This window comes from Peromyscus leucopus, chromosome 1, assembly GCF_004664715.2.
Source record: "Peromyscus leucopus breed LL Stock chromosome 1, UCI_PerLeu_2.1, whole genome shotgun sequence".
Classification (NCBI taxonomy): domain Eukaryota; kingdom Metazoa; phylum Chordata; class Mammalia; order Rodentia; family Cricetidae; genus Peromyscus; species Peromyscus leucopus.
The window spans coordinates 131,889,685-131,961,773 of NC_051063.1; the positions used below are offsets into that span (position 1 = coordinate 131,889,685).

General features: G+C 37.4%; 1 pseudogene; it reads right to left on the reverse strand.

Annotated features, from left to right (window-relative positions):
- Positions 1-20,596: 20,596 nt before the first annotated feature.
- Positions 20,597-21,732, reverse strand: LOC114682544 (annotated as a pseudogene).
- Between the last annotated feature and the right edge of the window lie 50,357 nt (positions 21,733-72,089).

Here is a 72,089-nt window from a genome sequence, read left to right on the forward strand (position 1 = left end):
AGTGCAGAAGGGTTTTTCAATTAAATGCACCAGTTAAATAAGCAGTTCTTTCAGGTCAACTATTTGATAAAGCAGACATGAAATCACACCTAATGAGAAACATCAAAGAAGTTCATTTTATATTGATTAAAGGAACATTAACAAAAACGAAAATTATGATTATATTTGTATCCAAAAGAAGAACATAAAGGGGTCAAGAGTAAAGGCCACCAGAAGGGCTATGTGCAAAAAGGAATTTTGGAGTGAGTGCATTAGTGGGGCAGAATAAATGTTCAATGTCTCTCTTCAGAAAGATTTCTGAGAACCATGGCTGGCTGGGAAGAAAAGGAGACTTTTTTGATGCAGGAAATCATCCTTTACCATCATTTGGGTGGCCTAAGTTAATGCCTAAATGGACTCTTTTGATGAGGACATTGATTGACCAAGTGGCTCAGGAAAAAGAGCTTTGTTGTGTTCTTGTTAATAGCAACAAAAAGGAACAGAGATTTCATGCTGTTATTCAGTACAAAAAGGCATCTTCGTATCTGTAGCCTCTCACATTACACAGCCAGCACATGGTGAACACTTCATAATGTTAAATAGCATCACTTTGGATCTTGGGAACAACATTGCATGAACTCTTTACTAAATAACTAAAGGGAGGAGATGAACAAGAAGCACCTCCAAATAAGCCAAGCCCAGATGTACACAGGAAGATCGAAATGTCCTCCAGTACATTCAAAAAACCTGGTTTAACTCATGAGGCAATGAAATTATAAAGGATTCTTGCTACAACCTGAGGGAAAAATGCAGTTTTTCTTGTATTTTAGCATTATATATAGTAGCATAAAAATGAAAATAAAAAGAGGACTGAAAACCAGTTAAATCCAAAGAAATGGAGCCTCACAACGCTAGCTGCTAGAAAGGAAGATCAACTTAAAAGCCAGAACTAACAAGGGATGAAAAAAAAGAAGCAGTGATGTTCAAAAGATTGGCACAGGTACCTGTCTTCCTCTTTTTTTGTCATCCTACTCCTACAAAAAGGAGATCACTCTGTGGAAAAGGGAAATCACCACATTTTGACACATCCAAATTAGTGATCAAAGAGATTGTTAGTCAAAAAACAAAACAGAACAAAAACAAGAACAAACAAACAAACAAACAAACAAAAAATAACACAGTAGTCTGCTGAGGCCAAGGAACCTTTCAGTTTCAAAGCAGATGCAGAGCATTGCTTTAGGAATCTACTCTGGAAACAACATCAACAGTCAGAAAATTTTTCAATTAAGAAATCTAGAAGATGAATTCAGTCCAGCATTAATGAATGAAAGCGAGAAGTCTTCATTGCATGATTGTGTGAACGCAACATGAAGGTCTACACGTGACTTACAGAGTGTATCTTAGAGAAGGTCCACCATCTTAGATCACTTGATGATCTTGGGCCATGCTCAGTTCCAGGAAGGACCTCAGGAATGTGCCACAACAACTTGAATAGATACCCTAGAAGCAGCAAATTAAAAAACAGGGCAGTAAAGTTTAACAAGATCCAGATGCTCCTGCAGACATCTTGTCCACCGTTTATGGCCCTTGCAGATATCCATATATCCTGTCAACAAGTTATGGATCTATGCCAAAAGTTTAACCCAATAGTTTAATAGCTACTGCTGCCACATTTCCCTTCATCTGCTGCATTGGACCATAGGGTGATGATCCAGGTTGGAATCTGAAAATAAAAAGACACTTGTGTGCTTGCATCAGAAACAGGCTCCTTGGTGGTCTCTTGGGGTTTTGTGACACAGATACAACAATTGCAGGGAAGGCCAAGGAAATAAAATGAGTGAGCCATGGCCATGTCTGAGGAACATTCTCCTGGCATCAGTTCCAGTTAATATTTGGGAAATCAAGTCCATTACAAGATCAGTAGGAAGAAAGAAGAAATTTAAGACAATGAGATAGAAACACAGCAGAGAGATGAGAATAACAATGTGCAGCCCAAAAGGAAGTAGGAGGTTACTTTTACAGAGCCCTTGGACAGTGACAAAGGGAAATGGAAGACCCTAGACTCTAGGTCATAGAGCATAGGCAAAGAAAGTAGCATACACCACACAGCTTAACCAGATGCACAGAATGCTAGGACCATAGAATATATCTTGTTGCTGTCCCATTTAACAGTGACAGAGGCCAGTGACTACAAGCCTGGAGTAATGCTGGTCTTGTCCTCATACAACAGCATCTCTAGTTCAGTCAATTCGGGCCAAATTTTGATCTTATTGATAGCCAAACTATAAAATAAACATATGCTCCTTTATAAATTATATGCAATTTGTAACAATAAATCCAGAATACACACACAATGAAACTATATTAATAAATTTAGCAGAATCTAATTTACTATCCTTTCCACTCCATGTTATTCTCTTAAAATCCAGTCTCATACCTATTACCCAGACCCCTCCTCACAGGAATAAGAAATTGAACAGCTTCATTATGACCATAGTATGAATCCTCATGAGTTAAAACTGTCTGCCTCATGTATATGACCTTATAGTGAATTGAGTCTTTTTTCTGGTCTAGAAACACAGATGTGTGTTCACAGAATATCCCAAAGACCATCAGCACATCTTCAAGGAAGATTATCACTATTTGCAAATCTAGAGCAGAATTTATTCCTTCAGGCAAAAGAGCAGACGTCAATACAAAACTGGGGAGAAAATTTATAATCAGTAATTCTTCTATTCCATAAATATAATATACTAAATCATAGATAGATATGTTTATACCTTCCACAATCTCATAATTTATTGAATGACAATAAATCCCCAAATCTTTGTCAAGTTTTCTTGAGAGGAATATTTCCAAGTAGACCCAATTTCCCTTAATAACAGGCCAATTTTAATGAAAAAACATTAGATTGTGTCTTATGTGTTTGTGTATTAGTGTTTACCTGAACATATGTCCATACGGCACTGTCTGACAGACCTAACAAGGCCAGAAGAATCCCTCAGGTCCTATGGGACTAGAATGAGAGATGGTTATGAGCAGCAATGTGCATGCATAGAATTATACCTGGGTTCCTTAGAAGAGAAGTCTGTGCTTTCAACTGCTGAGACCAGTTATCTCATGTTAAAAGACAGGTTTTTTTTTGTTTTTTAAATGCTAATATTAATCATCAATATTAGCAGGCTCACCAATATTCAGCCTCAAGAGGGATTTTTTTTGAGCATGAAAAAGGTTCAAATGCCTCTATCATAGTCTAAGGGTGTTGAAAAATAAACAGTTATATTCACAATTTGTTGATAAAGTACAAGAAAGCAGAGATATGTGATATTTCTCTTTGGATAAGAGAAGGACTTTAATGGTCTGTTGACAGTGACACAAGTCTATGTAAACATGTTTTCTGAACCAGGTTGTGTAAGTCTTGGCTCTAGGTGCAAATTCCTGACAGCATAAAGAACAACATAGTATACAGACAAACATGTCAAAATGAATTTACTTACAATTCTTTCACACAATTATTGAGCAATTTTAATTATTCTCATTGTCTATAAGTAGTGTTATAATTTATAGTAAATATGAAAAAGAATTATGGCTTATAAATAGGGAGGTTAGCTGTCAGTCCATGTTATGAAGACTGGGACATTGTTCTTTCCCCTGACCCCCCATTTCTGTGACACTTAAATCTGTCGACTTATTGAATTTCAGCATGAAACTTCCCCATTCTTCAAATCCTGATTTAGAAATTGAAGTGAAAGAGATTGTTGAAAGGCTTTTGAACTCCAATTTAATTTTAAGATGAAGTTTTATCATTCTGATCATTCTTAAGCCAGAGTCACACTGTGTGCTTAATAATTTCCCATCCACTGATCGTTCAAAGGTTGTTTATAAATTCCCAAGAACCCATTTGTGTACTCTATTTTAACCTTAGTCTCCGTACAATAAGACTATGTTGAATTTTCTTTTCCTACCATAATGGAATACTTTACTATGGATAGTTTAATAAGAATATCAAATAACAAAAAACATTCAAATGCTCAATAATTGAGACATACAGACACCCATCCACACACAAATTCATATTAATGTTTTAAATGTGATACTTGATGATTAATTTTGTGGCACTGAATAAAATATCTCCTATAGCAATTTGTATCTAAGTTATCTGTTTAGACATATTGTGATAAAGAGATATAGTACAGTGAAAAAAAAGCAAAAAAATACTTTAATACCTGCTGAAAGATACAGTAAAATTTTTGTTTTGAATGCAGAAGGCAGATTGACATATGAGATGACTTCAATAACCACAGAATTAGTGCTGTGCTATTCATTTCTTTATAAAAAGCCAAGCTCTTCAGGACACATTCCCAAAGTCATGGCTAAAGAATATAAACTTAAAAGAAAAGGTGGATGTTGTAAAATCCATATGATTGCAAAGTCCTGACTCAAACAATGAAATAACAAATCTGAAAATAGAAGGGAAAATGCACTCAAGGTCATGCTCCCGAAATCACAGAAACTTAAACCACAGTTGTTGAATATTTATTTGGCACTAGGGAAAATTGCAAAATGGGAGGAACTTCTGTGTCTGTGTTTTCTTCATCTTCCAGTAAAACCCAGGAAGTTCTGTAGCAAGAGATCATGATGTACATCCTGTCGACTCTGTATCAGACAGGAGCAGGACACTGCAAGTGGCTTTTAAGATAGTTGAAGGGTATTGAAAGGGAAGGAATGTACTCAGCTGTAGTGTTGTTTTTCAACAGTAGGTACTGGCTAGGAAACATTATTCTTGAATTGCTCTGCTTCTAAGTTCATGCCTAGTGATGAAAGAGTCTAGGATTAAGATTCTAAAGTTATTGTAACAATGAAAAATATCATCTACCATAGAGAACTCTTTCAAAATGTAGTTGTCACTGATAGAGGAAAAATATGGTATATAATATATAACACGATCATTTTCAATAAAGTTAATTTGTTTTGAAATTTTAATGTAAGTTTAAGACTTTTATAATTTCTTAACATATATTGCAAAATTAACACATGCTTTTCCATTTAAGAATTACTACTTCAGCTGGGCAGCAGTGCCTTTAAACCTAGCACTCAGGTGGCAGAGCCAGGCAGATCTCTATGAATTTGAGGCCAGCCTATTCTACAGAGTGAGATCTAGGACAGGCACCAAAACTACACAGAGAAACTCTGTCTTGAAACCCTGCTTTAAAATTTAATTTCATCACAATTAAACATTCTATTTAGTACATGCAGAAAATAAAAGGAATTCTATAAGGAAATACAACCACCATGAATCCCTTTGTCCCATCTTAGGGATAGTCATAACTTCACTCAAGAAAGGCAACTTATCTACTACTGAACTGTTTCCACACACGAGTAGATTTTGATGTGTATATGTGTATTCAAAGTCCCAAATTATATGTTGTTAAGTAGTAATTTCAGGAACTGAATAAGTTATGTAGTCTTTGTTTTTGAATTATTACTATTTTTAGAGAAACTAGCTTGTGATCATGTACCCTTTCCACACTCCACATAAGCTATACTGAGTGGGAGTTCATAGTGACAAGATGTAACTCTCAAGCTATATCCCACAGCAGAAAGCAGAAATAACTGCCCAAATAAAATTTTATATCACAAGTTATCTTCTCCTGTTCCACATGATAAGTGAAGAATCTCTCTGGCAAATAAGACTTGGCCATCAAAATTGCCTGACATTTACATTCTAAGATATCAAACCCAAATCCCAATTTTGAGTCCTGAATCCTTCAGTGCCAGATAAACACTGTATAAAATATCGTGTGTGTGTGTGTGTGTGTGTGTGTGTGTGCGCGTGTGCATGTGAAAATTAGATTTCAACATTAAGTATGACCCTCAATATCTTTCAACCTTATTTTTGAGACAGTTTTATCTGAACCTTGATATCACTGACTCATCTAGATTTGCTCTCTTATGTGCTCCATGAATCTCCTTGTCTCTTTCTCCAAATTTCTGGGATGATAGACATATAATCTTAGATATAAAAGCACACACCATTGTGCACAGCTCAGTGCTGAGGATCAAGCTCAGAAATTAATACATTCATGGCAAGCACTTTAGTCACTAAGCCATTCCTCTCCCTCCTAAAATACCTTTACATAAGAAAGTTAGTAAGTAATGCTGCCACTCACAGTACCATTATGATATGAAAATTTTACAATTTACAATTGAAAAATGTTTATTTCCTTAAGTACCTTCTCTGATATTGCAAAGAAAATATTTGAAAAATAAGCTGATATACGTATGAATTTGTTCTGTTACATTATGAATAGCACAAATCTGATTCTACATTGGAAGTTGGGATATTTCCTGAATAGGAGTTTCCAGAATAAACTGCGTCTTAATAAACTGAGGTGAAAGCTGTGTTTTCCTGTCAACTTATAAAAGATTGAGTAGTGAAAATAAATAGAGACTGATTTTGAAATGTAAGGAGAGTAAATGATTAAAACAGTAGTGACTTTTAAAAACTGAATGGACAAGATTAGAAAATCAATGAAAATAAAGAAGTGAAAACCACTAATGCTGAAGAGGAAGAACTCAAAATTCATTTTTTATCTTACACTTTATGTAAATATATATGAGAAGAAAAAATGCATAGAAAGAGAACTATCTTTATTCTAGGAAAAGCATAGAATATCTATGGTTAAGTGAAACTTAAAGAGCAAATTTTCAACATCCATAGACAAGGTAAACAGACCACTTTTAATGGTGGCTTAAAACACAATCACATTCTGAGGAATCTTCAGGGGTTGCGTTAAGGGGGAATCTATTTGTCCAAAGTACAGAATGAAAGAAATATAGGGAGGCAGGTCCAGTCTGCAGGTTGATTTCTCAGCCCTATCTATATTCAGAGGCAAGCAGATTCTACCTGGTGGACCAACTCTCCTCCTACCTATCACAGGATCTCCCTGTAGTAGAGAACTAAATTGGCCTCCCTGAAGAACATTAGCACATTTCCTGGGGGCAATCTGGAAGTGCTAATGGCCATCATCCTGGGAGACATCTGCATCTAAGACTGTCAGGAGCACTAGGAGATTTGGAGTCTGTGGCAAATAAACAATCTCACACTGAAGGAATGTTTTAAAGACTAACCAGCTTCAAAGCTTCAGCTAATTAAAAGTTGTTTATTATATGAATTCTTCTGTAGCTGAATTGAAGTGTAAGTGCAGAAAATGAATGCATACAGAATCAAGGATAGCTAGTACATACTCAATGGTCAGTTGAATTAGTTTTACCTTCAAATCTGCACTCTATATGTGCCATGGCAAAATGTTTTTCTAGATCCATTTTTTAGTCAGTCAGCCTTGAAGGACCTTAATTCATCTTTAATCAATGTCCTGGTTGTGTGACTTGACAAAAAACAGGATCCTGCATCCGTATACTGTGTGTTTCTGAAGGATAACATACATTAGATATCCCCTTTAGAAATTAGGCATTAGAGTTTGAACTTGACTTGACTATGTAAATCCTGTTGAAATGAGTACAGTAATTTCATATTCTATGTCTCCTGTTTCTTTCTTTCTTTCTTTCTTTCTTTCTTTCTTTTTTTTTTTTTTTTTTTTTTTTTTTTTTTTTTTTTTTTTTTTTTTTTCTTTCTTTCTTTCTTTCTTTCTTTCTTTCTTTCTTTCTTTCTTTCTTTCTATTTCTTTCTTTTAGAACTTTTTTAGTGGTCTCCATCCACCTTCATTTTTTGTTGAACACTAGATGGCACTGTGACCACAATGGTCATTACTCCATCAAGTATAGCTTGGAATGTGGTTTTAAAGGCAGTAATGCAATCTGGGCTTAAAATGACTTGTCGCCTTCTGGTAATTTTAGCATGAGATCTATAAAGACCAAAATGAGATTCTACAGTAATAATCATTTTTCTTACCATTTTCCTGTGCTATACTTCTGTAGTCTCTTTCCTTTATCTACCCTCATATTTGTTACCTTCCCTATCTAAAACCTGACCTTAAATTCAATGGTTTACCATCCCCCACCAATGAACTACTTAGGTTAATGAAATTCATTTAAAACATACTATTCCTAAGCTGGAATACATTATTTTTGGATGAAGGAAGCACAAAATTTTATAACATTTGTACACACTGACAACAAATAATTGTTTAGTATTCTTCTGTAATGTATGTCTAAAAAGAATTAGCTGCCTTTTTCTGCTATGGATTCTCTCTGAATAGTAATCCTTCTTTTGTTTTCCTTAGCTCTAGTTTTCATGGCTTTTACATGCTTATCTGTGAATATTCAATTATAAATTGCTTCCTCTAGTGACACATAGGGATCATTCAAATAATGGTTTCACTTAAAGGAATGATCAACAACCTTGGTCATCAGGGATACGCAAAGCAAAACCACTTTGAGATGCAATTTTACACTAATCAGGATGTGTAAGATCCATAAACAAATTACATGACATGCTGGTGAGGATGTAGAAACGGGAGGATCCATATCCACTGATGTTGGAAATAAGTGTTTGTGAAGGCACATTTGAAATCATTGCACAGGTTCCTTCAGAAACTGGGACTGGATCTACATTAAGATGTAATATAGTATATATTCCCTTGTATTTGAATGTTAAGCTTTAAGCTTTACAAAGACATTCAAGAATCCATAAATTCACAATGGTAACATATAGGTAAGAGAATATGAGGGAGTGAAGAATTTCTGAAGGAAGGAGAAATACCATACGTAATAATTAAAATACTTAGGGCTTATACTGATATTGGAATATTAAATGGACATGGAAAAGAAAGATGGGGTAATGTTTGAAATGCTGAGAGGAACAAAAAAATATGGAACATATAAAATGTGTAATAGAAACCTACTAGAGAAGTATTCTTTTTTTTTGTTGTTGTTGTTTTTTTCGAGACAGGGTTTCTCTGTGTAGCTTTGCGCCTTTCCTGGAACTCACTTGGTAGCCCAGGCTGGCCTGGAACTCACAGAGATCCACCTGGCTCTGCCTCCCAAGTGCTGGGATTAAAGGCGTGTGCCACCACTGCCCAGCTGAGAAGTATTTTTAATAAATACTACATATAAATGAAAGGAATACCAACCAAATCATGAAGTTACTGGGAGTGAAATTCTCGACCACATTTCTCTCACCACCAAATAAAATCTCCAATATTGGGCATGTGTTATAACTAATTGATTTCTTGAACAAAGAGTCCCTATAGAAACATGCCTAAAAGTGAGAGATTGGTTGCTCTACACAAACCTATTGCCTGACCTTATTGCTTAAAACAATGCTTGTGTATCTCATTGAACACAGAGAAATTGAGCATGTATCTAACTGAGCCATCATACCTACTGAATAGTAATGATGGTGCTGGATTATATTCTGCATACTTGCTGGTGAGAAATTTAAACATAAGCCTAGCTCTAAACTGCTTTAGAAAAAAATTGTTCCTACAGATTGTAATATTCTGTCTTCCTTTGTTTATTCAACAGTGAATATCTGCTTGTCCTTTCTGTTATGTGAATTTAGAATATTCTCTGTCATTGACAAATCCTATGCAGTATCTATTGACAAGAATGTGATTTCTATTATTTCTGTTATGTTTTTAAGAGTAGAGACACACCCTGTTCTTGTTTCACATATGTGGAATACTACATAACACAGAGTAATAGTTTTGATTGAGTATAGAAGTGATGACTGAAATATACATGTAAATGTAATAAAATAAAAATTTAACACTCATAGAAATACACATAATAGTAAAATGCAACATTAGCATGCATATAAGAAACAGTCAAAATCTGAAGTAGATAATGCACAAGCTTTCCAATGGAAAGAATGCACAAGGGATACTTTCTTTTACAATATCCTTTCCCCTTTCTTTCTTTTCTGTCACCATTAGCACATGCTTCTCTTAAAGATATGGGACAATTAACAAGGTTAAAAGTATAAGAATTCAGAGAAAACTGATAGATCAAATCATCAATGTAGCAGATCTTAAATAGTGATTTGTATGTTCATTTCTGTCCTTTATCTTACTTTCTCAAAAATCATAACATTTACATACTAAAGCATAAAATTTAGGTCAAATAAAAATGTATGGTGGAGCTCCGGGAGTCCAATTGGTGAGAAAAAGGAGGGTTTATATGAGCAAGAATTGTTGAGACCAAGGTTGGATAAAGCACAGGGACAAATAGCCAAACGAATGGAAATACACGAACTATGAACCAATAGCTGAGGGGCCCCAAACTGGATCAGGCCCTCTGAATGGGTGAGACAGTTGATTGGCTTGATCTGTTTGGGAGGCATCCAGGCAGTGGTACCGGGTCCTGTGCTCATTGCATGAGTTGGCTGTTTGAAACCTGGGGCTTATGCAGGGTCTCTTGGTTTGGCCTGGGAGGAGGGGACTGGACCTGCCTGGACTGAGTCTACCAGGTTGATCTCAGTCCTTGGGGGAGACTTTGCTCTGGAGGAGGTGGGAATAGGGGGTAGGCTGGGGGGAAGGGGAGGGGGAAGAACAAGGGAATCCGTGGCTGATATGTATAACTGAATTGTATTGTAAAATAAAATAAAATAAAAATTTTAAAAAATGTATAACTGCTGTGGAATAATGCTGTTGTACACTGGTTTAATGAATTGCTGATTGCCCAGAACTGAGAAAAGGTATCAACCCATGCGACTAAACATAAATTAGATTTATGAGCCGGGCGGTGGTGGCACGTGCCTTTAATCCCAGCACTGGGGAGGCAAAGCCAGGCAGATCTTTGTGAGTTCAAGGCCAGCCTGGTCTCCAAAGCGAGTTCCAGGAAAGACGCAAAGCTACACAGAGAAACCCTGTCTTGAAAACAAAAACAAAAACAAAACAACAACAAAAAAAAGATTTATCAGTTAATTTAAGTGTAAGAGCTAATAAGTAACAAACCTGAGATAATGGCCAAGCAGTTATAATTAATATAAGCCTCTGTGTGTTTACTTGTCGAATGTTAGTTGGAGAGAGTGGTCCTGACCTCCAGCTGGCCAGGACATAAGAAATCTTTCAACTAAATATAATAACTATATAGTAACAGTCATTACTCTGTGGTTACACTTTATACCATCAGTTTACCATCAGCAAGGATTTGTTAGATTAAGAATTATCTTGTTTTTCTCAAAGCCTTCATTGGCAAATAACTCTTTAATGGAATGCCTTTTATTCCTCTCAGACCATTTCATTCACATGAGATCTATTATTGATTTTCTTTTCTAGCTCATAAAGACTAAAACCCCACAATGCTTCTACTTCTTACTACGTGACTAATGCATTCTAACTAAAAATAAAAATAAAAAAAAAACTTTTTTTTAAATTTTATTTTACAATACCATTAAGTTCTACATATTAGCCACGGATTCCCTTGTTCTCCCCCTCCTGTTCCCCTCCCCTTTCCCCCAACACACTCCCCATTCCCACATCCTCAAGGGCAAAACATCTCCCAAGGACTGAGATCAATCTGGTTGACTCAGTCCAGGCAGGTCCATTCCCTCCTCCCAGACTGAGACAAGCGTCCCTGCATAAGCCCCAGGTTTCAAACAGCTAACTCATGCAATGAGCACAGGACCCGGTACCACTGCCTAGATGCCACCTGAACAGATCAAGCCAATCAACTGTCTTACCCATTCAGAGGGCCTGATCCAGTTGGGGGTCCCTCAGCCTTTGATTCATAGCTCATGTGTTTCCATTCGTTTGGCTATTTGTTCTTGTGCTTTATCCAGCCTTGGTTTCAACAATTCTCACTCATATAAACCCTCCTCTTTCTCACAAATTAGACTCCCAGAGCTCCACCTGGGGTCTAGCAGTAGATCTCTGCATCCAGATCCCTCAGTTGTTGGATGGGGTTTCTAGCACGACTATTAGGGTGTTTGGCCATCCCATCACCAGAGTAAGTCACTTCTGGATGTCTCTTGACCATTGCCAGCAGTCTATTGTGGGGGTATCTTTGTGGATTTTTGTGGGCCTCTCTAGCACTTTGTTTCTTCCTTTTCTCATGTGGTCTTCACTTACCATGGTCTCCTATTCCTTGTTTTTCCTCTTTGTTCCTTATCCAGCTGGGATCTCCCACTCCCACAGGCTATCTTTCCCTCGAACCTCGCCCTTCATTACTCCCACTCATGTCCAGGTTGTTCATGTAGATCTTGGCGATTTCTTCATGGTTGGGCGATCCCCGTGTCTTTCTTGAGGTCCTGTTTTCCAGGTAGCCTCCCTGGTGATGCGAGTAGCAGTCCAGTCATCCTTGTTCCACATCTAGTATCCTATGAGCAAGATACCACCTTACTCCTATCAGAATGGCTAAAATCAAAAACACTGAAGACACCTTATGCTGGATAGGATGTGGAACTAGGGGAACTCTCCTCCACTGCTGGCGAGAATGCAAGCTTGTACAGCCACTTTGGAAATCAATATGGTGCTTTCTTAGAAAATTGGGAATCAATCTCCCCCAAGACCCAGCTATACCACTCTTGGGCATATACCCAAGAAATGCTCAATCATACCACAAGAGCACTTGCTCAGCTATGTTCATATCAGCATTGTTTGAAATAGCCTGAACCTGGAAACAACCTAGATGCCCTTCAACTGAAGAATGGATAAATAAATTGTGGCACATATACACAATGGAATACTACTCAGCAGAAAAAAAATGACATCATGAGGTTTGGAGGCAAATGGATGGATCTAGAAAAAATCATCCTGAGTGAGGTAACACAGACTCAGGAAAAACCTTTTAAACTCTGAGTTTTAAAATTTGGTTGATAATTTCTGTAGAAAATTATTAAAAATCCAAAACTTTTAGTGCAACAGAAGTGGCAAAGTTAACAGACCAAATAGAGGATAAGGTTCGGAGAAATTAGAAAGGGATAGATGACATTAATCAGGATATGCCTATTTACTACTCAGTCCTTGTTTAAATGCAAAAAGGTGAAAGTTTTTGAAACTTGAATAACTTTTCAATGGCATTTTATAATGAGCTCTTTGAGTCTATGGAGAATATATGACATTGAACCAACAAGACTCTTATTAAAATAGTTCATTAGAATATTACAAAATAAAAGAGAATCAATAGAAAAACAAAAGAATAATAAAAACCACAATACATCTTCTAAAAATTGCACTAGTTTTTTTTCATAATTTTTTTTTTATGTTTTCAAATTTTCAGAATATAAATAAAAGAATGTCCTTAATATTGTAGTGGAAGGATAGGAAATTCTTTCAGGATATTAACAATCCTATGCAATTAAAATATATAAATATTCCTTTATAAATCAAATTCTACATAGTTCCCAGAGGGAAATAACTAAGCAATCTGATATTACAAAAAAATAAAGAGTAAGTATTGATATTGATAGGAAGACAAAATAGCAAACATTTTCACTCTGGGCTACATTTGAAAGAATTGCCAGTTTATGAGACCTGTGGTGAATTACCAGCATCTTATTTAAACAGTCTCAAGCTCAGAAAAACAGAGAGAGTCATTACTCCATTTTTCATCATGCCCTCACAGTGAAAAACCTGGCAGGACATGTTCTATGAGGCTTTAAGTCCTCCCAACCATGTCCAAGAACACTCACCTTTCAAGAAAATAGGAGGAACACTGAAAATTTTTGTTTCTCAGCTCTTCATGCAACTTTTGAAATCAACTTCACCAAGTTACGTGAGGCCTGAACATCACCTGAAGACTGCACTACATACATAGACACATCTGTCACATTTTGAAAGCACAAAAGGTTTAATCTAAGAGGTTCTCCTACTTTTGTGGACCATGGAACAACTGAAAAAATGGTATTTATAGAAATACCATCTGTCAATAATAAGTATAACAAAATAAGGTCAACTGAGTATATTTTGCACCTAAATATGAAGTGTGAATTGCTCATGCTAATATATTCTTATTCCTCCATATTTGTAAAGAAAATAAGAACAGCCTAATAGGATTCACTTTGACTCTTGGCACTCACAGTATGTGTAAAAAGTGGCATATGTGTTCTCACATAACAATAACAATTAATTGTGAGCTGAAGTTAAATATGTTTTGTTTGTGCTTAGTATAAGTAAAGATATCAAAGACAAGTTTTTAAATCAAGTTAATGCATGTATGGACAAGGACAACTGAACTGTGACTGCATTACATAAGTTTTACAATGTGAAATATATTACAAATCTTGTCTACTGGGTGTTAAATTATGTACACAAATATCAGTGGATTGCAAGACTTTATATTATATTTTAAAACATAAAAGCATGATGTATGCACAGGCTAGAATTTATTATGTCTTACACAGGTTCCACCATTTCCCTTTCTACAGGTCAGCATAGGCCTAATTCATTTTCAGTCATTATGACACAATCTTCAATATCTGCAGAAATAAAAAAGTAAGCCTTTTTTCCCTCAGTGAGTGAAGAGTGAGCATAGAAGGTTGAAAAGGGTTCTGGAATTACACAGACATTAATAAGCACTTTCTAATCTGAAAAATTATGTTATATGTTATGTCCATGCTTAGTATCATTGAAGACATCAAAGTGAAGATCATGGGGAAAGTCAGTTGTTCTACTTACTGTTGGTCTCAAGACCAAGGATGTCACATTTTTTTTTCATTTTTGCATCATTCATGAGGAAAAAAAATATTCTCATGACCCTAAAATAGAAGCCACACAAGAGTCTTCACATAATAGCTATTCTCAGAGTGAAAATGCTATCTCATGTCACATAGGTTTTGTAGATGTAATCACTGAATAAAAGTTTATTTTTATGATATGTGGCATAAAAATCCATATTGCTATTTTGTTATTAGTGTTAGGGATAATTGACTAACAGTATAATTTAAATGGAAATGTGAACTCTAGAAATTTCAAAACAATCTTAAAAAACTGCATTTCAAAATGTATTGAAAATAATAGCTTTAGAAGCTTATGGTACTTGTATGAAGCCTGCAAGTATTAGTCAAATATAAAATTTTTCTAAAATAAATATTTCAATACATGGTCAGTTGATTTTGCAATATTTCCTAAGCAAATGGTTTGTAAAAAAATTTCCCCTCCATAGTAATATCTTGTATAAGTAGATGTCCACACACAGATATTGCTCAGATATCACAGTAAAAACATAATTGAGTTCAAATAGTTCAAATACTAAATATAAGATAAATATAAGACAGCAATGAAAGAAAAATGTCTAGAAGCTCATTAAACAAAGTTGTGGCAGAAGCAACAAAAGAAATATCTTATTAAAGCCAAAATAGAACAGAACAATCTGTTGGTTTTAATGTGGCTGAGGTGTGTTATTCATTGAGTGGCACTGTAACTGTGTGAGAAAGGTATGAGGTACAACACAACCCACTATCAGAGTTTTATTAGAAGAAGGAAGAGACAGAAGAGTATGTAACTAGGCCTGTGGTCTTTATTCACTGAGGAGGAGGGGAGGAAAAAAAGGGAGACTAGCCTGTGATCTGCTTCTTATATTTCCCCTGCACGTGTGCATATGGGCTTATGGAGCTTCACCATGCATGTGCAAGATTGCATGATCATGCTGCTTGCAAATTACCCAGTCACACAGCACATGGATTATGTAGGACATAAGGCTCCTTGCTTGGCTGCTGAAATGTGCATGTGCAGTCATGTAGCTGGGGGAGTGGCCAGAATTTCCAACATTCTATACTTTTTGCTTATCATAAAAAGGTGGGTGAACAGGAATAGGGGCACCGTGTCTTTAGAAAGCTGCTTCCAACTGACTGGGTGGGCATCAGCTCACTCTTGGGAATGGTAGGAAAGGAGATTTTTGAGGTAGCCGGGTTTTTTGTGATGGTGGACTCTCATATGCTGCCTTGGAGCTGTTGTTCATCATCCCTCTTGGCCTTTGAATATGATCACCTATGTCTGAGAGGTTGCTGATGAGACAAGGAAAGGTTAGAAAAAAAATAATTATATATTTTTTCTTAAGGGGGTCCCAGGGAGAGGGAGGTGGTCTCAGGACCAGAAAAGTTTGGGTTATACATATTTGAAGTAGATCTGACCTGTCCAGATGTTTTCAAGCTGATTCTGGAGCTCAGAAGGATTTTTAAACATATTAAGAAGCATCCATGGGAGATTTAAAATCTTGAGCTAGTGACAATGATATTGTAATGTTTTAGTACTCTGCTGTATTCATTAGTGTAAGTGATGGATAGAGAGAAGGTAGGACAATATTTGGAACATGCTTTTAATTTTTACCTGAGATAAGCCTTATCTGAGACAGATTTTTTTGGCATCCCAGTGTTCTACAAAGCAGTTTATTAGTGAAAAACTGGAAACCTAAAAATTCAACAGTAGTTTAATAAAATGTGGCACATATGAAGAAATATCATGCAGCCATTAAAAAGGATGTAGAAATATATATATGGCACAGCAAGATCATCATTTTACTGTTGAGTGGAAAAAATTACAAAACAGCATGTACAATTTGATCCCATTTAAAAAATCTCTAAGTGTGCAGAGAGTCTGGAGGCCACACACCTGTCAAAGCACTTCTCCTCAAATGGTGGAATCGGAGGCCATTTTTCTATTTTTCTCTTTGTCAGCATATTATGACTTGTATTAATAAAAAAAGCATTAACAATTCTTAAAAAGTCTCCTTTGATGTAGGAATAAGAGTACTGCTTAGCAACCTGAGGTACAGAGATGTAGATATGTTAGTCTATACTACTTCACTGGTTTGTCTAGGTGTTTTGATGCTAAACACCAGTTCAAAGGCACTGTGTGGAAATATGGTGGTTAAAGCTCATCTTTCTTTAAACCAGTGGTTCTCAAACTTCCTAATGCTGCCAACCTTTAATACATTTTCTCATGTTGTGGTGACCCCAACCACAAAACCATTTCATTGCTACTTCATAACTGTAATTTTGCTACTGTTATGAATTGTAATGTAAATATCTGATATATAGATGGTCCTAAGCATCCACTGTGAAAGGGTCGTTTGACCCTTGAAGGGGCTGCAATGTGGTCCACAGATGGGTTCACATTCCTAGAGATCTTACACGGCATCCAGGTACTGGCATTCTAAGCAATACTTTCCTTACTGACACTAAATGCATCCTTCCACCTCATACCCAGTTGTAAAACTGATCTGACAGTATCTCAACCCATTAGAAGGCAAGAGAAAATTTTCCAGAGATCTCAAATTGCAGGTGTCTGAGGATGGAAGGCCAGCTGTTAGCTCTGCAGTGTTTCTCAACAGGACTGCAGCAGGATCACACAAAATGGCTTACTGTACAACTGGTGGGCCCTGCTTCCAGAATTTGGCTCAGTAAGTCTTAGGGGGTAAGACACAGGTATTAGGAATTTCTTTTTCCTTTTACACAACACTTATTTATTGAGCATATATGTGCTAAGAGTAGTTTTTGATTAACAGAATTAAAGTCTCTATCTTAGGGTACATTCTAGAGTGACATGTACACGCTAAATAAATAAATTATAAAAACAACATAATTACAATTAACAGAACATAATAAAAGAAAGTGAAATTCCTTTTTAGTCTTAAAATATTTAAAAAGCTGTCACATGGAAGATTAACATTACTAATTCCACAGGCCCATGTAGACAAAAGTATAAATAAGATAGAATATTTGAAAACAGCAATTAGCATTTTATCAAGTTTCCAGGCAATGCAGATACTGCTGGTTTGAGGTTTGGTACTCTAATAGGACACAGTAGGAGAGGACAAGCATGGCATTTTCCTTAACTTCATAGTCTCATGAGGAGACGAGTGCCAAGCAGGGAAGGAGAGGGCCTGGAGCAAAGTTGTCTGACAGGCATTTCACTCTGGCTTGTGCAACTAGGCAACTCATTTCAAATGTCAGGTATTGGGGAGATAATAAAGTGGACTTTCAGGGACTGTGGGTCAGCAGCGTGGCATTCTGTAAAGACTGCACAAACAAGTTCTGTCTACCCTCTCATCTTCTCCCTGCTACACTTGGCCTCGGAAGCATCCTTCCTACACTAGATTTCCTTGGTTCCTGCTATCTGACGGTGAAGAACAGACTGGGGGGATGGGCTGTATCATACTGGGGATGCTGGCCCTAGGTTTAATTTCTGTGTTCCCCACAGAGAGGTCCATTCTCATTTAAGGAACCTCATTTGCAACGAAGTTTTTTTTTTTTATTAGCACCATGAAGTGTTTTAACTATAATCTTGTGGGTTAGATTACTTTAAGGACAAAGGTGGATAAAATCCATTTCCTTTTCAGTTTGTGGAAAGCCTATAAACACCTCCTTATTTATATTTCATGAATATATGCACCCTTCACTCATTACTGTGCTACTGAATTATGCTCAGGGACCAAGGGCTTCTTTAAATAACTCTGAATTGCACCATGAAATAATAGGCTTCCCAAGAGTATTCTTCTATGCTAACAATCTCCTTGGGCCTTTACCTGAATAATAATTAAACTTGTAATTTTAAACCAAAACCAAAATTAAACAAAACACCCAAACAATAAAACCTCATTAAAACAACAACAATAAAAGTAAAGGAACATGCCTCAAGAATATGGTGGATTTGTGGTACAAGGAGACAAGGAGCCTTTGATACTTCCACACTACCATATGAATCCTCTGGTGGCTCAGTGCTGCCCCAGGAACCAACACTCCTGATGGAAAGCACAAGGCCCTGCTACCTACTCACACTGGGTGAGGTGGGCATAGCTGGATCTTGCTGGATTCAAAGCAGTAGAGAACGGACTTGACAGGGAATAAGCACAGCACAGGTGTGAAAGATGTCCCTCTAGTCCACTGTTGCAAAGCCCACACAGTATGGTGTCAAGAAGCTACAGGGACTGGAAAGGGGCATCTGTGTTTATAAAATGTTTACTATGTGCCAGGTCTTTGCTTAAGAGCAAAAGACACAAAGTAACACTTGTCTCCTATTAGGTGGCATACTTACTACCCTCATTTTACCTTAAAAACAAAACAAAAACAGTAGTTATAAATCTGAGTTGAAACCCAAGGAGCCCAATATGTGAGGAAGGCTAGATATGAACCCAGGATCAACTCACACCATATTTACATTTTCTCCTGTACTGTTCTATTTCCTGAAACCTTAATTTGCTGAACTAAAGCTACTGTTTAAACTCACCCAACATTTTGTAGTCCCTCAAAACCTAAATTTGGACAAATATAACAGATGGCACTGAAAAAGCTTTATCACTTGATTCCATAGAACACTTGTCATCTTGAGCAGTTTTGGAGTTCTTTAAGTATATAACTCAAGTGGGAGTCAGAACCTTACACAACTATAAAGCTGCAGAAGAATGTATCTTACCATAGAGAGATAAAGTGGCTCTTGAAGCTAGACACAGAACTTGATTTTCCATGTATACAAGATCTTAGGCACTCTTAACTCAAATGGATGCTTAAAATTTCCCTTTAAATATCCACCTTCTCGGAGTTGAAAAGTTTACAATTCAAGAACCTCTGCATAAATCAACTACACTTTTGAACTTTATTGTTAAGCAAATCTGAACAAACTTTTGCTCTCTTGGGTCCAGGCCCAGTACAGCTTTTTCTTTCTACCTGGGTTTACTTCTGACTTCTTAGATCTGAATTAGGTGATGCCTAACACAATACTTACTTTCTATTTCTTCCATCATAATATTAGTCCTGTTTTAAGTTTTTGTTTTTGTTTTTTGTTTTTTGTATTTAGGAGCATCTTGTTCATAGTACACTTGGTTGATCAACAAAATAACTGGTCCTCAACAAATATTTTTTGAATGGATGGATGGATGAATGAATGAATGAATGAGAATTGAAGACCTAACAACAAATTTCGCAACTGGCAATTTACAGCCACTGTTGCTGATGTACAGCAAATTCTCATAGCAAGTCTCTGGCTCCAAATGTGTCATTAGTAATTTCCAGAGGGTGTACTTCTTAACCAGAGACCCAGATGAAGATAAACTACATTCATTGCATATGATTTACCCTATAATGAATGCTATTGCACTAATCCTTATTTTTGCATAATTTGTTCAATAACAAATCTTTACTGTAGCATAGTATGTTCTTAATGGATGCAATTCTGGTTATGTTTCAAATCATACCAACTGAAAAATCTTATGATTTTCTTCATGAGTGAACCTGTCCCCAGTGTTCTGCAACCTTAACAACATTATGAAATAAAATAATACTTTTCAAGGACTTAGGTTTAAAAGAAATTATCCAGTAGTGTTTTAGAAATAAACAAACCCAAACCAAACCAAATAAAAACAAAACTCCAAAGCCAAGAGACCCCACTAAAGCACGGTATTTAAGTCATCTGATTCCTATTGGACAGCAAGGTAAAAATGAGTCTTTATTCTTTGGCTTTTATACCTAAAAAATGAGTCACTAGAATCATGCACATAAATTTATTTTGCATAAAAGCAAAAGCTTGCCATTAATGAAAAATTCAGTAGAAAACAATTCTTTTGTTTATAAATTGTTGCTCAAATGTAGAAGCTGCTTGTTAGCGAACCCTCAGTAGAAAGAGAATTGTGTAAGAAAACATTCTTGTTATGAAATCTCTAACAGCAATTCTGTAATGAATTATTAACCATGCAATTCTATTGACAGGATGGCCAGTTTCTGATGGCTTGCAACTTTTTTCAGTCCCTTATATGTCATTAACATGAAAGATACTTAAAATTGCTTTAGAGTTACTGTCTATAAATATGGTGTCATGATGGGTAGTCATTCATGGTCTCCCTATTTAATTGAGGAGTTCTAAGTAGGTAATTGGCACCTTGCCTTTCTGATTTCCTCTCTCCCCCATTAGCCAGTCTGAATCCATTCCAACGACACTGAACACAGTTATTACCTCATCTGCCAGAAGTGACAGTTCAGAACCGTTTGCAGCATCATAGTCATAGAGAACCCTGGCCTTCCTGCTGCCACTTGATTCTTTAAGGTCATTGAGGTTGGAAGGAGAGGTGATTACTAGGCTACCTGTTGAAGCCATAGCAGAAGGACCAATCACATTTGATAAAGCAGATGGCACAGGTGTCCCAGAAGCCTGATTGTTGTTAGAAAGATAATTGGATGGAAAAATGTGTACTGCTGATTCCCTTTAGCAGAAGGCAGGTAATCTCTGCTTGACGATCAAATTCACTTTGAGTTATTCGTAATTCCTGTTCAGATGAACTTTTAGTTTCTGCAGCCTTTGCCTTTTTAAGTCTTGTTTTTGCAGCATCCAAATCCAGTCTCTTATTCTGTAATAGTTTCCTTTCTTTTGCCATTGTTTTGTAATCCCCTTCTTTGAAGTTTCTTAAAGGAGTGAGGAAATTTAAGACTGATGTTTGGATCAGCTCTCTGTCAGCTGTTCCAATTCACTTCTGTATTTCTCCACATTTAATAAGGGCTTTGCCATAAGCTGTCCCTGGGCCCATCTCAGTCCCGGCATCAATCATATATTGTCCCAAAAGTTCTGGGTTGTTTATAAAACTTGGTGCTTTTCTGTCCAGTTTCTCATAAACAAATTCTTCTATCCTGGCATTTGGATTTGGCTGCCACAGCACTTCAGTCTGTTTCATTATATTTTTTTTTGTCCATATTTTGGTACATTCGGATTTGCTAAGGAGGTTTTCCAAGTGAGCATCCAATTCCATCTTCTCTGCTTGTCTGAGCTTTTCTTCTGTAAACTGCACTGCCCAGCTGAGGAAGGTGCCCGCGTCAGCCGCCAGCTTCTTCACATTGAAATCCATGATGTTCATGCCAGGTGGCAGTGGGCCAGAGCCACCGGCTGAGACAGATATTTTTAAAGCACTTGTTTCCTTTATTAATTTGGCATCCAGGAGACACAGTTGATCAATTACTGAGGGCTAACAGTAATAGATTTTATTATTAAACTCTGTTTTTTTTGAAGAACCCAGACCCTTTTAAGTCTGGGGGAATACATTTGGACTGTTATTGTCCCTTACCATCTGGGTATACTTAATGATTCTTGGGCTCCAGCTCTATGGTGGTCCTGTAACAATTAGCTGAGTAATTAATGAGAAGCAGAAACCAGGAAGAGAAAAGCTTGTGGGGTGAAATCTCATTCTTCTGGAATTAGTAACAAGGCAGTGGATCATCGTGTCCTCTAGAACTTGAGAGAGAGCAGGGCCCTGTCTGTGTCACTGTGAATGAAGAGGAGAAGCATTGCTGACCAGTCTGGAGTGAAGCACTTGGAGGGAGCAAATAAAACAAAAGCTCCTTCCTTAGCTGGAAAATCTCTTCCCATTATATACCCCTGAAAGTACATTTAAATGGTGGGATCTGGTGAGGTGGGTAAGGCTATCCCAGACCCTGACAATAAGGAAATGCAAATGAGAGGTAGGATCCCAAAACTCACTCAGGACTAAGTAAGTGGCTCAGTGTTCAAAAGGAAGATCTGAGACCAAGCCTAAGAGGTCTGCTGGAAGTCCTTGTTTGATGTTCCCATACCATAAGGTGCATGAGGTCAGTCAGCTGACCAGTAACCTTCTCAGTGGCACTTTGGAAGATTCAATTGATGACCTACAAGGGAAGGCACACACGAGCCCACCTGGCCTTTTCTACCACACATTTCAAACAGGGACCTGGAAGCCTTCAGGCAGCTGCTCATATAGTGTGTGTCTGCATTTGGCAATTCTGTTCACTTTCTCATCTCTCCCATGGTACCTTAAATGCCACAGCTGAGACTTCTTCCTGTTAGGTCAGAAGCCCTCTCTCTAGATGCTTAAGCTTAGCCCTGATGTGAAGCTCTAGGAGACATGAGACAGATCTTCATCCTTATCTTAAATTAAATTGTTTTAGCTTTTTTACTTTACTAGTTTGAGGACCACTTTAGTAAACCACCAGGACGCAGGTTGTAAACTGATCTCCAGCTAGAAAGCCATCCTGATTATTATAATCACAATGTGTGTCCTAATCAGAAACCCATTTGCATTCATCTTAACCTGCTTCTAGACCTGTTTGTATTACTCAGGGTAGCTAGAGAATGGGTGACAGTAAAAGTGGAGGTGGGAGCCAGAGTTGGGTGGGAGTGGCCCACCTGATCCTGGAGAGCAGAGCAGAGGTCAGATAAGTGGAGGTACTTTGGAGTAAGAGATTCCTCAGGTTCAGGTTGCATGTGGGCAAGAGAGAAAATCTCAGAAAGGGAGGGCTCAGAGCTTAGGACAAAAAGCTTGGGTATAAGGTGACTCTTTTGATTTGTCAGTTTTATGGCAGAAGTTAGATAATTCTCATGAAATATCAGCATCCAAGCAGCCATTATGTGGCCATATTTACAGGTATCTAGGGCTATTTAAGGCATTAAGATATCAAACGGGATCCAAGACACAAGTCTCAGGCATCTGAAGTTGGAGATTTGAATGGTCACATACCCATCAGAGGAGGTAGGGGAATAAGAGGACGAGTACCTCCCCGGGGTCTGACAGCATTCATTGTTTCAAAAAAAGAGATTGAGTCAGCATGCATAGCCTGAGGACTGCCCCAGTGGTCCAACAGCAAGAAATATATCTAAGGCTACAGTCTGGGAAATGGAGATTCTCATTACATATGGCTATGAGCCACCATGTGGTTACTGGGAATTGAACTCAGGACCTCTGAAAGAATAGTCAGTGTTCTTAACCTCTGAGCCATCTCTCCATTGAAATGGATAGGTATAAGATATTATGGTAGATTATTGTATATACTTGTAAACAAATTTAGTAAAATAGCAGCCTTAGATAATTTGCACTGTAATTTGCACTGTTATGGATTCTTATATGTTGATACAAATGTAAACTATTTTTATATTCCTGTTTAAGATAATTTGTATATTGATACAAATACAGAACTATATTTGTTATAATGTACATATATTTCTACTCTTATTTGAAATATTTGTATATTGATACAAATGTAAATTTATATCTGTCATACTTTATGTATGTTCTACTTCTGTTTAGGATATTTGGTATATTGATATATATTTAAGATTATTGTCATACTGCATATCGCACTATATATTCCTACCTCTGTTATAAATATCTTGTGTATTGTCACAATTTTGAAGTCATCATTCCTTACCATACATTTGCTTATAGGCTATTTACCTTGTTTGCATGAAACCTTAGTCCTTAGGTTATTTCGGTAGATAAGACTTATAGATTTATAGTCACCTATGCTTGTCATCTCTATAGTTACGTTAGTTAGGTTATCCAGATTTACAGATACATTGGTCAGATGGACAGGTAATCTTCAAACAGTTCATAGACCTAGAGAATATGGCATTTAAATAACTTAGAATTCTGTTGATGTGAGACACAATTGCTCCTGGCAGCACCAATTTGATCCAGAGAGAATGTTGGGCTTCTAGACATTTCCATTTGGAAGTTTGTCTTCTTGGCACAAAATGGCCTACTGGGCAAAGAACTGCCCTTGCCTCGACTGTTGACAGTACGAATGTAATGCTGTCCTTCCTGGACAAGCGGGAAACAGAGAAAGCGACCACTGTATTCTGCCACGACAGGGTAAGATGGTCTTTCAAAATTCCTGCTTCTGAAAATGGTCTCTCAAATACTCTAGGCCTGTAGCCAATTTAAATGCACCACCAATGCTGAGAAACATTAGGTGACTGTCCAGGCTGCCAGCTGTCTCGGTCTACTCTTGCAAGATTCCTGAAAATTGCTTGTATCCATTTACCATTTCTCAGGTACCATTATACTCATTCTCAGGTCTTTGATGGGATTGAAGATTAGCAGTTATAGTTACAACTTAGTTGTTTATATATATATATATATATATATATATATATATATATATATATATATATAATCTTAGATAGAAAATATTAAGTATTAGATTCAGGTTCTTTAGGATAGGACACCCTTTGGAATGATCTTTGTAACACACCATTTACCTATGCTCTAGACTTCTCTGGATTTTAGTATGTGTTTTTTTGCTTGATATTGTTCACATTGAAGATTGTAGTTCCATCTTATCTAGGTCATTATCCCTCATTACTTCTGAACAATATTTAATAACCCTTCCTTTGTATATAGTCTTTTATTAAGTTAGAACCTTCTTATTTAGACAAAGAGTGGGAGATGTAGTGGGTAGCCATTCCAGCTTTGGTCTGGAAGTTCCAACCCCCATTGAGGTTTTGGTAACTATCATGCCCACAAGGCAGGGCCAAGGGAGGGCCTGAAGAACCCGAGATTGGGATGTGCCATGCTCTCTTGCTGCTGGGAACCCAGACACTAGAGGTAGACGGAGGAGAGTTCTCCAGAGAACATTGCCGGACTACTGCTGTGTCTTTCCCAGAACCCTCAACCTACCTATTCCTTCATTTGTAAGTTATGCCATTAAATAAATCTTCTTTTAACTACGTGGAGTGATTGGAAAGTGAAAACTCACCAATCTGATCAGTCAGTGTTGTGTGGAAAGGCGCATAGTCAGGCAAATGAAAAAAGCAGGCAATCTTAGATCAAGAAAAATCAGTACAGGATCCAGGACACAGAGCGCTGGGAGAGCCTGCTTTCATCTTGGCACTAATGATGGCTTTAATGTGGCAGCACTGTGTTATTCATTGGTGCTGTTATTGTGTGAGAAAGGTCATGAGGCATGACAAAAACCTACTATCAGAGTTTTATTAGGAGATGTGAGGGTCAGAGAGATAATGACCAGGCCTATGGGAGACATGTGCTTAGAGAAGGAGAGGGGAGGAGAAGAAGATGGGGAAGGAGTCTGAGATTCACTCTTATGGATTCCTCTGCACATGTACATATGTGCATATGGAAATGCACCACACATTCACATAGATTGTGTGATCGCATGGCATGTAAATTACGTGATCACAGAGCACAAGGATTATATAGGATGAAAGGCCCCTTGCTTGTCCACTAAAATATGCATGTGTGATCATGTAGGTGGGGGAGTGGCCAGGAATTCCAACACCATCTCCACTACAATTGATCTCTGATATGCAATCATATGCTGTGCCATGTATACATCTATGTATATAAATGAACAAATAATTCTTTTACAGAAAAGGAATGGGAAAATACCAAAACACTTCAAGGTTAATAAAATGATAGGAATTAATACTCACCATATGAATATTAGGGTTTAAATGTTTGAATTAAAAAATACAGAGAATAGTGGATGGATCCACAGTTAGGCATCATTATTTTGAGTAGAAGAAATGAATTTCACCATAAAAGACAGACACTGTGTGAAAGTGACTAAATGCAACAGGGTATTTCAAGAAAATGGACCAATGAAACAAGCAGTCCTCTGTGTTCAACTATCTGAAAAAAAAAAGATGTCAAACCTAAACGGCTGAGAAAAGAAAATGAAGTTAATTTCATCCTGATTCAAGGAATAATACCTCAAGAATATATTATGATTCTGTATATATCCCCCAAATGAGGGCCATGGAGAAATCAAGAAAAAAGGCTACCAGAAGAGTCATGTGAAGAAAAGAATTTCAGAGTAATTGTAAACAAGGTGTACAGGAGGAAATTTCATTGCCTATCTCTAGGAAGATTTCAGCAAGGTGAGAAGCAAAGAGAATTTTATTTTATTTAGGAAGTCTTTCTTTTCCACAACTTGGGAGGCTTGGTTTTTCACACGACTGGATTTTTATTGGACACTTTGCATGTCCCAGTAGCTGTGGAAACTTTTATGATCTAGACTATGGCAATCTAAAGGAACAGGAATCTCATTGCTTTTCACCACAATACTCACATGGAGCTTATTCTCTGTGCCCTCTCACAAATGTTTGAATTGAACATAGTGCATATTTTTATTAATGGTAAAAACACCATTTTGCATTATTTGCAATAACATTGCAGAAATACTTTACTAAACACCTAAAGAGAGGAGATAGACAAGAAGCACTTACAGATAAGCCAATCTTAGTGCTACACAGAATTTAAATTTTTCTAAAACAATTACAAAACATGGTGCATTAGTTAGGGTTTCTATTACTGTGAAGAGACACCATGACCATGGTAACTCCTTTTTTGTTTGCTTGTTTTTTTGTTTTCCGAGACAGGGTTTCTCTGTGTAGCTTTGCATCTTTCCTGAAACTCACTTGATAACCCAGGCTGGCCTCGAACTCACAGAGATCTGCCTGGCTCTGCCTCTTGAGTGCTGGGATTAAAGGCGTGTGCCATCACAGCCCAGCTGTCCATGGTAACTCATAAAAGAAAACATCTAATTGGTGTGGCTTATAGTTCAGAGGTTTAGGACATTGTTGTCATGGAGGGAATCATGGTGGCATGCAGACAGACATGGTGCTAGAGAAGTAAGTGAGAGTTCTACATCTAGATGTGCAGGTAGCAGGAAGAGACTGGGAGCCTTTTGAGACTCAAAGCCCAAACCAAAGCAATGCAGTTCCTACAGCAAGACACACTTCCTCAAAGAAGACCATAACCCCTAAAAGTGCCTCTCTTTATGGACCTATGGGGGACATTTTCATTCAAATCATCACATTCTACTCCCTGGCCCCTATAAGCTTGTAGTCATATCATAATGGAAAATGCATTTAGTTCAACTTCAAAAGTCCCCATAGTCTTTCAAAGTATCAGCACTGTTTAAGCATCTGAAATTCAAAGTCCCTTCTGAGACTCATGCTATCGCTTAACTGTAATCTTCTGTAAAAATAAAATGGAAAATCACATCACATACTACCAACATACAATGGCACATTATATGAATAATATTCCAAAAGGGAGGAAAAGGAGCATAGTGTGCTCTTGTGTCCAACAAAAGACTGATAAACAGCTGGGCAAGATCCAAACTCTGCATCTTCATGTCTGATGTCAACATGTTCTTCAGATCTTCAACTTCTTTCAAATTTGAAGATTGCAACATACTTCTTTCTCTTCAGGGGTTTCTCTGTTTGTTAACAGTTTATCTTGGCAAGTATGTAGCTAGAGTTTTTTCTCTCCAGGTCCTGCCAAGTCCCAGCAGTAGTTCTATCAAAGCAATGTGTAGCCCAGAAACCTCTTTTTTTTAAACTAGCAAAGACTAAATCCAGCACGCAGCAGCAGCAGCAGCGTAATGTGTCGCTGGCAGATGTCTCCTTCCGGCCATACTGCAGATCAAAGGTGCATGCCAGGAACCCGCCAACTTGAGAAAGACTACTAGAAAGCTGTTTTTAGCTTCATTTTAGAATCTTTTTGGTCAGGTTTTAAGTGAAACTCTTGCCAACCCGTTGGGTGCCATTTGTAGCTAGAGTTTTTCCCTCCAGGCCCTGCCAAGTCCCAGGAGTCCCGTAGCTCACATATAAAATAAACATACAGATGCTTATATTATTTAAACTGCTCTGCCATTAGCTCAGGCCTACCATTGTCTAGCTCTTACTCTTATACTAAGCCCATTTCCGTTAATCTATATGTTGCCTTGTGTTCTGTGACTTTACCTGCTGCCTCTACATGATATTCCCTGGACAGCAGGCTCCTCTTCTCTGCCTTCCTTTATCTCAATTCTCCTCTCTGTTAGTCCCGCCTATACTTCCTGCCTGGCTACTGGCCAGTCAGTGTTTCATTGATCAATCAATCATCCACAGCAGAAGTATCCTAGGCATCTATCATTTCCAACATCTTGAGATCTCCAAGATAATCCTGGATTCATCTTCACAGCTTCTAGGAGCTCAGAGTCCCCTGCTCCCAAACATTGTTGTAGTTCCTTCAAAAAAATTCACTTCTTTACAGTGCTACTTTCTTAGGGCCTATGGGGGTTATTTATATTTAAAAAAATCACAAATGATTTTGTAAATAAGGAAAGAAAATTACAGTGATCCTGAAAACTACTCTGGTAACAATAATAATAGCAACAATTATTTACAATCAAGAAACTGGAAGTTAAAGTCATAAAACATAAATATCTCTACATTATTCCCAATAAGTCATCATTTGTCACATTAATTTGCCAACCAATAAAATAATCATTTAGCTCCCTATTATAGAATGTGCAATTATGTCCAGAATCATCTTAAAAAACAAAAGAAGAGCATAATACAACCCATGAGTCAAACCTATCTCTTTCATGTATATGAACTTACAGGAAATTGAGTCTTTTTCCTGGTCTAGAAACAAAGATGGTTGTTCAAGGATTATCCTTGGGAACATCAACACTAAATAACTCTGCCTCATTTTCAGGTAATGTCATTGCTTCATCTAGTGACAGAAAAGGATAAATTTCCTCACGCAAAATTGGAAAAAAAATTATATAGCAAGTGTATACACACACACACAAACACATACATATATGCGTATAGTGGTTCCTTTGTGCCTTAAACATACTATTGTATAAAAATGATAGACAGATACTATGATAGTGTGACTTTCCACATTGTTTTTTAGCAGAATGAAAGGTTTTAATGCCTCTATCACAAGAAGAGGATATTGGAGACTGAAAAGTGGTCTCCAAATGTGGAGGGAAAAATACAAGAGGACAGAGATATATAATATGTCTACTTAAATAGGGGAAGTATTTTCATCATCTGGTGACAGTGACACAAAACAATGGAAAAATATTATCTGACCAGGTCATACAAGTCTTGGCTCTAGGTCAAAATTCTTAATGGCATTAAAAAAGAACCATAGATATGTCAAAATCAATTTACTGAAACATTTCACAGACATGGTGATAAATTCTAAATCTTGTGTATAAACATGCTATAATTTATAGAACACATATAGACAAGTTATGGAATATAAATAGAGTGACTTAGCTGTCAGCCCAAGTTATGAGGACTTGGATATGATTGTTTCCGTTGGCTCCTGAATTCCTAACTCTTAAGTATGACCATTAATTTAACCTGGGCATGAAACTTTCTCATCCCTATAACTTCTGTTTCAGAAATTACAATGAAAGAGGTTGCTAAAGAAATGTCTAAGTTCCATTTTGCCATTGAGAGGTTGAGAATCTGAGAAATATAGCAAATTCAATTGTCATGTTTGATTGTTATCTCTTAAAGGCCTGGTGCTTTCTGATGAGAGACAGGAGCGTTAAGATCTGGAGTGGAGGAGGGATGGGGGGAAATTGGGAGGAGTAGAGGGAGGGGAATCTGTAATCAGATTATATTGTATGAGAAAAGAATCTATTTTCAATAAAAGGAAAAATGTTAAAAATTAACATTCAGTCTTTCCTTAATCAAGTTTCATTTTGGTTTTAGAACCATTTTCAGGATATCTGTACTCTCCCATATAAAATTTTATTTTAACAAGAACCACTTTTAAGTGAGGCAAAATCTACTACCCTGTACATCAGAGTATATTTCTCATCCCTTACTATTTTCTCGATGATGTCTTAATCACTCTGACCTTCTTGAGTCAGAATCTCCCTCAGTGCTTAATAATTTTGCATCCACTGGTCCAAGGTTCTTTGGCTATAAATAAATTCCTAAGAACATGATTTATTGTGATGTAACCTCATCTCCCTATTAAGAAAGTATGTATGAAGATTATGTCATAATGGTCAACTTTATTTCCACCTTTAACAAGAGTACTGTATAATTGAATCACACACACACACACACACACACACACACACACACACACATTGTTTTGCTGGTATATTATTTAAGATGTATTATGTGCCATGATACTTGACAGTGAATGATATGGCACTGCAACAAATATCTCCTATAAAACTTTATCTCTGATTTTCCTGTTTTGAAATATATTGGTCCGAAGAAAATAATGGTAGAGTTAAAAGCATATGAAGTGCTAGTCATCCACATTGTATTTAATAATTCAAATCTTTTGTATTTTTAAGCCTCATACTTGCTGAAAATTCAATGTGAAAATTTCATTTTCAAAATAAAAGGCAGACTGATTCATGAGATGGCCCTCCACCCACCCACCTAACCTCCCCAAATACCCCCAGATTAACACTGGAGTAAAAAAGCAAAACTCTCTTTAGGACTCATTTAAAAAACTATGTCTACAGAAAAAAGGCTCAACAGAAAACGTCGCGTCTTGTAAAATCTGTATTATTGCAAATTTACGATTTAGACGATTTAGAACTTAATTAAAGCAATGGAATCCCCAAACTGAAAACGCAAGAAGAAATGCCCTTGATGCCACTCTATTGCGACCTGGAAGTTTGTTGCTCAGGAAAAAATCGCTAATATAGAGAAACTCTCATTTAAACAAAGAAATCCCGGGTTCAAGCCACTCTCCTGCAACCTGGAAGTGCGACTGTGTTCCTGCTCAGGGGGAAATCAGAAATATAGAGACACTTTCATTAGACCAATGAGATTCTGTGGCCAAAGTTACTCTCCTGCATTCTGGAAGTGCATCTGTGTTTCCTGCTCAGGGAAAATCGCCAATAGAAACTGTCATTTAAACAATGAAATCCCGTGCTCAATCCACTCTCCTGCAACCTGGAAGTACGACTGTGTTTGCTGCTCAGGGAATGCGGGAATGGGAATTGAAAATACAGAGAGATATAGAAAAAGGTTAAACAATGAAACGGCGAGCCTTGGAATATTGGGCTGCAACCCAGAAGTACGATTGTATTTACTGCTCTGAGAGGAAATCGAAAGGAAAAAGAAACTTTGGTTCCTATGGTTTCCTCATCTTTCCTCTGCAGCCCGGTCCAGTCTACTGCTCCAGATTTTTAAGCACTTACTGTGGCGATTCTTTAGGAGAGGTGGCGGGACAGCAATAAGCTTTTAGTATATTTGGAGGAAATTGAAAATTAAAGGAAATAGGCAGCTTTAATGTGAGTTTTCAACAATCGATACTGAATAGGAAGCATTTTTTTGCGAATTCTGTGTTTATAAATCCACGCCTCAGAATAATAAATGAATATGTTTTAAAAGTAATTGTAATAGCGAAGTAGCATATCACTATAGAGAACGTCACAATTCTGTGCAGTGGACAGTATGAGACTGAAGAGGAAAGATGATGATAGACACAGGGAGCAAAGATATTCTCTCTCAGGAACCAAAGATATTCTTGCTGTCTCAGGGTCTGTGTCTTGCTGTCTCTGTCTCTGTCTCTCTCTCTGATTTTGCAAAGCAACTCACCGTTATGAGATATACTTTATTCATGAGCAATTAAGTTACCAATGGTTGAAAATTACTATACACAAAATACAATTTCCAATGAGGTTTGCTTCTATTTTAATGTAAATTTAAGACCTTATATTTCCTTAACAAATACAACAAAGTTAGCACATACCTCATCCTTTAATGAATATGTCTATGTGATTTTATCCTCTAACAGTTGTAGATTCTACATAGTAATGCAGAAAACAAATTGAAGCTTAGAAAAAGAAACATGGTTCTCTCTCTCCTGTTACAGATAGAATCATGGCTTCACTGAAACTAAGGAACTGGTCTACTATGGAACTATATTTCCATATACATGTAGGTTTTAAATTTTAGATTTGGATGCAGATACCAGATTTTGTATTCTGCTGAGTAGTAACTGCATGGATTGTGAATCATTGGGTAGTCTTTATTATTAATTAATTAATTACTATTTTTTAGGGAAATACTATCCTGCATAGTCCAAGATTACCAATACATTTTAAATGTTTGTGTATTAGTGTGTGTGAAACAGATAGAAGGGTATTAGACTATCCCTAAATTTTTCAGGTTTTTTTTGTTTGTTTGTTTTTTGGTCAGTTTACAGGTCAGCAACTGATAGATTAATGACATGATTATAATGGGAGTAAACAACAGATTTTGAATAGGATTTAAAGCCTATTGCAGAAGATGAAATTCATACATGGTACTGTTATTGAGACCAGCAACCAATGGCTACAAATGCACTACATCTTAAGAGAGAATTCACTAATAGCCTTGTGGTCATAGTATTTAACTAACTGCTAATAATTTATATTCATACCCATAGATAGTCCATCACTCAATCTTCCTTAGACAGTAGAAATTAGATAAAAATATTCATCAAGTTCCTAGGTCTAGTTACTTTTGTGGAATGGGAGTAGAACATTATTGGTCATATTATATTAATTCCTAAATGTTAATTTTTGGACATAGTTATATTTGACTCTTTCTGTGTAAAATATCATCCTGAGTAAGGTAACCCAGACTCAGAAGGACACACATGGTATGTACTCACTCATAAGTGGATACTAGATGTAAGGCAAATGATAGCCAGACTGCAACTCACAGCTACAAAGAAGCTTGCTAACAAGGAAGACCCTAAAAGGAACACATAGCTATCCCAAAAAAAAGGAGAAATAGATGAGCAAACTAGGAGTGGGGATTAATGGAGGACAATGAATGGGGCATGAGAATATATGAAAATGGGAGGGTTGAGCTTAAACAGGGACAGAGTGGGCAATCAAGGAAAGAGATACCATGATAAATGAAGGCATCATGGGAATAGGAAGAAGCAGGGTACTGGGGAAACCCTCAGGAATCCACAAGGATGACCAGACCTTGCACTACTGGCAATGCTCTACTCTGGTGCCTGGACTAGTGAATACCCTAACTGTCGTCACAGAGCCTTCATCCAGTGACTGATGGAAGCAGATGCAGAGAGCCATGGCCAGGTGCCAGGCAGAACTCGGGGAATCTATTCAATGAGAGAAAGAAAGGATATTGTGGGCAGGAGACATCATGGTCATGATGGGAAAATGTGCAGAGATGACCAGAAACACTAATGGAAACCCATGAACTGTGGACTAGTAGCTGTGGAGCCTCCATAGGACTAGAACAGTCCCTCTAGATATGGGAGACAGTTGTCTAGCTGGAACTGTTTTGGGGGGGGGGCAGGCAGGAGGATCGAGATCCATCCCTGGTGCATTGGAGGGCTTTTAGAGCACCTTGCACAGCCTTGGTGCAGGGAGGGACTTGGACCTGCCTCTTCTGAGTGTTCCAGGCTCTGCTAAATACCCATTGGAGACCTTGACTTTGAAAATGTGGGGATGGGGGGGGGTAGGTTGGAGGAGAAGGCTGAGGGGTAGAAAGAGGGAAGAGAACAAAATTGTGGTTGGTATTTAAAGTGAACAGAAAATTTCTGAATAATAATAAAAAAATTTAGAGGTATAGCCTCTTCCACCAGCATGGAAAGACAACTAGACCTGATATGGGATTTTGAAAACTCAGAAGCAGCCCCTAGCAACACGGTTTCTTTAAAAAGGCCACATCTTCACCAACAAGGCCATATTTCTTAATCTCAACTCTTTCAAATAGTGCCATTCCCTGATGACTAAGCATTCAGATATATGAACCTATGGGAGACATTCTTATTCAAACCACCATATTCTACTCCTTGTCCCAGTCATAGGCTTATAGCCATATAATAATGTAAAATGAACTTACTTCACTTACATACCAAGGTGTTGATTGTCCTCCCAAAATGAAATCCTTTATGTCTTTGGAGATTCCTTTTCTCATATTGTCCTCTGAAGATTATTCCTTATAAAGTTATCTTAGTCTCAAACAGCCAAGCCACTATTGAATCCATGGACTTATTTTTTTTTGGGTTGGTCAGTATTATTTCATGAAGGACTCTAGCATATCTAGGTAAGATGGTTGAAGTTTCTATTATAGCAGCATGCTTACCAACTGCTGGCACTACAAATGATATCCACAACAGTGGAAGCTTTCAGATTGACTCTAGCTTGATTTTCATGTTCCTTGCATGTAGTGTGTGTTTTATTCCAAATTAAGTTCTAACATTCAATTCTAGTCAGCAATCATGAATAACGGTAATGTCCTTAATCATTTTAGCAGTGTCTTGTGTTTCACAAGAAACCACTCATAGGGAAAAATCATATGCTTGAAAATGGTTATGTTTTTTATATTTAATATGTTTTATATTTTTATTTATGATGTATAAATTATATATATTTTATTCATTTTATATAAATATAAAATGGTTTTATATTTGAAAATATACTTGTTTCAGGGAGTAATAAAATCTAGGCAACTTTGAGGTTGCTTTCTGTGGTAGTTTGAATATAATTGGCCCTCATAAGCTCAACAGGTGTATTGCTTTTAGGAGTAGTGGCTTTGCATAGGGTAGGTGTGGCATTGGTGGAGGAAATGTGTCACTGGGGGGGGCAATCTTTGAGGTCTCCTTTGCTCAAGTTTTACTGAGTGTCACACTTAGCACAGTTGCTTTTCCCTTTGGATTAAGAGGTATCTTCTCCTTCTCTCAGCTCCTGCAGCATATCTGTCTGCATGTAGCCATGTAACACCATGATGATAATGGACAGAACCTCTCAAACAGTAACTCACCAAATTAAATGCTTTCCTTTATATAAGTTGTTATGGTCACCGTATCTCTTTATAGCAAGAGAAACCCCAACTAAGACAGAAGTTCATTACAGGGATTGAAGTATTGCTGTTATAGGTCTAATCATGTTTTGATTTGAAGGAATTTATAATTTATTATGTTGGGTTAGGAACGCAGTGGAATTCATTAAGCCTTGCTTAGTGGGGCAAACTAGTAGGAGCATGGAAGACAATGGTGTTGAAAATGGTTTGAACTTTGGGGGACTTAATCTAGAGGCTTCAGAGGAGAAGAATTTTAGTATGTTGCCTAGAGAAGAATTAGTGATATTTTGGTTAGGATGATGTCTGCAGTTTTCTCTTGTCAGATGAGCCTGCCTAAAGCTAAAATGAAGGTATTTGGATTAATTCTATTGACAGATAAAATATCAGAAGAGCCTAGTATAGACTCTGTTGTCAAGTTACTATTGTTAACTATCATAAAGATTTATAATGTAAAGAGCAAGTTGAGCAAGGATAAATATAAAATGAACAATTTGAGGGGGAAAAGAGCACCAGGAAGAGGAATGGAACTAAGACCACTGTTCAAGGAGATAAACAGATTTAAATGTGGAATAAGGGAATGCTTACCTCAAGGGAAGATCCAACCCTGCTAAGTTTCCAACTTGTGAAAAGGAATGAAAGAAAGATTAGACCCAAGTGTGCTCATGAACAACTTTATTCCAAGTATTTGAAAGACAGAAGCTGAAAACTGTGGTCCTGCATAATACTCAGCCTCCATATCCCAGAAATGAGCTCACCTTAAATATTTAATAAATATTTTTGTGGGCCCCAGGTGTATAAAATGTGATTCTTGACCAATAGGGCTTCCTGTGAATGAGAATTTTTGAAAAGAAGCTGTGTGTGCAGAACTGCGGAATACTTGAAGTGTTGCAGGTCCAGAAGTTAATTATCATATCTTGACCTAGTTTTAGCCCTCCTTGCCCACCTCTTTGTCTGAACTAGCATAATATAACTAACAGATAGAAATATTTCAGAATATATTAATTTAGCAGACCGTTAGCTTCCACTAACTCCAAAGCTAAGAATGTCATCAGATAGCATCTTTGACCTATGGAAAAGTTTCTTGCATGTTGCTGTAACTACTTCTCTGATGTATCCACCAATGCATTTTAAACTTGTCTTGATTGATGACTTTCTTTGTTTTGTGAAACTATGAAACTGTTTCCATATTGGAATATGGAAGTTGGGGTAACCAAAATCTGTGTTCCTGGGCCATGGTCACTCAGAATGACACCAGAATAAACTTTCTTATTCCATTTAAGATGATAGCTGTGGTTTTGTGCAAATACCCTTAGTTGGAAGGGAGTAAGGTGAGAGCCATGTAGACCTAGACAAAGGGTCTGGAGAGCTGGGCTTGGCTTTCACTTTATGAGTACAGGCAGAGAAGACAACCCTCATCTCTCTACTATTCTTTTACTTTTCATTTTTCTTTATTAAGAAATTCTATACTCACTCTACATACCACCCACAGATCCCACCTCATTCCCCCCTACCTTTAGCCCTCCCTCTCAAAGCACCCCACATCCATACATCCCTCAAATCAAGGTCTCCCACTGGGAGTCAGCAGAGCCCAGCACACTGAGCCTAGGCAGTTCCAAGCCCCTCCCCGCTGCACCAAGGCTGCCCAAGGCATCACACTGCAGGCACCGGATTCTCAAAACCCTGCCCATGCACCAGGAACAGATCTCAATCCCCCTGGCTAGGTTCCCCTGAAACAGTTTGAGCCAGACAACCATCTTCCATATCCAGACTAGTCCCATGGGGGCTCCACAGCCACTAGTCTACAGTTAATGGGCTTCCACTAGTGTAGTCAGTCATCTCTACATGTCCTCTCATCATGATCTTGAAGTCCCCCACCTACAGAATCCCTCCTCTCTCATCAATTGGATTCCCAGAGCTCAGCCTGGCACCTGGACATTAATCTTTGAATCTGCCTCCATCAGTCACTGGACAAAGGCTCTATGATGACAGTTAGTGTATTCACTAGACTGGTCATCAGAGTAGATCAGTCTAGGCACCCTCTGGAAAACTACTAGCAGTCCAAGGTGGATTCATCCTTGTCGATTCCTGAGAGCATGCCCAGCACCCTGCCTCTTTCTATTCCCATGATGTCCTCATCTATCATGGTATCTCCCTCCCTGCCCTCCCACTCTGTCCCTGTTCCAGCTTGACCCTGCCATTTCCCTATGTTCTCATCCCCCACTCCTCTTCCTCCACCACCACCCCCCACTCCCAGTCTGCTTATGCAGATCTCATCCACTTCTCCTTTGCTGGGCCATCCATGTGTCCCTCCTAGAGTCTTTCCCTATTAGCTAGCCTCTGGAGCTGTGGATTGCAGTCTGACCATCCCTTCCATCACATATAGTATTCACTTATGAGGGAGTACATATTATGTTTGTCCTTCTGAGTTTGGGTTACCTCACTCAGGATGATATTGTCTAGTTCCATCATTCACCTGCAAATTTCATGATATCGTTGTTTACTGTTGGGTAGTACTCCCTTGTATAGATGTGACACATTTTCTTTATCCATTCTTCAGTCAAGGGGTATCTAGGTTGTTTCCAGGTTCTTGCTATTATGAATATTGCTGATATATATGAACATAGTTGTGAGTGTGTCCTTGTGGTAAGATTGAGCTTTCCTTGAGTATATGCCCAAGAGTAGTATGCCATTGTGTATATGTACCACAATTTCTTCATCCATTCTTCTGAGTTTATGTTCAAGCTATCAGACTATTATTTCACCTGTAGTTGTACATAAAATGTTTTTAAATTTAAAAAGGTAGAAATATTATGGAATTGTATTACATGAAATATATATAGAATATACATATTATAGAGAAAGAAAGATTATATCTTATCTCAAGATGGAGAAGAAAGGAATACAGAGCAATTATTTCCTAAGTACATAATCTCTGTTTTGTGTGATGAAAAATTCCTACAAATGGACAGTACTATCAGGATACAATATCATGAATGTAATAAATCAATAAAATTAATGTAATTAATGAATATCATAAATATAATTATTGAATGAATACCACAAACGTAATTGATAACATGAGTGTAATTAATGAATATCATGAAATAAATAAATAAATAATGCCATCCAGATTATATTGGCTAGAATGTTGTCTCTAACATTCCCATTTGTTTTTTAAGGTTGGAGTTCCATACTTTACTGTTTTGCAAATATATGGATTGTTATACAGCTCCTGGTAATAATTGTGTTCAAATATGAAAATAATCATAAAATTGTACTTGTGAAATGCAGCAGCAGAAATCTAATGTAGCTAATAAATTGACTTTTTGTTTGTTTGTGTTTTGGAACAGGGTTTCTCTGGGTAGCTTTGCGCCTTTCATGGAACTCACTTTGGAGACCAGACTGGCCTGGAACTCACAGAGATCTACCTGCCTCTGCATCCCCAGTGCTGGGATTAAAGGCATGTGCCACCACTGCCTGGCCTATGCATTGATTTTCAATGACAGGAATTATAGGTACAAGGGAGAGTTTCCATTACAAATTCTTTTCCCTTTTCTTTCTTTTTTAAAATCACCATAGTCATATGATTATCTTGAGGAGATACGATAGTTAATGTACCAAAAAAATGTAAAAATTATAGAAAAATGATAGATCAAAAAATCAGGGTAGCAACTATTAGTGATTTGTGTGTCAATGTCTTTTTTCCTTCTTTCTGAAATATTGTAATAACATTTCCATCCTAAAGTAAAAAATTGAGGTAAAATAAAGTATTTAACAACTGTATGACTATAGTCATTACTTAGTGAATGTTCTACCATGTTTGTACCATGAGAGAAATCTGCAGGATTCAGTATTAGTTTTCTTCTTCAAAGACTCCCTTGATAAACAGCTCTTTAATAGGTGAGCCCCCTAAGTCCATTCAATTCACATGTGTTCTATCATTGTTTTCCTGCCCTAGCAAATGAAGACCATTGTCTCACAAGATTTCAATTATTTACTTAGTGACTCTGTGGAAGAGAAACAAACTGTTGAACTCTGAATTATGAAGTTTGGTTCAATTTTTCTTAAAAAAAATTAAAAAAACCAAAAGCTTTGAATGAAAGGAAAGTGTCAAAGTTACAGGGCCAATTAGGGAGAAATTACCAAAGGATAGATTGAATCAAGTGAGGATAGGAAGTGCTGTGACACCTGTACTTGTTTTAAAGCAAAGAAGAAAAAGTTCATTGACACTTAGAAAATTCTTAAATGGTATTTTATGATAGATGCTCAACAATATGAAGAATGTTTGACATTGTATCAACAAGTCTCATGTTAAAATTACTTTGCTGGGAAATTGGAAAATAAAAGATAGTCATTAGAAAATCAAAAGAACCATAAAGGACAAATGCAATATATTAGCTTCCAAATTTATCAGTGATATCACTTATTATGGTTAAAATTTTCAGATTAATAAAATATAGAGAAACAACAGTTCATAATAATGAAAAGGAAGGATAGAACTCGATATCAGGATGTTAATAATTCTACATAAATTATATGTACTTTATAAACAAAATACTACCTATATTTTTAGGAGAAAAAGATTAATCAATCTAAAATTAAGGAAAACTTAAGGAGTAAGAATCAAAACTGACAGAAAGAGAAAATAGTAAACATTTTATCTGCGGCCCACATGATGAAAGAATTGTCAGTGTATTAGATCTGTGGTAAATTTCCAACAGCTGGATTAAATAGACTTAAACAGAGACAAAGGAAAGAGAGGGAGAGAATCACCACTCTTTTTCACATCAAGCAGTCACAATAGACAACAAAAGAGTGAAGCTTCAGTTGGTCTTTAGGACCTAGCCACCAGGCACAGGAACTCTGCATTCCCAGCAAGTCTACCAGTCCCATTTAAAGAATAGTGCTTCCCTGGGCTAGAGGCAACCAGTGAAAGTCATGTCAGCAGGGTGTCAGGGGACAGAACACAACCTGGAGATTTCATCACACACATAGACCACTCTATCACATTTATCACACTACCAAAATGCATGAGAGATTTAACTTAAGGGATTCTTCTAGGCTTGTGAACTGTAGAATAACTGTAGACAAAAATAGTTATGGAAACATACAACATACATCCATTCTAGATTAAATATCACAATGCAAGTTGAACTGAATAAATTTGAGAGCCAAATATGAACAATGTGTGTGAATGTTCCAATAAATTCTTGTTCCTCCATATTTGTAAATAAAATAACAAACAGCCTTATAATATTCACTTTGTCAGCAATAATAGTATGCATAGGAAACATTCCATGGGCCAGAATCCCTTATTTCTTTACAAGGAAGCATGAAATAGATCCCTCTACTTCCGCAATTATTTGTTACATTTCATTATTGAAATAAGAGTTCCCCTAAACACTCTAATCTGTTCTCCAGCCTTCAGCTTTCTTTTCAGAACTTTCAAATGACCTTTCCTTAGGCACCTTCATTTTGTAGGACAGTAGATGGCGATGTGAGCAAGGGAATCACTGATCCCCAAAAGAGAATGGGCCCTGGAAGTCTGACATGTGCCTTTAAGACAGTGGTCCTCAGCCTTCCTAATCCTGCATTCCTTTAAGAGTTCCTCACACTGTGGTGACCCCCAAACACAAAACTTTGTTTTTACTCTCTAACTCTCCCTTTGTTACTGTTATGAATGGTAATGGAAATATCTGATATGCTACCCCAAATGGGTCTCAACACACAGGTTGAGAACCATTGCTTTAAGCTAAGGAAGGAATCTGAACTTCAACCAAAATTGCCTCCTTCAGGAGGAGAGTTTGTGTTCCATCTTAGAATCTGTCACAGAGAAAAATAGGTAAATCAAAAGAAGTTTCGACTCTGAAAAGCATATTATTTTTCTTGTCATTTCCCCCTTGGTCTTAGGGTATTGCAATTTATTCTATTGCACACACGTTCTTTCCTTTTACAGGATTTTCTTGTAATGCTGCCTTCCCCTATCTCCTAATTTTTAATCTCCAAAGTCCAATTGTAGAAGTTCACCAGTTTTTCTTTCTTTTTCTTTTTTTGCATTGGCATATTTGGTTACAGAAAACAACACACACAAACAAAATTTAACATTCTCACCTACTTTCATGAAGAAATCCATATATTTTCCTTGCATTAATTGCCATCTTGTTTAGTCTTCTTTACAAGCTCTTGTTCCTACCTAAGTACTAATCTTTTGTTTGTCTTTTCATCTCTGTTTTACATGTTTTAGCTACTTGCTTTTGTATCCAAAATCACTTTCTCTGAATAACTCCTAATGATTTTAAATGCTGGTTGTAGCCTGTGAACCTTAAAATCAATGTTCTTTACTAATGTATGATATTAATAGCACCTGATAGAAACCTCATTCTTATTTTTTTGTTTTGTCTATCTCTGTGAATCTCTTTTCAAGAGATAAATTCATCATTTTAGCCATTTGTCAATTGCTTGTATGTAGTAACTCTCATTTCTAATAGTTTAATTTCCCTTAGGTTGCAGGATACACAGGTCAAAACTATCTTATTATATATCAATAAGAAATAACTGTGAATTGAAGTTAAATATATGTTATTTCTACATATAATATGAATGAAGACATCAATAGAAAGCTTGCAAATCATATCATATGATTATCCAGATACAGGAATTATTTAGTAATATAAATGTTGCTGGGTGGTGGTGGTACATGACTTTAATTCCAGCACACAGGAGGCAGAGGCAGGCAGATCCCTGTGAGTGCAAGGGCCCCTTGATCTACAGAGTGAGAACCAGAAAAGGAACAAAGCTACACAGAGAAACCCTGTCTCAAAAAACCAAAAAAGAAAGAAAGAAAGAAAGAAAGAAAGAAAGAAAGAAAGAAAGAAAGAAAGAAAGAAAGAAAGAAAGAAAGAAAGAAAGAAAAGTTATATAAATGGGAAAAATGTTTGGTTTTTTTTTTTTTTTTGTGTGTGTGTGTGTGTGCAACATAATTACTGACTATTCAGAACAAATGAAGTATTCAAAAAGTAGCCGAAGAGAAAAATAAAAGGAAATTTGAGATGCAGTGATCAGGAAATTGTCTAGGAGCACATTACTATATGCTGTGGTAGAAACATAACAAAGACCCTTCCTAAAAATGAGGTTGGAGAAAGCCCACTGCACGATAGTTGCTCCTGACACATGGTGTGCAATGTTTAATCCACACTTAAACACTCATTGAAAAATAACTTTTTAATAAAAAAAAGTAGAGGAATGGCCTAAATACTATAAGATCAAAGTAAAAGGAATCAATATGTACTTTTCAATAATGATGATTATTAATGGTCTTTATTTCTCAATAGGAAGAGACAGCACAGATTACTGGAATGGATCAACAGTAGATATCATCAATTACTATCTCATTCCACAAAATGAAGATCACCACAAATTCAGACACTGCTTTAAAATGATTAAATGTAGAAGGGTTTTCCAATTAAATGAACCAATTAAACAAGAGTTCTGTTCAACATTTGGTAAAACAGATATGGAGTCAGATATAATGAGAAACATCAAAGAAGTTCCTTATATCTATTAAAGGAACATAAGCAAAAGAGAATATTAGGACTATATTTTTGTATCCAAAGGAAGAGCATGGAGGGGTCAAGAGTAAAGGCCACCAGAAGGGCTATGTGCAGAAAAGAATTTTAGGGTGACTACATTTAGAGCCACAGAATAAAAGTTAAATGCCTCTCTCAACAAAGATTTCTGAGAACTTTGGTATACTGAGAAACAAAGGAGTTTTTTTAGTGTGTGTCTGTGGAAATTCATCCTTTACCCTCACTCATGTGGGAAGTCTAAGTTATTGCCTAGATGGGCTCTTTTATTGAGGATCTTGATTAACCAAGTGGCTCAGGAACAATAGCTTTGTTGTGTTCTTATTCATAGCAACAAAAAGGAACAGGGATTTCATGCTATTTCTCAGTACAGAAAGGCATCTTATTGTTTGTAGCCTCCCACATTACACAGCCAGGAAATGGTGAACACTTCCTAATGTTAAATAGCATCCTTTTGGATACTTGGGAACAAAATTGCATGGACAATTTACTAAATAACTAAAGGGAGGAGATGAACAAGAAGCACCTCCAAATAAGCCAAGCCCAGATATACACAGGTGGATAGAAATGTCCTGCAGCACATTGAGAAAAGATGGCTTACCTCATGAGGAAAGGAGGTTACAACAGATTCTTACTACAGGCCTGAGGGGAAAATATAGTGTGTTCTTGTATTTTGCCTTGATATATGGTATCATAGAAATGAAAATAAAAAAAGGACTGAAAACCTATTAAATCCAAAGAAATGGAGCCTCACAACTCTAGCTGCTAGAAAGAAAGATCAACTGAGAAGCCAGAACTAACAAGGGGTGAAAAAAAGAAGCAATGATGATCAAAAGATTGGTACAGGTTCCTGTCTTCCTCTTTCTTCTCATCCCACTCCCACAAAAAGGAGATCACTTTGAGAAAGAGGGAAATCACCACAGATTTAACACATCCAAATTAGTGATCAAAGACCTCATTGATCAAAAACCCAGAAGGCTGCTGAGGCCATAGAACCTTTCAATTTCAGAGCAGATGGAGAGGATGACTTTAGGAAACTACTCTGGAAATATCAACAGCCACAAAAATTTTCAATCAAGAAATCTAGAAGATGAATTCAGTCCAGCATAAATGACTGACTGAAAGCAAGAAGTTTTTATTGCATGATTGTGTGAAGGCAACATGAAGACCTAGACTTGATTTATAGGCTCTTAGATAGAGAAGGGCCACCATCTTTGACCACATGAAGATAGGGGGCTGTACTCATCTCAAGAAAGAACCTCAGGAATGGGCCATGACAACTTGAGCAGATACCCTAGAAGCAGCTAATTAAGAAACAAGGCAGTAAAGTTTAACAAGATCCAGATGCTCCTGCAAGACATCCTGTCCACAGTTTATGACCCTTGTAGATATCCAGATATCCTGTCAACAGGTTGTAGTTCTATACCACAAGTTTAACCCAATAGTTTCATAGCTACTGCTGCCAAATTTCCCTCCATCTGCTGTATTGGACCATAGGGTAATGGTCCAGGTAGGAATGTGAAAATAATAAGACCCTTGTGTGCTTGCATCAGAAACAGGTTCAGTGGTGGTCTCTTGGGGTTTTGTGACACAGATTCAATGATTGCAGGGAAGGTCAAGGAAATAAAAGTGAGTGAGCCATGGCCATGTCTGAGGAACCTTCCCCTGGCATCAGTTCCAGTTTATATTCAGGATATCATGTACTAGCTTCTAATGTGTCTATGACAATCTCAGTAGGAAGAAAGGAGATATATAAGACAATGAGATTGGAACACAGCAAAGAGATGAGAATAACAATGTTCAGCCCAAAAGAAAGAGGTTGCTTTGACAGAGCCCTTGGATAGTGGCAAAGGAAAGTGGAGGACCCTAGATGCTAGGTCATAGAGCATAGGCAAAGAAAGTATCCTACATCAGATATTAATCCTTTTCATCTGATGCCATCAGAGTACTCCATGCTTCCAAGAAGATACTAAGGCTGCTTAGGGGTGAGGTCTTCATTTTATCCATCAAATAACACTGTGCCAGCAGCCTAAACTATACACTCTGTTTATTCAGTGCTAATCCTGCACTATGACAGGTGAGAGACAAGGTGATGGTCACAGAGGATAAGATCAATATCCCCATTAAGGTGTCTGATGTCAATGTTGAATGTTTCTGCCCTTGGTTTGTTTGCAGTAGCCCTGCCTAGTGTCACCATTGCAAGTCCCCGCTGCAGTGAAGGGGTGGTGAGCATGCTGCAGCACTTGGAACTGCACCAGCAGGTTGCACAAGCACTGATGCCCCAGGAAAGAAGAAAGTAGAAAGGAATCAAGAGGTGACAGAGGAGTCTGGTGATGACACTGGCTTTGGTCTTCTAACCAAAACTTTGTGCTAACATGTCCAAGAAAAACTGAACATCTTTTAGAAAATCCTGGTATCCGCCCCCAGCTTAACCAGATGCACAGAATGCTAGTATGGAAGACTATATCTTGGTGACAGTGTGTTCTTTTTTTTAAGGATATTCTTATTCACCACTATTAATAGGCTTAGGAATATTCAGGCTCAATTGGGACAATTTTTGAGCATGAAAATGGTTCAAATGCCTCTATCACAGACTAAGGATGTTGAAAAATTAATAGTTATGTTCACAACTTGTTGATAAAGTACAAGAAAGCAGAGATATGTGATATTTATCGTTAGATAAGAGAAGATCTTTAATAGTCTATTGACAGTGACACAAGTCTATGTAAACTTGTTTTCTGAACCAGGTTGTGTAAGTCTTGGCTCTAGGTGAAAATTACTGACACCATAAAGAACAACATAGTATACAGACAAAAATGTCAAAATAAATTTACTTACAAATTTTCACACAATTGGTGAGGAATTTAATTTTTCTCGTCTACAAGTGGTGTTATCATTTATAGAAAATATGAAGTTAGATAATGGCCTCTAAAATAGGGAGGGTTAGCTGCCAGTCTTTGTTATGTAGACTGGGACATTGTTCTTTCCCCAGACTCCCTAATTCCATGACTCAAATTTATCCAATTATAAACTTTCAGCATGAAAGTTCCCCATCCTTAAAATCCTGTTTTAGAAATTGCAGTGAAAGAGATTGTTCAAAGATTTTTGAACTCTAATTTCCATTTTGCTATGCTGATGCTGAGATTCAGAATAAAACAAACCAGAGTGTACAAAACTCACATTTGATTTTACTCATATTTGATGAAATGTGTTGTTGACTGAAAAAGAAATATAGAGCTGGGAGGGTATGATTTGAAAAATTAATAATAAAGAGCAGAATTATAAGAATCAGACTGAAGTAGCAGTAGAGCATTTGGGAAGCATGTGTTTCATTCCTGAAAATATTAGGGAAGAACCATAAAACAGACAAACAAAACATCCTAAAAACTTAGACACCCTAAAAATAACATTTTTTTCATTGTTTAATCAAATTTCATTCAGGGTTACAAAATTTTTTTAGGATATCTGAACACTCTCATATGAAAATGTATTTTTACAAGAAACCTTCTTTGAATAAAAATCTATCAGCTTGCACATCTGACTATATTTCTCATTTGTTACAATTTCAAAATGACGTTTAATCATTCTGATCATTCTTAAGCCAGCATATCACTGTGTGCTTAATAAATTCCCATCCACTGATCTTTCAAAGGTTATTTGGCTATAAATTCCCATGAACCTATTTGTGTACTCTATTTTAACCTCAGTCTCCTTAAAAGTAGACTCTGTTGAATTTTTTTCTCCTATCATGATGGATTACTTTATCGCAGATAGTTTTAACAATAGTATTAAATAACTTTTAAAAAAGCATTCAGATGTTCAATGAATGAGATATAGTAGACACACATACATACACAAAATTCATATGTTTATGTCTTAAGTGGGATACTTGATTAATTATGTGGCATTGAATCAAAAATCTCCTATAATACTTTGTATCTAAATTATCTGTATAGATATATTTTGGTAAAAAGATATAGTATAATAAAACTAAGACCAAAATGTATGTTAGACAACTATATTTTATTGAGTAAAACATTTTTTCCTTTTATTTTATTTTGCAATACCATTCATTTCTACATATCAGCCATAGTTCCCCTTGTTCTCCCCCCTCCTGCCTCCCTCCCCTTCTCCCCAGCACACCTCCATTCCCACCTCTTCCAGGGAAAAGCCTCCCCCGAGGATGAGATCAACCTGGTAGACTCAGTCCAGATATATCTAGTCCCCTCTCCCAGAGTGAGCCAAGTGTTCCTGCATAAGCCCCAGGTTTCTAACAGCCAACTCATGCAATGAGCACAGGACCCAGTACCACTGCCTAGATGCCTCCCAAACAGATCAAGCCAATCAACTGTCTCACCTATTCAGGGGGCCTGATCCAGTTGGGGGCCCCTCAGCCTTTGGTTCATAGCTCATGAGTTTCCATTCTTTTGGCTATTTGTCCCTGTGCTTTATCGAACCTTGGTTTCAACAATTCTAGCTCATGTAGACCCTCCTCTTTCTTGCTAATTAGACTCCTGGAGCTCCACCCGGGGCCTTACCGTGGATCTCTGCATCCAGATCCCTCAGTCGTTAATCATTCTATTTATTTATGTATTTTTATTTACTTACTTATTTATTTATTTTTTATTTATTTTGTGAGACAGGGTTTCTCTGTCTAGCTTTTGTGCCTCTCCTGGAACTCACTCTGTAGGCCAGGCTGGACTTGAACTCACAGAAATCCACCTGCCTCTGCCTCCCGAGTGCTGGGATTAAAAGCATGAGCCACCACCTATCTATCTTTATTTTATTTTTTAAAGAAAGGTTTCATGCCTGCTGAAAAATGCAATAAAATTTTCGTTTTGAATACAGAAGGCAGATTGACTCATGAGATGACTTCGATAATTACAAAATTAACGCTGTGTTTTCATTTCTTTATAAAAAGCAAAACTCTTCAGGATGCATTTGCAAAGTCATGTCTAAAGAAAACAAACTTAAAAGAAAAGGTGGATGTGGTAAAATCCATGTGATTGCAAAGTCCTGACTCAAACAATGAAATAATAAACCTGAAAATAGAAGGGAAAATGCACTCAAGGTCATGCTACCAAAATCACAGAAACTTAAACCACAGTTGTTGAATCTTTATTTGTCACTGGAGATAGTTGCAAAATGGGAGGAACTTCGGTATCCGTGTTTTCATAATTTTCCAGTAAAACCCAGGAAATTCTGCAGCAAGGGATTATGATGTCCATCCTGTCGACTCTATATCAGACAGGAGCAGGACACTGCAATTCGCTTTTAGGGAAGTTGAAGGGTATTGAAAGGGAAAGAATGCCATCTTTAATGTTGATTTTCAACAGTAGTTCCTGGGTAGAAAACATTTTCCTTGAATTGCTGTGCTTTGAAATCCATGTCTAGTGATGAGAGATACTAGTTTTAAGATTTTAAAGTCACTGTAACAATGAAAATTAATACCTACCATAAAGAACTCTTTCAAGAATATAGTTGTCACTGATAAAGGAAAAACATTGTAAATGGAAAAACATGGACATGGTGATTTTCAGTAAATTTTACTTATTTCAATGTAGGTTTCAAACCTTTATAATTTATTTTCATATATTATAAAATTAACACATGCTTCACACTTTAAGAAATACGGCTTCAGAATTTAGTTCCATCACAATTAGACATTGTAGTTAGAAAATGTAATGAATTCTAAAAAAAAAACACCCAAAACTATGTATCCCTTTATCTCATCTTAGGGATAGAGTCATAACTTCACTTATTCAAGGCAACTTGTCCAAGACATGATAGTATATATAAGTGAGCCCAAAATTTTGACCACGGAACTTTTATTCCTGATACACATCTTCAATAATATGGCAGGATACAAAATTAATTCAAAAAAATTAGTGGCATTACCATATGCAAATGAAAAGTGGGCTGAGAAAGAAATCAGAGAAACATCACCCTGTACAATAGCCACAAATGATATTAAGTACCTTGGGGTAACTCTAACTAAGCAAGCAAAGACCTTTATGACAAGAACTTTAAGTCCCTGAAAAAAGAAATTGAAGAAGATATCAGAAAATAGAAAGATCTCCCATGTTCATGATAGGTAGGATTAATAAAGTAAAAATGGCAATCTTACCAAAAGCAATCTACAAATTCAATGCAATCCCCATGAAAATCCCAACACAATTTTTCACAGACCTGGAAGAAACAATCCTCAACTTCATATGGAAAAACAAAAAACAAAAAAATCCAGGATAGCCAAAAAATGCTGTACAATAAAACAACCTCTGGAGGCATCACCATCCCTTACTTCAAGCTCTACTTTAGAGCTACAGTAATAAAAATAGCTTGGAACTGGCATAAAAACCAACATGTGGACCAATGGAAATGAACTGAAGACACTGACATTAGTCCACACACCTATGAAGATATGATTGTTGACAAAGAAGCCAAAACTACATAATGGAGAAAACAAAGCATCTTCAACAAATGGTGCTGGCATAACTGGATGTCAGCATATAGAAGATTGCAAGTAGATCCATATCTATCACCATGCACAAAATTTAAGTCCAAGTGCACCAAATACCTCAACATAAATCCCGTTAGTCTGAACCTGATAGAAGAGAAATTAGGAAGAAGTCTTCAATGCATTGGCACCAGAGATAACTTCCTAAATATAACACCAGAAGCACAGACACTGAGAGCAACAATTGATAAATGGGACCTCTTGGAACTCAGAAGCTTTTGTAGGGCAAAGGACACACAGTCAGTAAGACAAAACGACAGCCTACACAATGGGAAATGATTTCATCAACCCCACATCTGACAGAGGGCTTATATCCAGAATATATAAAAAACTCAAGAAACTAGACATCAAAATACCTAACAGTCCAATTAAAAAAAATGGGTTATAGTGCTAAACATGGAATACTCAACAGAAGGAGCTCAAATGGCTGAAAGACAATTAAGGAATTGCTCAACACCCTTAGTCATCAGGGATGTGCAAATCAAAACAACTCTGAGATACCATCTTCCACCTGCCAGAATAGATAAGAACAAAAACACTGAAGACAGCTTAAGCTGGAGATTTGTAACAAGAGGAACACTCCTACACTGCTGGTGGAGCTTTCTCAGAATATTGAGAACCTATCTCCTCCAAGACCCAGCTATACCACTCTTAGGCATATACCCAAGGAATGTTCAATCATACCACAAGGACACATGCTCAACTATGTTTGTAGCAGCATAATTTGTAACAGCCAGAACCTGGAAACAACCAAATGCCCTTCAAATGAAGAAAGAATTAATAAAATGTGGTACATATACACAATGGATTACTACTCCGCAGAGAAAAACAATAACATCATGAGGTTTGCAGGCAAATGGATAGAACTAGAAAATATCACCCTGAGTGAGGTAACTCAGACTCAGAAAGTAAAACATGGTATGTATTCACTCATATGTGAATATTAGATGTAAAGCAAAGGATAATGAGACTGCAACTTACAACTCCAGGGAGGCTACCTAGTAAAGAGAACCCTATGAAAGACACAGGAATCACCCAGCAACATAGAAATGGATGAGAGCTACATGAACAAACTGGGAGTGATGGTGGGTAATGGAGCACAAGGGTGAAGGGAAAGAGAGCTTGGGGAAGCGGAATGTCCTTGCCTAATCAGGAAAAGAGTGGGAGAACAAGGAAAGAGATATCATGATAAATGAAGAGTCCATGGGAATAGGAAGAATTAGAGTGTTAGAGAGGTCGCCAGAAATCCACAAACATGACTCCACTATAGAATACTGGCAATGGTTGAGAGGGTGCCTGACCTGACCTACTATGGTGATCAGATGGCTGAACACCCTAACTGTCATGATAGAACTCTCATCCAGTGACTGATAGAAGCAGATGCAGAAATCCATGCCCAGGACCCAGGTGGAGCTTCAGAAGTACAATCAATGAGAGAAAGGAGAGATTATATGAGCAAGAGATATCAAGACCACAATTGGTAAAATTACAAAGACAACTAGCCAAACTAGTGGAAACACATGAACTGTGAACTAATAGCTGAGGAGACCCCCTGGAACTGGACTAGGCCTTATTGATAAGTGAGATAATTTTTTAGCTTGAACTGTTTAGGAGGCCCCCAGTCAGTGGGACCTGGACCTGTCCTTGGTGCATGAGCTGGCTTTTTGGAACCTAGTCCCTATGCTGAGACACTTTGCTAGGCTTTGTTGCAGGGAGGAGGTGATTGGACGTGCCTCAACTGAATGTACCAGGCTCTGCTGACTCTCAAGGGGAGATCTTGCCTTGTAGAAGGTGGGAATGGGGGGTGCGAGGAGGGATGACAGGAGAATCTGTGGTTGATATGTAAAACAAAATAGAAAAATCTCTAAAGAAAAAAAAGAATGAAAATCAGATGTCAACATTACCTCTCCTTCAATATCTTTCCACCTTATATTTGAGACAGTTTTTTTTTTTTTTTTTTTTTTTTTTTTTTTTTTTTTTTTTTTTTTTTTTTTTTTTTTTTTTTTTTCCTGAGCCTGGATATCACGGATTTATCTAGAATCCACATGTCTCTGTTACCATAGTTCTGGGATGATAGGCATTTATTCTTAGAAATACAAGTATACACCTTTGTGCACAGCTCAGTGCTGGGGATTAAGCTCAGTTATTAATGTATTTATGGCAAGCAGTTTACTAACTAATCTTTTCCTCCCCCTCCTAAAATACCTTTACATAGGAGAGCTAGTAAGTCTTGCCATCACTCACAGTGCCTTTAAGATATAAAAATTTTACAATTTATCATTGAAAATATTTATTTCCTTAAATGCTCTCTCTGCTGTTGAAATAAAGATATTTGTAAAATGTGCCGATATATGTATGAGTTTGTTCACTTACATTATGAAGTGCACAAAACTGATTCTATATTGGAAGTTGGGATATTTCCGACTAGGTTCCAGAATAAACTGCCTCTTATATCACTGGGGTGAATGCTGTGTTTCCTGTCAACTAATGAAAATTGGCATAGTAAAAATGAATGGAGAATCATTATTGAAATGTGAGGAGAGTAAATGATTAAAACAGTAGTTAATTTTTAAAAACTAAATGAAAAAGATTAGAAAATCTTCAGTGAAAATAAGAAAATAAAAAACACTAATACTGAAGAGGAAGAAATCAAAATTTAGTTTTGCTCTACACTCTAAGTAAGTATACATGGGAGGAAAAAGTATGCTTTAACAGATAAATACCTTTAAACTAGGAAAAGCATAGTGTAACTGTTATTAATAAGAAATTACAGAGCAAAATTTCAGCATCCATAGACAAGCTTAACAGACCACTTTTATTGGTGGCTTACAATACAATCACCTTCTGAGGAATCTTCAGAGGTTGCTTTAAGAAGGAACACATTTTTTCCAAAGTACAGAATGAAAGAAATATAGGGAGGGAGTTCCTGTCTCAATGTTGACTTCTCAGTACTATCTATATTCAGAGGCAAACAGATTCTACCTGCTGGACCAACTCTCCTCCTACCTTTCACAGGACCTCCCTATAGTAGAGAGATAAATTGGCCTCCCTGGAGAAAAGTAGCACATGTCCTGGGGCAATCTGGAAATGCTAATGGCCATCATCCTGGGAGGCATCTGCATCTAAGACTGCCAGGAGCTATAGGAGACTTAGAGTCTGTGGCAAATAAACACTGTCACACTGAAGGAATGTTTTAAAGACTATCCAGCTTCAAAGCTTCAGCTAATTAAATGCTGTTTATTACAGAAATTCTAGTGTAACTGAAATGAAGTGTAAGCGCAGAAAATGAATATACAGACAATCAAGAATAACTATTACATATTCAATGGTCAGTTGCATTAGTTTTATGTTCATATCTGCAATATACGTGTGCCATGGCAAAATGTTTCTCTAGATCCATTTTTCAGTCAGACAGCTTCAAAGAATTTTAATTGCTCTTAAGCATTGTGCTCTTTTGTGTATGATGTGACAACAAACAGGGTCCTGCATCAGTACACTGTGAGTTTCTGAAGGGCAACATACATTGTATATCCTCACTATAAATCAGTCATTAGGTTTTGGATTTAATATAACTATTCAAATCTTGTTGAAATGAGCACAGTCATTTCATATTTTCTTTCCTCTGTTTATTTTTTTCAGAATGTTTTCTGGTGGTTTCCATCCACCTGCTTCTTTTGCTGAACACTAGATGGCACTGTGAGCACAGTGATCATCAATCCATCAAGTATCATTTGCTTGAGGTTTTAATGGCAGTAATGCAAACTGTGCTTAAAATGACTCGTCAGATTCTGGTAACTTTAACGGGAGATCAATGAAGACCAAAATGAGATTCTACACTGAGAATGCATTTTTTCTTACCATTTCCCTGTGGTATAGTTCTGTAGTCTCTCTCCTTTATCTACCCTCATATTTTTTACCTTTCCTATCTAAAACTTGACCTTAAATTACATGGTTTACCATCCCCCACCAACAAACTACCTAAGTTTCTTAAATTCATTTTATGTGCCATTCTTAAGCTGGAATACAAAACTGTTGATGATGGAAGCACAAAATTTTATAACATTTGTACACACTGACAGGAAAATAATCACTTACTATTCCCTTGTACTGCTTGTCTCAAGAAATTGATTGCTTTGTCTGCTATGGTTTCTCTCTGAATAGTAATCCTTCCATTGTGTTACTTAGCTCTGGTTTCCATGGCTTTTAACTACTTATCTGTGAGTATTCAATGATAAATTGCTTCCCCTAATGACCAACAGTGACCATTTAAATGCTGGTTTCAAGATTAACAACCTTGGTCAACAGGGATATGTATATCAAAATCATTTTGAGATGCCATTTTACTCTAATCAGGATGGGTAAGCTCATTAAACAAATTACAGCACATGCTGGTGATGATGTAGAAAAAGGAGGATTCTTATCTATTGATGGAGGAAATAAAAACTTGTACAGGCACATTTGAAACTATTGTGCAGGTTCCTTGGGAAACTGGGAATAGATCTATCCAGTTGTGCTACTCTTGACCATATACCCAAAGTATTCTATATCCTATTACAGAGCAACTTACCGAATAATGGGTAAGGTTCAGAGAAATTAGAAAGGGATAGATGACATTAATTAGGATATGCCTGTCTACCATTTCAGTCTTTGTTTAAAAGCAAAAGGAAGAAAGTTTTTTGAAATGTTCATAACATTTTCATCGTATTTTATAATAGTGCTTTGAATTTATGGAGTACCTTTGACATTGAACCAAGAAGTCTCTTATTGATAGTAATTAAAAATTCCAAAATAAAAGAGAATCAGTAGAAAAACCAAATAATAATAAATAAAAAACACGATACATATTCTAAAAATGGTCACTAGTATTATAATTGTTTATGTTTTTAGAATAAGATAATATAAATAAATGAATACCCTTAATATTGAAATAGAAGGATAGGAAATTCTATCAGGATCTTAATAATTCTATAAAACTTAAATATTTTTTTTCATAAATCAAATACTACAGAGTTCCCAGGAGGAAATTGTAAGGATTTGATCCTTAATTATGTCATCAGCCTTCAATGCCTTCCCAGCCTAAAAAGAGGGTGAGCCCTCTCCTCTCTGCTCCTTCCTCCTGTCAGCTCCCCTCTCTCCCTCCCCCCCTTTTGTGTCTCTCTGTCTCTGTTTCTCTCTCTCTTTCTGCCCTCTCCCCCCTTTTGTGTCTCTCTGTCTCTGTTTCTCTCTCTCTCTGATATTAAGAAATAAAAAATAGCAAGGAACAAAACTGATAGGAACACAAATTAGTAAGCATTTTGACTCTGGGCTACATTTCAAAGACTTGGCAATTTAGGAGACCTGTGGTGTATTACCAGTACTTTTTTTTTTAAAGATTCTTTTCTTTTATTTTATAATTTAATTCAATTTTACATATCAGCCACGAATTCCCTTGTACTCCCCCCACCCAGGACCACCCCCCCGCGCGCGCGCGCCTTTCCCCCAGCACACCCCACATTTCCATCTTCTCCAGGGCAAGGACTTCCCTGGGCATTCAGCGCAACCTGGTAGATTCAGTCCAGGCAGGACCCAGTCCCACTGCCTGGGTATCTCCCAAACACTTCAAGCTAATCAACTGTCTCACTTATCCAGATGGTTTGATCCAGATGGGGCCTCCTCAGCTATTGGTTCATAGTTCATGTGTTTCCACCAGTTTGGCCATTTGTCCTGTGCTTTTTTCAATCTTGGTCTCAACAATTCTCGCTCATATAAACCCTCCTCTTTCTCGTCAATTGGACTCCTGGAACTCCACCTGGGGCCTGGCCCTGGATGTCTGCATCCACTTCACACAGTCATTGGATGAGATTTCTAGCACGACAGTTAGAGTGTTTGGCCATCCCATCACCAGAGTAGGTCAGTTCTGGCTGTCTCTCCACCATTGCCAGCATTCTATTGTGGGGGTATCTTTGTGCATTTCTGTGGACCTATGTAGCACTTTGCTTCCTACTCCCATGTGGTCTTCATTTATCATGGTCTCTTATTCTTGTTCTCCCTCTCTGTTCTTGATCCAGCTGGGATCTCCCGCTCCCCTAAGCTCTCTTTCCTTGACCATTGCCATTCATTACCCCCGATCATGTCCAGATTGCTCATGTAGATCTCATCCATTTCTCTATCATTGGGCAATCCCTGTGTCTTTCTTAGGGTCCTATTTTCTAGGTAACCTCCCTGGAATTGTGAGTAGCAGTAGCAGTCTAGTCATCTTTGTTTTACATCTAGTATCCTCCTTTGAGTGAGTACATACCATGCTGTCTTTCTGAGACTGGGTTACCTCACTCAGGATGATTTTTCCAAGATCCATCCATTTGCCTGCAAACCTCATGATGTCATTGTTTTTCTCTGCTGAGTAGTACTCCACTGTGTATATGTACCACATTTTATTTATCCATTCTTCAGTTGAAGGGCATCTAGGTTGTTTCCAGGTTCTGGCTATGCAAACAATGCTGATATGAACATAGCTGAGTAAGTGCCTTTGTAGTGTGATTCAGCATTCCTTGCATATATGCCCAAGAGTGGTATGGCAGACATGGGGTTGGTGAAGACCTTTTCCCATTCTGTAGGCTGTCGTTTTGTCTTGTTGACCAACCAGTACCTTTTTTAAACAGTCTCAAACTCAGAAAAAAAGCAGCGAGAATGAGACTCACTACTCCATTTTTCATCATGCCCTCACATAGAAAAACCAAGCATCACATGTTCTATGGGGCTTTAAGTCCTCCCTACCAGGTCCAAGAAGTTTCACATTCTGGAATTACACAGACATTAATAAGAACTTTCTAATTTCAAAAATTGTGTTATGTTATGTCCATGTTCAGTATCACTGAAGATATCAAAGTGAAGATTGTGGGGAAACATAGTTATTCCACTCACTCTAGGTCTCAAGACCAAGGATGTCACATTACTTCATTTTTGCATCACACATGATGAAGAAAATATTTCCATGACCCTAAAATAGAAGTCACAGAGGAGTCTTCACATAATAGCTATTCACAGAGTGAAAATACCATCACTTATCCCATAGGTTTTATAGATGTAGTCACTGAACAAAGTTTGTTGTTGTTGTTGTTGTTACATATCTCAAGGAAATCCATATTACTATTTTGTCAGTTGTGTTAGGGATAATTGACTAACAGAAAATTTATGTGGAGATGTGAACTCTAGACATTTTGAAATAAACTTTAGTAACTGTGCTTCAAAATGTATTGAAAATAATAGATTCAAAAGGTTGTGGTACTTATATGAAGACTGATAAAAATCAGTGTAATATAAAATTTTTCTGAAATAAATATTTTAATACCTGGTCAATTGTTTTTGCATCATTGGCTAAAATGGATTATAAAATGTTTTCCCCATCCAAAGCAATAGTTTGTAGAAGTAGATGTTCACACACAGATTTTACTCAGATATCACAGTAAAAATATAATTGACTTCAAATACTAAATATAAGATAGAAATGAAAGAAAAAATTGTCCAGAATCTCCTTAAACAAAGCTGTGATAGAAGCAATAAGAAAAATCCTTTCATAAAGACAAAGCAGGACAGAACTATCTCCACTGCAACTGATCTTTGAGCTGCAAACACATGCTGGGGAATGTATGCATTTATGTTTACACATAAAATGAACATATGTTTTTTTTACAGAAGAGGAATGAAAAAATACCTAAACACTTCAAGGTTAAGAAAATGATAGGAAAAAGAGCACAGAATCAGAACAGGATCAAGATGGCAGAGACAAGCAGACGCAGGTAGGCCTGTGGCAGCGGCCCGCGGAGGTAGACAGGTCCAGTGGCAGTGGCCAACAGGGACATTTAGGCCCGGTGGCAGCTGGCGGAGACATTCAGGCCCAGCGGCGGCCCACAGAGGTGGACAGGCCCTGTGGCGGGGTTAGCAGACGGAGGTGGACGGGACCGGCGGCGGCTGCCGACAGAGACATTCAGGCCTGGCAGCGGCGGCCCACAGAAGTAGACAGGCCATGCGGCGAAGACAGGTGGGACACAGGTCGGCAACTCAAGGAGGTGGAAGGGCCCGGTGGCAGCGGCCAACAGGGACATACAGGCCCAGCGGCAACCGGCAGAGACATACAGGCCCGGTGGCGGCCCGCAGAAGTGGATGGGCCCGGCAGCAGTGACAAGCAGAGGTAGGTAGGCCCGCGGTGGCAGCCGGCAGAGACATACAGGCCCGTTGGCCGCCCGCACAGGCAGACAGACCCAGTGGCAGCTGACAGGGACATACAGCCCCAGCGGCGGAGACAAGTGGACACAGGTGGGCCTGTGGCTGCGGGCCACAGGGGTGGACAGGCCCGGGGACGGAGAGGGGCGGACTCAGCTTGGAACAGGGACGCCCCTGGCCCCAACACCTGGGGAGGGGGCTATCTCCGTGGGTCGGAACCAGGGCGAGTCTGGACACTCCGTCTGGGGACAACCCAGGGCCCAACTGCTGATCCTGTGAAACCCAACAACTTGGAGGTGTTGGTGAGACTACCCTGCTCAGCTGAAACCCATCTGGGAGAGGATTCAGATGCCTACAGTTTGAAGTCTGAAGAAACAAGATCAGCTGAGGAGTTGACAAATGAACAAAACGTGACCTGGGAACACAGAAGAAGGCTCTACTCAGCCACCAAACCAGATCACCAGAATCATAAGTATATAATTCACCGACTGAAATCAGCTGTCCCTGAAGAAACAGCCCAATAGCACCAATTTAACCAAGAACCCCTACTAAATCAAGACTAAAAATTAGAACAAGAGAGGCACTCTCAGACACAGACACCACCTGCACTGCACAGAGGAAAAGATGAGTAGACGCCAGTGCAAAAATACAGGCAAAAACATAAAGACCTATATGGCAACATCAGAACCTAGTGATTCTACACCTGCAAGACCTAAACATACCATGACAGAAGAAACAGAAGAGATCAACCCTAAAAATGACTTTAAGAAGATGATAGAGGCCCTTAAAGAAGAAATAAAACATTCCCTCAATGAGGAAATAAAAACTTTCCTTAAAGAGGAAATGAAAAACTACCTTAAAGAGGAAATAAAAACTTTCCTTAAAGAAGAAATGAAAAACTCTCTTAAAGAGGAAATAAAAACTTCCCTTAAAGAGGAAATGAAAAACTCCATTAAAGAGGAAATAAAAAACTCCCTTAAAGAAATGGAAGAAAAAACGAACAAAAAATGGGAAGAAATCAAATCAAACAAGAAAAAGCAATTAAACAGATGAAAGAAACATTCCAAGATCCGAAAAATGAATTTGAGACAATAAAGAAAACACATACTGAGAGAATGCTGGAAATAGAAATCCTGACAAAACGAACAGGAACTACAGAAACAAGCATAACCAACCAATTGCAAGAGATGGAACAGAGAATCTCTGACACTGAAGACACGATAGAGAAAATAGATTCGTCAGTCAAAGAAAACACTAAAGACAAAAAAGTCGTAACACAAAACGTCCAGGAAATTTGGGACACCATGAAAAGACCAAACCTAAGAATAATAGGGATAGAAGAAGGAGAAGAATACCAACTCAAAGGCACAGAAAATATATTCAACAAAACCATAGAAGAAAACTTTCCTAACCTAAAGAAAGAAATACATATGAAGATACAAGGAGCTTACAGAACACCGAATAGGCTGGATCCAAAAAAAAAGTCCCCTCGCCACATAATAATCAAAACACTAAACACACAGAACAAAGAAAAAATATTAAGAGCCGCAAAGGAAAAAGACCAAGTAACATATAAAGGTAAACCCATCAGAATAACACCAGACTACTCAATAGAGACTATGAAAGCTAGAAGATCATGGACAAATCTCATGCAGACACTAAGAGACCACGGATGCCAACCCAGACTATTATACCCAGCAAAGCTCTTAATCACCATAGGAGGAGTAAACAAAATATTCCAGGATAAAACCAGATTTAATCAATACCTGTCTACAAACCCAGCCCTACAGAAAGCACTAGAAGGGAAAATTCAACCCAAAGAAGCTAAACACATCCATGAAAAATCAAGCAATAGATAATCCCACACCAACATACACCACAGAAGAAACAAGCTGGTGTAGCTATCCTAATATCTAGAGAAAAAGGATGTTTCAAAAGAGAAGTCTTGTGGCAATGCCTCAGTGGTCCAGGTAACTACCAGAACTCGGAAAAGTTGGTAGAACTTGGGATTGACTGGGAGGCCAAGATTTAAAAAGCAGAAGATTCTCTCAAGACACAAGTTGTGTGATAATAGTGTGTTTTGTGTGTGTGAATGAGAATTTGTAAATGTTGAATTCTAGGCTTCGACAATCATTGTCAGTACAGATTAAGCTGCAAGTATTTATGCTTTAAAACTTAAATTATAAAGCTAGTTACGTCTTTCTAACAACTAGTTTTAATGTTTATGAGCATATTTTACCTACATTACCTTTTCAGGATGTTGAAAAAGATGCATCACAAGCACAGGCTGGAGGCTGGGGGCTAGATGGTTTTGAGGAAGAGGTCTTGGTGGACTCTTTCATAGAGCAAAGGGAAGCAATGCCTTCTGGGAAATGAGCTAAGTTTTAATCTAGTCTTTAAGATTAGAAATCAAAAACAAAAATATTAAGGAAAGGAAAACCTAATTGATCTTTGAAGTATTGTTATGAGGAATTGAGTGGGACTTTTGAGGCCTTTCTTCCAGAAAACAAGGACTTGGTTGTCAGGCCTATATTAGGCCTAAACCTTGGTGCCATGTAGTTGTACTTAAATCATTTCAATGGAAAGTGTCTTAGTGATTGGAACTTCTAGTGCAGTTTGGAGTTCTTCCGTTTGAAAAATGTGATATTTGCATGGGATTGTTTGAATCTTGTTTTCTAGTCCCTCCCCATCACCACCCTCATAGTCTGAAGGTAGATTTTTCTCTTGATAAAGGAACAAAAAAGGTGAACATCTTGTTTGTAAATAGGTATCTAGTAACTAGTGGTAAACTTGAAATGGTAGAATTCTTTAAAGCCTAATTCTAGATAGCCTCAAGAAAATGTATCTTAATTACTTTTGAACCTGTATTCACCTTGTTTTTTTTCAAATATCTTAAGTTATATTTTCTTTTTCAGAGCTGCTTCTTATTTGGGGCTACTTTTTTTTTAATTGAGGCGTAATTCATAAAAGGGTATATTGTTTTGATGAGACTTTTTACAACTGTGGCTGGATGTCTTTCTTTAGTCTTCCAAGAAGGGCCATTTTACTTTTTTAGAGTTACTTTTAAAAGTCATGAGGTCAACAACTTGGACTACTATGCATGTAAGAGCTAATGCAAATTAAAGCCCAAGTTGACCTCCAGCAGCAGTTCATTCTATGTTGACAGTGAGAGAACACTTTGCCTGTTAGGATACTGTTACTCGTGGACTGGAATGCTGAAGAAACCCCTCCCCCTATTTTGTTTTTTTGCAAAAATCAAGGTATATTCTAGGGTTTCCTGGTTGACCTCAACAGATAAACTGAGATGATAGTCTTAGTTCAGAAATGATCTGAATGTAGATTTACAGTCTACGTGTACAGCTGGCTAAGTGAGATCGCTTTCACAGTTCTGCATGTATCCCATCGGCTCCCCATTAGTCACTGAACTCTTAAAACTGGTATTGTAACATTATCACAATGTTTTGCGCCAATTTTATAAACTTTACAGTGCAATCTGTGTTCCTTTTCCGAGGCAAACCAAAGGTATATTTCTCAAGGTTCTGCTGCTATCAGCAGTGTTGATGGAGGATTTTTTATACATTTGTAATAGATAGAAATAAACAAGAAAAAAAGAAGAAGAAAAAAGTGGTGGAGGAAAAGGTGAACACAGCAAGAATACTCAAAAGGGCTAAGAGTTGCAAACGCCAAGAATGGCTTTGCATAGTAAATGGAATAGAACAGCTCTGAACTATAGCTTACTTTTCCTAGTTTGGTCTGACAGAATGATTGAATGCTTTTGTACAAAAATCAGAGCCTTAAAAACAAGGATTTGGTGAGAATGTAAAATGGTGTGCCACTTTGGCAAAACAGTTTGGTGGTTGGTCAAAATGCAAAACATTGTTACTCTGTTACTCAACAATTCTACCCTTAGGAATATAACCTCAAACTACTGGAAATGTGCACCTATGAAACATGTACATGAAGGTTTACAGCAGTGTGTTGCTAATAATAAAAAAGTTAAAACAAAAAAAAGAAAAGAAAATGATAGGAATCAATATGCACAATATGAAAATTGGGGGTGTAATTTCCCAATTTAAAAATAGAGAGTAGTGGATGTATTCAGAGTTAGATATCATTATTTTGAGTATAGTAAATGAATTTCACTACAAAAGACAGACATTGTCTTAAATTGATTGAGTGCAAATGATATTTCAAGAAAATGGACCAATGAATCAAGAAGTTCTCTGTGTTTAAATATTTGAAAAAACAGATGTCAAACATAAACTAATGATAAAGGAAGAAATTAATTTCATCCTTATTAAAGGAATAATGCCCAAAGAATATACTATGATTCTTCATATGTCCCCAAAATCAGAAGCATGGAGGTGTCAAGAATAAAGAGTGCCAGAAGAACCACAGGAAGAAAAGAACTGAAGAGTAACTGCAAACAAGAGATGCAGGAGGAAAGTTCATTGTCTCTCCTTAGAAAGATTTCAGCAAGTTGGGAAGCAAAGAGAATTATTTTTTTCTGGGAAGTCTTTCTTTTCCACAATTTGGGAGGCTCACTGGATTTTCACTGGGCATTTTGCATATCCCAGTGGCTGTGGAAACTTTTATAATCTAGTCTATAGCAACATAAAGGAACAGGAATCTCATTTCTCCCCCCACCACAACACTCACTTGAAGCCCTCTCACAAATGTTTGACCAGCACATAGTGCATATTTTCATAGTGTTAAAAATATCAGTTTGGATACTTGCAGAGGAATCTTAAAAGTTCTTATTAATAAAATCAAACCCGAGGTCAGTTATTGGGGTCCATGCTGGTAGATCAGAGAGACAGAACAAGCCGCAGCTATCTCACCTCACCGGATTCTCAGCTGGTCTTGTCTCCTCAGACTGGAGGCCTCTGAGTCCTCATCCGGAATGGGTCTCAGCTGAATTACTGCTCAAAAGCCTGAATGCTTAACCAGCCAAAACCCTCTAGTTTCTGGTCCTCACGCCTTATATATCTTTCTGTTTTCTACCACCACTCCCTGGGATTAAAGGCTGGCTTTCTGGGATTAAAGATGTGTGTCACCATGCTTGGCTATTTCCAATGTGGCCTTGAACTCACAGAGATCCAGAGGAATTTCTATCTCTGGAATGCTAGGATTAAATGTGTGAGTGCCACCATTTTCTAGCCTTTGTATCTAGTGGCTGTCTGTTCTCTGACCCCAGATAAATTTATTAGAGTACATAATATTTTGGGGAACACTAATACCACCACAGATACTCTGTAATAATACTGCAGAATACTTTACTAAAATACCTAAAGAGAGGAGACAAATAAGAAGCACCTACAGATAAGCCAATCTCAGAACTACATAGGACTGAAATTTCCTCCAATACATTCATAAAACTTGGTGACTTAATTAGAGTTTCTATTTCTGTGAAGAGACACCATGACCATGGTAACTCTTATAAAGGAAAACATTTAATTGGGGCTGGCTTATACTTCAGAGGTTTAGTCCATTATTGTCCTGGAGGGAATCATGGTGGCATACAGGCAGATCTAGTGCTATAGAAGTAAGTGAGAGTTCTACTTCTAGATGTGCAGGCAGCAGGAAGTGACTGAGAGCCACTGGCCTGGCTTGAACTTCTGAGACTTCCAACCGCAACCCCTAGTTATGTAGTTCCTGCAACAAGCCACACTTACTCAAAGTAGACCCTATCCTCTGTGCCTCTCTTTATGGACCTAAGGGGGTCATTTTCATTCAAATAATCTAATTGTACTTCCTGGCCCCTATAAGCTTGTAGTCATAACATAATGCAAAATGCATTTAGTCTAGCTTCAAAAGTCTATTACAGTATCAGCACTGTTTAAGGGTCTTCTTAATTTTAAAGTCCCTTCTGAGACTCATGCCATCTCTTAAACATTGAGGTTGGTGGTGCAATGCCCTTTTATTCTCAGCGATCTATTAGGGAGAGGAAGGCGCATGGCAGATCTCTGACTTCCAGGCCAACCTGGTCCACAAAGAGAGTTCTAGGGCAGACAGGGCTACACAGAGAAACCTATCTTAAAAAGCAAAATAAATCATAATTCAACCCATGATTCAAACTTGTCTCCATCAGGTATATAAACTTACAGCAAATTGAGTCTTTTTAGTTGTCTGGAAACAAAGATGGTTGTTCAAGGAATATCCTTAGGACCATCAACACTGAAGTATTTAGCATCATCTTCAGGGAAGGTCCTTGTTGCTTTCAGTGACAAAACAGGATTAATTTTCTCATCCAAAAATGGAGAAAGTAATATAGCAAGAGATATATATGATTGTATGTACATACATATGTATGCATATATATTCATACATATATATACATATATATATATTAGTGTCTTAAACATAATATGCTACAAACATGATAGACAAATTTGTGACTTTACACAATATCAGAATATATGGAATAACAATAAATTCTAAAATCATACTCAATTATGTTGTCAAACATTTTTCCAAGTAGACTCAATTTCCCTTAGTAACAGGCCAATTGCAATGATAATTTTTTTTTTAGATTTCATTTATTTTAATTTATGTGTTTGTGTATTAGCATTTGCCAGAAGTCTTTGTAGCACATATATGCAGGAGTCTAGAAGAGTACCTCAGATCCCTGGGACTAGAGGAAAAAATGGTTGTAAACTGACATGTGGGTGCTGAAATTCCAACCCAGATCCTGTGGACAAACAGCCAGTGTTGTCAATTGCTGAGCCATTATTCATGTACAAAAGACATTTTTTAAAGACTGACTTTAATCACCAATATTAACTCTCAGTCTCAGTGGAAACAGTTTCTGAGCAGAATGAAAGGTTTGAATGCCTCTATCACAGGCAGTGGATGTTGGAGACTGAACAGTGCTTTTCAAATATAGAGGAAAGAATACAAGAGGACAGAGATATGTAATATGTCTACTTAGATGATGGGAATAATTTCATCATCTGGTGACAGTGACACAAAACTATGGAAACAAAATATCTGAACTAGGTCACTCTAGATCTAAATTCTCAATGGTATAAAGAAAGAACAGAAGATATGTCAAAATCAATTTACTGAAGCATTTCACAGACATGGTGAGAAATTCTAAATCATGTGTATAAACATGTTATAATTTATAGAAAACATGAAGATATGTTATGGAATATAAATAGAGTGACTTAGCTGCCAGCCCAAGTTATGAGGACTTGGACATGTTTCTTTCCCCTGGCTCCTGGATCCCCAACTCTTAAGTCTGACCATTAATTTAACCTAGGCAGTAAACTGCCTCATCCCTGGAACTTCTGTTTCAGAAATTGCAATGAAAGAGGTTGTTGAAGGAAGTTTGATCTCAAAGTTCCTTTTTGCAAAGGAGAGGTTGAGAATCTGAGAAATATAACAAATTCATTTGTCATGTTTGATAGTTATCTCTTAGAAGCCTGTTCCTTTATGATGAGAGACAGGAGGGAGGGGTTCTGGAGTGGAGGAAGGATGGGGAGAAAATGGTAGTAGAGGGAGGGGAATCTTTAATCAGAATATTTGTATGAGAAAAGAATATATTTCCAACAAAAGGAAAAAATGTTAAAATTACCATTCTGTCTTTCCTCAATCAAGTTTCATTTAGGATTTAGAACCGTTTTCAGGATTTCTGTACTCTCCCATGTAAAATTTTATTTTAACGAAAACCAATTTTAAGTGAGGGAAAAATCTACTACCATGTACCTCAGAGTATCTTTCTCATCCCTTTCTGTTTTCTCCATGATGTCTTATCACTCTGACCTTCTTGATCCGGAGTCTCCCTCAGTGCTTAATAATTTTGCATTCATGGTCCAAGGTTTTTTGCTATAAATAAATTCCTAAGAACATATGGTGTACTCTAATATAGCCTCCATCTCCCTAACAAGAAACTATGTACGTAGTTCTTATCATAATGGTCAGCTTTATTTCCACCTTTTACAAGAGTACTGAATAATGGAAACACACACACACACACACACACACACACACACACACACACAAATGCTCAAAATAAATGAGAATACACACACATTGTTTTGGTGGCATGTTGTTTAAGCTGTATCATGTGCCATGATACTTTACAGTGAATTATGCAGCACTGCAACAAATATCCCATATAAAACTTTATCTCTGATTTTCCTGTCTTGAAATATATTGGTAGATAAAAAATAATGGTAGAATTAAAAGCATAAGGTGGCCGGATAATGGTGGCACATGCCTTTAATCCGAGCACTTAGGGAGGCTTCCAAGGCGGATTTCTGTGAGTTCAAGGCCAGTTTGGTCTCCAAGGGAGTTCCAGTAAAGGTGCAAAGCCACACAGAGAAACCCTGTCTCGAAAAAAAAAAAAAGAAAGAAAGAAAAGAAAAAAGAAAAAGAAAAGAAAAATAGAAGGGAAAAAAAGCATAATGTGTGCTAGACATCCACATTGTGTTTAAGAATTAAAATTTAAAGTATATTTTAAGCCTCAGTCTTTCTGAAAATTCAATGCAAAAATTTCATCTTCAAAATAAAAGGTAGATTGATTCAGGAGATGATTCTCCCCGCAATCCCCTCCCCCATGGAATTATCGCTGGAGTTAAAAAGCAAAACTCTCTCTAGAACTCATTTTTTTTTAACAGAGCTGAGGACTGAACCCAGGGCCTCCTCCCACTGAGCTAAATCCCCAACCCCTCTCTCTAGAAGTCATTTAAAAAGTTACCTCTACAGAAAAAAAAAAAAAAAAAAAAAAAAAAAAAAAAAAAAAAAAAAAAAAAAAGCTCAACAGAAAAACCCGTGTCTTGTAAAATCTGTATGATGGCAAATTCATGATTGAAATGATTTTAGAACTTAAACAATGAAATCCTTAAACGGAAGAAGAAATTGCTCTGCGCCACTCTGTTGCGACCTGGAAGAGCGTCTGCGTTTGTTGCTGGGGGAAAAAAATCACAAATATAGAGGAAGTCAAAATTCCGTGCCCAAAAGTATGTCCTGCAACCTGGAAGTGGACTGTGTTTGCTGCTGGGGGAAATCGCTAATAGAGAGAAACTTTCATTTAGAAAATGAAATCCCGCACTCAAGCCACTTTCCTGCAACTCAGAGCCGACTGTGTTTGCTCCTCAGATAATGGGGTAAGGGGAAACGGAAATATAGAGAAATATCGAGAAACTTTTAATTTAAACAACGAAATTCCACGCCCAAGGTTATTTGTCAGCAACCCGGAAGTACGACCGTTTTTATTGCTGGAGGGGAAATCTCCAGTAAAGAGAAACTTTGGTTCCTATGGTTTCATCTTTTATCTGCAGCCTGTTCCCTTCCACTGCACCGGATTCTGACGCACTTCCTGTAGCGGTTCTTTCGGAGAGACGTTGGCGGACCGCAATAAGCATTTAGCATATTTGGAGGGTATTGAAAAGTAAAGTAAATAGGGAGCTTTAATGTGGGTTTCTCAGCAATCGGTTCTGACCAGGAAGCATCTTTCGTGAATTCTGTATTTCTAAATCCAAGCCTCAGAACAGTCTAAGGAAGGAGCATATTGCCATAAAGAACATCACAGTCCTGCACAGTGGACAGTAAGAAGCTGAAGAGGAAAGATGATGAAAGACACAGGGACCAAAGTGTCTCTCTTTGTGTGTCTCTCTCTTTCTGTCTGTGTCTCTGTCTCTGTCTCTCTCTCCCTCCCTCCCCCGCTCTGATTTTGCAAAGCAACACATCCTTACGACATATACTTTATTCATGATCAATTAAGTTACCAAGGGTTGAAAATTATTATACATAAAATACAATTTCCAATGAAGTTTGCTTCTATTTTAATGTAAATTTAAGACCTTATATTTCCTTAACAAATACAACAAAGTTAGCATGTACCTCATTCTTTAATAAATACTTACAGGTGATTTACTCCTCTAACAGTTGTAGATTCTACATAACAATATAGGAAACAAATTGTGGCTTAGAAGGAAAAAGAAACATGGTTCCCTCTCTCCTGTTACAGATAGAATCATGGCTTCACTCAAACTAAAGAACTGGTCTGTTATGGAACTATATTTCCATACACATGTAGGTTTTAAATTTTAGATTTGGATGCAGATACCAGATTTTGTATGTTGCTGAGTAGTAACTGCATGGATTGTGAATCATTGGGTCATCTTTGTTAAGAATTAGTTTATTACTATTTTAAGGAAAAAATAGCCTGTGTATTCCAAGATTACTAATACATTGTAAATGTTTGTTCATGAGTGTGTGTGAAACAGATAGAATGGTATTAGACCACCCCTAATATTTTTCAGGAGATTTTAGTTGGTTTTTTTTCCTGTTTCCAGGGACTTAACTGCGAACATTATACATACTAGTCCAATTTTCTTATTTTTGGATTACATGTGCCAAAAATCAGAAGGAACTTTATGACTTAGCTATTATTCCCTAACTTCACAATTTCTAAAAATTCCACTATTCGCTACTCCATGATGATTTCATACAATTTTGAAATGTAAATTCTCAGTGGCATCTGATAATGCAAGATTGCAGTCATAGGTACATGGGAAGGTGAGGAAATCACAATGCATTGTCTAGATTTGTCTGCACCACAGAGCATCTTTAAGGCTCAATATTTGTGAAACCCCATGTCACACAAGAAAATGATTCAGAGGTAAACTGACAACTGATTTTCAGATGTGTGTGTTCGACTTGGGATAACTATATAGATCAGCCAACTAGTAAGGGAGTATGGGAGTGTATTTAAAGGGGGCAAAGGATTTAGTATTTAATGGTATAAAGAACCAAGGTAAAAATCATGTTCTATTGCATGTTAAATGTTGAGGGGACTGGAAGAGCCAGGCAAAGGAGGGCATATGCTGAAGGATAAATAACAATGAGTCATTTTGAGTAAGACATATGGAACCCTACTACTATAAAAATGTAAACATATAAAAAATAAAAAAAAAATTTAAATAGTGTCAACAGATAACAGAGTAACAATTCATCTCCTGGGCACTATAGACTAACAAAAAAAGTCCAATGCCAGAAATGTGTGACCTTTTTGAAATTGTTTTCAGTGATGTCTCACTCATGACAGGTTATTGTTAACATTGTTGGTTACTCTCTAGAATTTGAAAGTAAGACCCTGTTATGCAAGACACCAGACACTTAAGTCATAGACTAGGTAAGGAATCAATATAGTATTGACTTGTATGCTTGATCCCACTGCATAGCTTTCAAAGTGCTAGCAGGTTTCATGCATGATACCAGAGGAAGAAAAGAAATCACAAATCCTACCAATTTTTGAATCCCAGTGATTACAGTGACTGACCTGTAAAAAAATGCCAATTGATAAAATAATGACATGAATATAATGGGAGTAAACAGCAGTTTTCTAATAGGATTTAAAGCCCATTCTACAATATGAAATTCATATATGGTACTGTTTGGGGGCCAAGAACCTTTAGCTACACAGGCTCTACACCTTAGGAGACAATTCACTATTAGCACTGTAGTCATAGTATTTAACTAATTCCTAATAATTTATATTCATATCCATAGAGAGTCCATTACTCAATCTTCCCGGAGAATTGAAAGTAGATAAAAATATACATCAAGTTCCTAGGTCTTGTTACTTTTGTAGAATGGTAGAAGACAATTTTGTTCATATTACACCAACTCATAAATATTAATTTTTTATTTTTTTCTTTGTAAAAATATGGTATAATAACAAACATAGAATAGCTGATAAGTTCCATTATACCTATGGGGCCTAACTTTTCATGCATTTATGATCAATATGTACTTTAAGCAATGCACAAATGAACTACCATAGTGATTAAAATTAATGCCTTTCATTACCCTGTGCAGCTATGTTCATATCAGCATTGTTTGCAATAGCCAAAAACTGGAAACAACCTAGATGCCCTTCAACTGAAGAATGGATAAATAAATTGTGGCAATATACACAATGGAATACTACTCAGCAGAGAGAAAAAATGACATCATGAGGTTTGCAGGCAAATGGATGGATCTAGAAAAAATCATCCTGAGTGAGGTAACCCAGACTCAGAAAGACAAATATGGTATGTACTCACTTATAGGAGGATGCTAGATGTGGAACAAGGATGACTGGACTGCTACACACATCACCAATGAGGCTACCTGGAAAATGGGACCCCAAGAAAGACACGGAGAAATGGATAAGATCTACATGAACAGCCTGGACATGAGTGAGAGCGATGAAGGGCGAGGGTCGAGGGAAAGAGAGCAGGAGATCCTAGCTGGATCAGGAAAAGAGAGGGAGAACAAGGAGTAGGAAACCATGGTAAATGAAGACCACATGAGAAAAGGAAGAAACAAAGAGCTAAGGAGGCCCACACAAATCCACAAAGATACCCCCACAAAAGACTGCTGACAGTTGTTGAGAGACAGCCGGGACTGACCTACTCTGGTGATGGGATGGCCAAACACCCTAATGGTTGTACCATAAACCCCATCCAAGGACTGAGGAATCTGGATGCAGACTTCCACAGCTAGGCCCCTGGTGGAGAGCTGGGAGTCTAATTAGTGAGAAAGAGGAGGGTTTATATGAGCGACAATTGTTGAAACCAAGGTTGGATAAAGCACAGGGACAAATAACCAAATAATGAACTATGAACCAAAGGCTGAGGGGCCCCCAAATGGATCAGGCCCTCTGAATAGGTGAGACAGTCGATTGGCTTGATCTGTTTGGGAGGCATCTAGGCAGTGGTACCAGGTCCTGGGCTCATTGCATGAGTTGGATATTTGAAACCTGGGACTTATGTAGGGACACTTGGGTCAATCTGGGAGGAGGGGACTGGACTTGCTGTGGGGCATTTACCCACCACCCCCACAGCTTCCCAGAGTTTTCTTGAGTGTGATCAGCAGGAAATATTAGATAGAAGGATTTATAGCGGAGAATTTTGTAGAGATAAACAGATAGAAAATAAAGGATAACCTCGAGAGGGCCTGGAACCTATTCCAATGGGCCCCGACTGTCTCTGGCCCAGTTTTATAGAGACGCCAAGGGGTGGAGCAAAAGACCTCCTCCCCCAGCACAGCCAGTGCAGACCTTCTCAGACACCTGTACTCAGGCCCGTGGTCCTGATCATCCTCTATTCAGACCTGCTGGGTAAAGCCATGAGGAACCCGAGAACGGGCTCCCACAGGTCCCCCCTTCTTAATATATAAAAAAATAACTATTAATGGCTTACAGTAATCTCCATAGCTGTTACATCTCTCAGTATGGGAGTAGAGGATGATGTAAATGGCCTTTCTCTTTTGAATTAGGTCCAAGGTGACCACAGCAGTCTTAGCTGCCTCAAGCCCTTTCTAAACCAAAAACTCTTAAGGTGACTACAAACTTAAAGAATCCCTTAGCTTCATCATTACCATTAACAGGTTAACATAAATATTGCTATACATAGTCACAATTCTCTCAATCTTACAACTCAAAGCAAACTCTTAACAGAACCATTTGAATTAGCATATATGGTGCTATATATAGTTAACAACTTTCTCTGTCTTACAACTTTAACTCAGTCATTTGAATTTTCTTGTTAACAGAACATAGGAAAAACTTCGATGTATTCACATCAACTCCACAAAACCAGGGTGCATTAATATCAATAGGTTTCTGCGAACATAATTCAATCTCATAGCTCCTCCTTTTCTTTATAAATTTTAAACAAAAACTCAAACCTAGTTAGAGGAACCCAAACTTATACAATTCCTACAAACCCATATTGAAAAGCAATATTTTTAATCTAACCATTAACACTTTGAAAACTTTTAGCAAAACATCCAAAACCAGTTTCTTAATAAAACTCTTCACACACTTTAAAAGTAGTCTCTTAGTGTACCCCATTTGCATTTCTTACTAACAAAACATGACATTAATCCACTCAAACAACAATTTAAATTAAATAGACTAAGGAATATTAACTCTCCCTTTTCTTTATAATTTTAAGCAAAATCTCAAGCCTAGTTAGAAAACCCAAACTTTTCTGTTTAAGCAGTTCCATTTGTAACACAAAACCAGTTCCATAAGTAATTCCATTTTTACATAAACAGTTCCACAAAACAATTCATAAATCACCAGTTAATAAACCATATATGCATATACAAAACTGCATCTTGATTCTAAGTAGAAATACATTTCTTCAATTAAACAGTTCCATTTTTAACCCAATTCCAGAAAAACGTTCCTAGGTCATTACTATAAGTAAGCTCAAAATTGTCCCATTGCAATGAAATCTCTATTGTTCATTTCATTTAAGTACCAAAATTCAAATGATAAATATTGGTACTAGCCTTCCAAATTTGAAGAAATCCATAACCAAAATCTTTTTGTAATTTTATCTCATTTTAAGTTCAAAAATTTCAAAAGGAAATAAATTCTGGTATCAGGCTTTCACTTCCAAATATGAAGAGACGTTTTACAACCAAAACTTTTTGCAGTTAACAATTTTAGTTCAAACAGCATCTCTGTGACTTTTGTTCTCACAGACAGACCTTTTTAGTTATAGTAATATTTTAAACCGCACCGTTTTTTGCTGTTAGCTCAGGTTTTTCTGTGTTGCG